This window comes from Triticum aestivum, chromosome 5D, assembly GCF_018294505.1.
Source record: "Triticum aestivum cultivar Chinese Spring chromosome 5D, IWGSC CS RefSeq v2.1, whole genome shotgun sequence".
Taxonomy (NCBI): Eukaryota; Viridiplantae; Streptophyta; class Magnoliopsida; order Poales; family Poaceae; genus Triticum; species Triticum aestivum.
Window position 1 is genome coordinate 396203383 of NC_057808.1, and position 72089 is coordinate 396275471.

The following is a 72089-nucleotide window of genomic DNA, read 5'->3' on the forward strand; positions in this document are numbered from 1 at the left end:
ACCATCAAGTGAGCAAAAAAAATTTCCAACCCAGACATGATGCTTGTTTCTTTGTTACAACAAAACTCTGCATCACCCCCTTTATAAGTAGATGGAAGCACATGATATTGTTGCGCCCACTCTCCCCTGGAACTGTTTATGCTTTTTGTTAATCTAATGCCGCTGGTAAAATTAAGCAATGCCACTCTCAGAATTAATTAACTACTGAATCTTAGTTCAAAACTGCAACCCTTGTTAGGGATTGGCGAGATTACCATTTTTGTGGCCGCATGTTTCATCCTCCTTTATTGGCCAGTAATTGATTCCTTTTTTGCCTCTGTTAAAACGACTCGGTCGCATTGTTTTAGGAATGGTACTATCCTTCTTTGTAGTTCTTTCTACATGTTTAACCAAGGTATTGTTAAGATAATGTCTCTGTTCAAAAGAATATGTCGCATTGTTTTAGGAATGGTACTTTTCTGCTTTGTCGTTCTTTATACATGTTGAAACAAGGCATTGTTAAGATAATGTCTCGGTCAATATGAATGAATCACACTCATGGAGAATTGCTACTCTCCTGCTTTGTTTCCCATTAAGATACGGTAGATCGGTAGATGTTTTTCTTCTGGGAGTACAAGTCATCAACCGTTATTTCTCAGTAATTGTTTCCCTTATACCTATTGTTGCTTACAGGGATATCAAAATTAAAGCTCGGTTTTACTCCGACTTTGATTTTAGTTGAACTGCACAAAAGGAGCCAATGTGTCCAAGGCAAACTGCTACATTACTGGGTCCAGTTGGTCGTACCACTTTGCAGAAAGAAGCAGTCATTGTTTGCGCTACATTACAGAAGGAATGATCGAGAAGCTTTACAGAGTATTAGTAGACGCTGGTGACATGACTAGTCTGCAGAGAGCATAGGCAACTCTACAACATGTGGAGCGCACTGGGAAAAAAGTGCCCAAACAAGTACAAGAAGCCAGGACAGGACTCCAAGTCTGTCAATGTCATTCTAAGAAACAATGATGGGGCATCTGGGTATGGTAATCTGTTTACCGTACTTTCAGTTTGTTAGTCCACCGATTGGTGGGTTGACACTGGGGCCAATATTCATGTGTGTGTGTTGATGTGTCTTTGTTTTTTGCAGCATATAAATACGAAATCCACATGGATGCTCAGCTTGATTTTAGTGGAACTACACAAAATGTTGAGATGGTTTGTGTCCTCCATAATACTCATGCACAATACATCGAATGGTTCTCTAATCATTCGACGTCACCTTGAGCCACCGGACTATCAACTGACAAACTGATGAAAAACCCTGCCCGTTCCATGATCATAGGCATTACATATTTTGAATGGGAAAAGCTTGTCAAAGTTAATCATTGATGTTAGCAAGAAGACATTAGTTTAATATATTGGAATTGGAAAACCTTGTCAAATTTTTCTCATTGATGTTAGCCAGAAGACATGCATTTGATATTTTTTTAGTGGGATGCCCTTTGATGTGAGCAGCGTCGTTCGTTTTTTCCTATTCCTGTGTTCAGTTTAGAAGTAAATAGTTACTCTGCTGAGATGCATAGTCACATGAATGTTGACTTATGTAAGGTATTTTAAGAGTGTGTTCTGAATATTATCTATGTAATGCCAGGCCTTGTGTTTGATTGCAAAGTTGAGCTTGGAATGTTGTGGCATGCGGCATCAAGAGCTGTTCATCGTGCCTCCTGAGAATAATGCTTCGTATTGTTTTGCATGTTGATCTAATGCCAGTGATTTTCTTGTTAAGATCATCCTCTTCTGTTGTTTTTGTGCTTAAGAAGTTCATCGTCTTATGTTTCATTTATAGCCTATACGACAAGTTGGGTAGGTTAGACGTGAAACCATATGATCTTCTGACCAACTCATCATCTTAGGCCGTGATTGGATCGTGGTTTTCCAACCAAAACCACTTGTAAAGCTAATGCTTGTAAATAAAAGCAGATGGTCTCGGGCGAAGCGCTTGGTTGCTCGATTTCGACTAGTAAAATATACACTGGTCTCTCAAAACAATACACGCGTAACCCGCCGGTTTTACTTATAGACCTCGGGCCCTCGGTTTCACTACGCATATATTTTACGCGTTGTTTCCGATGACGAGTAAATTACACTTGTATCTTAATAAACCAGAGCTCCCAAGCGCGGCCTTACCATTTCATGTCGTCTCAGTCTCTCGAAGGTGCTCATAGGTGTCTGATGATCCAGGCTTCCTGAATGAGCAGCGGGCACTGTATCAAACCATCCGTAGGGCCCACGAGGCCCTCTCCGTCGTCCTTCGAGTTGTTGCGCTCGCCGTGGCGCCGAGCATTGTCACCATGGTCAACGAACATGAGGATTCAGGAGATGACTTTATTTTGACTGGATGACAGTAGGGACCCACTAGGGCCATAGCCGTACGTACGCAAGTGCCTCCTTATTATGTACAACTATATTTTTTTTGCTTTCTCCTGGTTTCCTGACATCACGGTCCCACACCATTGTCAACCTATGTAGTCAATATAAACGAGACAATTGCACAAGGAGCGGCCGACAGCTGGGACCAAGCAGCTCGAGCAGTATTTGTGTTTTTGAGGCTTGAGCACTGCAGATTTTTCTTGAGCGATGTTTTCGTTGTTGTTTAGAGGAGAGCAGGGTATTAACTGGGCGGGTTGTGGCCCGTCTAGCCCAGGCCAGATATCCAGCCCAGATATTAATTTTTTTCAAGATGAAAATGGCTAGCCCAGCTATACTTTTTTTGAGGAATACTCAGGCAAGGTCAACTTGTTATTCTCCGCCCCGCTGGGCTGCAAATCTTTCCTAGGAGGGATGCATTAGGCTTAACAGGAAAATGGGCTTTAAGAAATAATAAATGGGATGTAATTATAAAAACTGGGCAGTAACTATAAAAAAATGCACCAAACATGTAATTAGTTTATAAAATATTATTTTTGGATTTTGAAAATTTTAATTTTTAATTGTTGCGCGCGCAATGTTTCGTTGGATTTTTACGTAATACAAATTTATATTTAATCTGGCTAGAAATTTCGGTATAAAAATATTTCGGATCCTATCAAAATGTGGGAAATTTTATTGAATTCAGTTTTGAATGGTTGGTTGAAATTATTAATCGTTGTCCTAGCTAGAAAATGGGCTGTACTTTTAACAAACTGTAAATGGGCTATAGTAAATTCTATTAGGATTCAGAAATGGGCATGTACATTCTTACAAATCGCAAATGGGCTATAAGTTCTCTACCACGCACTTGTGGGCCTACTAAGTTGACGCATCCCCTAAAAAAAGAAGTTGACGCGTATGCAAGGCTTTGTCAACTTATAGTCAACACACGGTTCTAGCAGCAGTGGCCGTTGGATGTCTATCCAACGGATGTCGTGCTTCTTCTTCAATCTCGGATATTCTAGCTTCAGCTGCCCAAGAAATGATTCCTCCCCCTGACATCTGGGGCGCACCATTTCGGAGGCTGTCCTATGGGCCTACTAAGTTGACGCGTACCAAGGGATTTGTCAACTTAGTCAATATAAACGATTCTAGCTGCAGTGACCGTACGATGTCCATCCAACGGCCGTCGTGCTTCTTCAACCTCTGGTCTTCTTGCTCCAGCCGCCCAAAGCAGCATCGGTCGTGCCGCCTGCTCCTGCCTCCCGTGCCGGCTGTGCTGCCGCGGAGGCCTCACCGCCCCCTACTACTCCCACCGCTGGCCAGGCCATCCCTCCACTCACCCACACCCACTGTTATTCTGCGGCGACGGTAGCCTCACACCAAAGCCGAACCAGTGAACCCTCGTACTCCTCTCCGCGTGGGCATACACTATTGCGTCTTCCCCGACTCCATGTCGTCCCCTTCCTAGGCCTCGCCGTCGTCCACCGCCCTGGTGCTCTCGGCGCGGTGTGGTTAACATGGTCATGGAACGATTTCCATCGGACGTGGACTGTACGTGGAGAAGCTGACAGCTGGGTCCACGGCCGCACACAAGGAAATGCCTCCTTATTACGCGCAAAATAATGATTCCTCCAGCTGACATCTGGGACCCACCAGAAGGGCCTCTGTATTTCGCGGAAAAATGTTCCCCCCGCTGACAGGTCGGACCCACCAGCTATATCTTCGCACACAAGTGCCTCCTTATTACGCACACAAAAATGAATACTCCCCCTGCTAGCTGGGACCCAGCATAGCGGGAGGCTGACTTGTGGGCCTACTAAGTTAACGGGGATGGAGGGCTTTGTCAACTTAGTCAATATGAACGATTCTAGCTCCAGTGACCGTATGATGTCCATCCAACGGCCGTCGTGCTTCTTCTACCTCTAGTCTTCTTGCTCCAGCCGCCCAAAGCAGCGCTGGTCGTGCCGCCTGCTCCTGCCTCCCGTGGCCGGCTGTGCTGCCGCGGAGGCCTCACCGCCCCCTACTACTCCCACCGCTGGCCAGGTCATCCCTCCACTCACCCACACCCCTGTTATTCTGATTATTTCTACGGTGACGGTAGCCTCACACCAAAGCCGAACCAGTGAACCCTCGTACTCCTCTCCGCGTGGGCATCCGCTACCACGTCTTCCCCAGCTCTGCGTCGTCCCCTTCCTAGGCCTCGCCGTCGTCCATCGCCCTGGTGCTCTCGGCGCGGCGTGGTCAACGTGGTCAAGGAACGACTTCCATCGGAGGAGCACTGTACGTGGAGAGGCTGACAGCTGGGTCCATGGCCGCAGCAAGGAAGTCTCTCCTTATTACGCGGAAAATAATGATTCCTCCACCTGACAGCAGGGACCCACCAGACGGGCCACCGTATTTCGCAAAAAAAGTTTCCCCCCTGACTGCTGGGACCTACCAGCTACATCTTCGCATGCAAGGAAGTGCGTCCATATTACGGGGAAAAATGATTCGCCCCCTGACTGTTGGGACCTACCAGCTACATCTTCGCACGCAAGGAAGTGCCTGACAGTCGGGACCCACCTGGTCGAAGCGTACGTAGCGTTGTCATTCTGGTCGCGAACGTGTATGTACATACTGGTCGATGTAGAGGCGCGCATGTGTCATAGTAGAGGCGCGCACGTGTCGTAGTAGAGGCACGCACGTAGCATGTACACGTACGTACAGCGACCAGGGTGCAAGAAAGAAAATACGGCCACATACGTTCATACGGGCGGGGTCTCGAACGCCTACTCACGCATACGTACGGCCAGGGCTCGTGTACATGGCTGGGTCGAAACGGAGGAACTTCGTGATCGTCGTGTTCATGGGGAGCCAACCGACTGGGTTGGAATGGAATGCATCGTCGTGTTCATCGGGAGGGCTCAGACGGAACAGCCGATGGAAACGAGGCCTGGCATACCGCAGAACGGAGGAAACGGCCTTGTGTTCGACCGGCTACGGTCGAAACGGGATCCTGTTCATCGGGAGGGGTCTGGCATGCTACAAAACAGAGGAAACGGACTTCTGTTGGACCTCCTACGGTCGAAATGAGGTCCTGTTGATTGGGAGGGGTATGGCGTACTGCAAAACGGAGGAAACGGACTTGTGTTGGAGCGCTATGGTCGAAATGGGGGTCCTGTTCATCGGGAGGGGTGTGGCGTACCGCAAAATGGGACTCCACAGGATACTGTTCATCTCCACCATCGACCTCCTCCAGCCTCCACGGGCTACTGTTCATCCACCGTCGACCTCCTCCAGCCTCCACCTGCGACTGTTCATCCACGGGCTCCTGTTCATCCAGCCTCCACCGCGCGCTACTCCACCGAATACTGTTCAACCAGCCCTCTCCATGGGGTCTTGTTCAACTACCCCTCCACGGGCTACTGTTCATCCAGCCCTCCATCGGCTACTGTTCAACCAGCCCTCCACGGGGTCGTCCTGTTCATCCAGCCCTCCACGGGGTCCTGTTCATCCAGCCCCAACTAGCTCGATCGATCGGGGTCCTGTTCATCCACCCCCACCAGGAACTGTTCATCCAAACCCCCCCCCCCAACAACACTCACTGTTCATCAAGGGAAGGAGGTAGCGGGGTTCGATCGGCTTCAGTTAGTAACAGTAGCGAAGGAATCACTTGGGTTCAGTAACGTAGCTAGTGCAATCGCTCGGGTTCAGTTAGAGCCCAACGCCTCGCTCGGGTTCAGTTAGAGCCCAACGCCTCGCACACATGCGCGTACGTGTACGAGAGAAACACGCATCGCTCGGCCCCCGACCACCCACCGTAACCGGGAACTCCCCAAAATTTTCCTCGCCCTCGCTTCTACCACGGTTTTTTTCGTCATGGACGGCCCAAAGAATGTCATGCAGCTGCGTCTCTGGCCCGCCCAGGACAAAAAGCCCATTTTCTGTCATGATTTTTTGTCATAGAAGTAGGAGCCCACCACATGTATGAGGATACCGGGTTTTGTCACAATTATCGTCATAGAAGTGTCATAAGTATGACAGAAAAAATCCGTTCAACCCAAAATGTCACGGATGTGTCTTTTTTTTGTAGTGCATGGAGAGGCAGCGACGGCGTCCTATTCATTGGTAGCCAACCGGCTGGGTCGGAATGGAGAAAATGCGTCGTCGTGTTCATCAGGAGGCAACGGAATGCGTCGTGTTTATCGGGAGCCAACCGGCTTCGATGGAACAGCCAAAATGAGGCCTGGCGTACCGCAGAATGGAGGAAATGGCCTTGTGTTCAACCGCCTACGGTCAAAACGGGATCCTGTTCAACGGGAGGGGTCTGGCATACCGCAAAACAGAGGAAACAGACTTGTGTTCCAGTGCCTACAGTCGAAACGGGGTCTTATTGATCGGGAGGGGTGTGGCGTACCGCGAAACGGAGGAAACAGACTTCTCTTCGACCTCCTACGGTCGAGATGGAGGTCATGTTCATTGGGAGGGGTGTGGTGTTCTGCAAAACAGGACTCCACGAGCTACTGTTCATCCACCGTCTAATGCCTTGCTCCAGCCTCCATGGGCTACTGTTCATCCACCGTCGACCTCCTCCAGCCTCCACCTGGGACTGTTCATCCATGGCGTCTCCCTCCTACCTCCACCAGCTACTGTTCATCCACGGGCTCCTGTTCATCCAGCCTCCACCAGCTACTGTTCAACCAGCCCTCTCCACGGGGTCCTGATCAACCACCCCTCCACGGTCTACTGTTCATCCAGCCCTCCATTGGCTACTGTTCAACCAGCCCTCCACGGGGGTCCTGTTCATCCACCCCCAACCGGATCGATCGGGGTCCTGTTCATCTAGTGGCAACGGCATCTACTACCACGGGGGGCTGTTCATCAAACCCCCACCAGGAACTATTCATCCAACCCCGCAACAACACTCACTGTTCATCAAGAGGCAGCAGGTTCGATCGGCTTCAATTAGCAGCAGTAGCGAAAGGAATCACTCGATCGGGTTCAGTTAACAGCCAGATCGGTCGATCGCTCAGGTTTAGTAACGCGTAGCCTGCAGTGCAATCGCTCGGGTTCAGTAGGCGAACGCCTCGCTCGGGTTCAGTTGGAGCCCAACGCCTCGCACCCACACCCGTACGTGTACGAGAGAAACGCGCATCACTCGGCCCCGACCACCCACCGTAACCGGGAACTCCCCGTTATTTTCCTCGCCCTCGCTTCTACCACGATTTTTCCGTCATGGACGGTTCAAAGAATGTCATGCAGCTGCGTCTCTGGCCCGCCCAGGACGAAAAGCCCATTTTCTGTCATGATTTTTTGTCACAGAAGTAGGAGCCCGCCACATCTATGATGATACCGGGTTTTGTCACAATTATCGTCATAGAAGTGTCATAAGCATGACACAAAAAAATTCATTCGGCCCAAAATGTCACGGATGTGTCTTTTTTTGTAGTGCATATGTTTGCTTGTTTAATGATTCTATTTGAGGAAGGGAGTATTAAATATGCAAAGGTATTTAGTATGCAATGTTAAATAATAATTTTAGTGATTTGATACAGTAGAGAATGATAAGGGTTTTGCATTGATTTATACTAACTTATCTCACGAGTTCTTGTTGAGTTTTGTGTGGATGAATTTTTTAAGATTTAGGGAAACCGTGATATAAAAGGAATTAAGGAGACACAAAAGATCAAGCTTGGGGATGCCCAAGGCATCCCAAGATAATATTCCAAGAAGTCTCAAACATCTAAGCTTGGGGATGCCCTGGTAGGCATCCCACCTTTCTTCATCAACAATTATCGGTTAGCCCCAGTTGAGCCTAAGTTTTTGCTTCTTCACATGATCTTTGCTATTCTTGAAATGTCATTTTATTTTGTTTTTCTTGCTATTTTAATAAAATACTTAGAAAAAATTAATAAGAGAGAGTCCTCAATTAGCTACCCCTTTACTTAACTACTTGCTTGATCTTCACTTATATCTTTTTGGAGTAGCTAGTCATTTACTATTGTGCTTCACTTATATCCTATGAGTAAATTGTTGAATTAATTGAATATCATGAAGTTGAAATTATATGTTCATATTATGCCTAGTAGTAGCTTCACATTGGGTTTAGAAAGTGAAATCTTTTGAAGCTTGACAATCACAATATTAGTCATACAAGCAATTCATGAATGATTAGTATATGGAAGAGAACTTTCACATACAAATATATTATGTTGGACATCTTCTATGATTGTGAATACCCATTAATTATTTTCAAACTTGAGCAAATTAGCTGAAGTTGGACAAGACAACGTAATGAGTTATGGTTGTGTATATTTGCATAGAAGTTATATTGTCATGTGTCGTGGTTTTGTCACGGCAGATGTCCTAGTGTGAGGACTTAGTCGTGAGGCCAACGCATCTATGTGGTAGCTTGAGAGGGGTTGAGCAGAATCGAGAGACGCAACACAAGGCAAGGATTTAGACAGCTTTGGGCCCCGGGAAACATCATCCGGTAATAGCCCTACATGTTGTTTGTGGCTAGGTCTCATTATCATCATGAGAGAGTCGCCGGCAATCCGGCTCTTTGTGTCTAGCCCTAGAGATTGTTTCTTCTTGCTTCCCCCTCTTTTTGGAGCCCTACCCCTCCTTATATAAGTTGAAGGGGTGGCTTACATGTGGAGTCCTATTAGGATTAGGACTAGTCTACCTTCTAATACAAACCGGATACAAGTCCGGGTCTTAACTCCTTGTAAGGTAAATATTCCTCACGCCTTCCCTCTTAAACCGGCCCACCATTAACATAAACCGGCCTTCTGGGCCTTGGGCCTTGTCATCCGTCTGTCCCGCCCGCCGGGTTACTAGTGAGTCATAGGCAGGTTGCTTGTAAACCGTCTGGTCAGGGCGGGTCGCCAGTGAATCGCCAAGTGTCAGCCGGGTCTCAAGTAAACCGCCAAGCCCGGTCGGGTCATATTTCCGGCTGGTTCATACCGCGGGGTATACCCCCGACATTAGCCCCCAGTTTAATTTGGATTTATCCATGTTAAACTGATCCTGTAAAACAAGCACAAGAACAACTTTGACAAGTTATACTCCGGGTTAAAAATTCTTGTAAACCGGCACCTGATCATCTTTAAGTCCTTGTCATTTCCTTCTTGATACATGCTTATGAACTTATAGCAAATCTCCTTTAGTAGATACATTCAAACTTTGTGAATGCAAAAAATCCAGATACTTCTTTTGAGAAATCCGGGTCAATAAGCCAGCTTCAGAGTCAATTTGCTGACATTGGTCTCTTGTAGAGAAATATTGTACAAAATAATCCACTTGAATCGGCTTCCAAAGCACCGGTTTATCATTACTAAAATTGTCGGGTTATAAAATAGACAATGCCGGGTCATAATTGTTGTTGACACCGGGTCATGTAATTGATCTTCCTGATTGATTTACTCAAAACTGATAATTTGAAGACGTTCCTCCTTTATATGCATAATACCTGTAGCCCCCAAGTCTTAACAGGAGAACATTGTGATAACTTAAGACTTGCTCCAATAAGTGCTGCAACCTTGAAAAAATCCGGTTTGTTCATCTCAATCATATAAACTGAATATTCCACACATGTAGCCCCCAAGTATCGGGTTGTCATGCTTGCAGCAACCTCGGACTTGTAATTTCCTGATGCTCAAAAAACTACAACCAGTGTAGCCCCCAAGGGCCGAGTCATTATGCAATAATGAGCAGGGACTTTATAAATATGATCATGTAAATTTGAACAGCAATGTGTAGCCCCCAAGGGCCGGCTCAGTAAAATAATATTGAGCTGGGACTTTATATATACTTCATTGAAAATAACATCATATGATGTAACCCCCATCATGGGGCTTGAACCCATGTCCACAAGGTTAAGAGCTTTGTGCTTTACCAACCGAACAATGGACCCTTCAAAATAATGGATTTAACTTGTGTACCTTGAATTTTTGACAGAATCAATTGGTAGCCCCCAAGGGCCGACTCATTATGATATGATGAGTCGGGTCTTCAATAAGGCTAAAAATGACTTTGCATTAGCCCCCAAGTGTCATGGTGCATGCTTGCAGCAACATGAGACTTGCATATTTGATGTAATCTCAACTTGAATAATGTAGCCCCCAAGTGCCGGGTCGTAAGCCTACAGCGACTCGGGACTATTCCTTCCATTTGTATAATAGATAATATCCATTGATAAAATAATAGCCATTGCACTGAATCGACTTTGAAAACCTCAATCATAATATTGGTTATTTATAACCATAATAAAAATCCAGCCATGTTGGCTATTAAAGATTTGAATAATATACTCAATGATTTATAAGCGCATGATTCCAATGGCGCAATCCAAATATATATTGGCGACTTATAGTCCAAAGCCAGGCCGGGTTAATAAACACTGAATAATTTATCATCATACTGGCGACTTATAGTCCAAAGCCAGGCCGGGTTAATAAACACCGAATGATTTATCATCATACTGGCGACTTATAGTCCAAAGCCAGGCCGGGTTAATAAACACCGAATAATTTATCATCATACTGGCGACTTATAGTCCAAAGCCAGGCCGGGTTAATAAACACCGGTGATTTATAATCATATTGGCGACTTATAATTGAAAGCCAAGCCAGGTCAATAGACACCAGCAATCTTGTCAGTTTGTATGGCCGACTTATAGTCAACAGCCAGACCGGGTCAATAAACACCGGATTAACATAAACCTCATCAAAAGAAACCTCAAAAAGAAAGATTCAAAAGAACATATGAAAAAAGGCGAGGCTTTTCATGGGATGCCAGGCCACTGAGTTAAACCATTTTACAAAGCCTTATAAGATGGACCTCACATTAAACAATCGTCATTTTAACTATGACAAGTTCAGGGTCTTTATAAGATTGACTTGTCAAACGTTCGACGGGTCTTACCAGGATTACCTGGGCGGAGTTACTTACTTAAAAAGGAAGGATAACCCGGGGTTTTAGGTGAATACACCTGGCTTCCAAGCCTGGCTTTTATAGCCTATTACAAGGTTATAGACTCTTTGTTCTTATAGAAGCAAAGAGCCCCCGAGCAATATTTTGAGCTGTGCTCAATGGGCGCCTATGTTTGAGTTGTGCTTTTGCAACAGACTCTCTTTGGTCCCTCTAACCTGGGTAGTAAGCCCCCAAGTGTTTTTGTAAACATGGTGTATAAGCCGGATCAAAAGGTAATCATAGCTTAGCTCAATAAGCCAGAAGCCCCCAAGTGATATATTTCTGAGTTGTGCTCGTCGGGTGCCTATGTTTGAGTTGTGTTGTGCAACAAACTCTCTTTGGTCCCTTTAATTTTTCCTGAGAACTCGAACTTGCGAGAGATTATTCTTTTGAACCGAAAATTCTTAAACCGGATATTGAGAGCTTCAAAGCTTTGTAGGAGACAACTTTCCCTTGAGCCGGATTTTTAAACCGGAATCCTTCTTTTTAAGCCAGAAATTTTTTGACGGCCTTTAAATTTGCACCAATATGGAGGTTTAGGGTCCTACATTAGATAACTTTGCAAGCCGGAGTAATTGCTCTTTTAAAGAAAAAAATATATAATAAAAATATACTGGACGAATTTCACCTGATATATCATGCCAGATTTATCCGCCACGGAGTTGATGTTCAGTTGACCACCATGGTGAGGCGGCGCGGTAAACCGTGCGAACGGGCAAGTGAGCCGCATTGTGTTGATGTACGTTGAACCACGGAGGCAGACGGAGAAAACAACCGCAACATTAGAGGCAGTATGGACACGGGCGAGTCGCTACCGCTCTTGCAATGACCAAATGTCCTGCATAAATAATATCATAAACCGGAGTAGTTGTTCTCAAAAGTAAAGTTGATACGTGCTATTTAAAATAGTCTGGACAGATATCACCTGATGTATTTGGACCTTATGATCCTCATCGGTGTCCGTTAGCCAACCCGGCACGTTGAATAGGCCGGACCGCAGGGCGGACAGTAAAACGACCGCAACATCAAAGTCAGCACAGACACATGAGTCGGACGCAGTGTTGTAAGCCGGCGCAGACGAGCAAGTTGTCCTCCGCGTTGTAAACCGGTGCGGACGCGTGAACCGCCACGAGGGCAGATGAGCGAGTCGTCCGTGGCGTTGTAAGGCGGCGTGGACGGCCGAGTCGGCCAAGGCATTGTAAGCCGGCGCGGGGGTCCGTTGAGTAAGGACGACCACCTATGCCGGATGATGTTGGCACACCTCCATCTCCGCGGTATAATGCCACTTTGTAATGAATAATTCTCCTGCATATAAAACACAGTAGGGGAAAGTAGTTTTGCTCGGACGAATTAATATGTGCTTCAAAAACAAGGTAAGTAGCACCTGGTATTTGTCGGAGGTCGATCCAGTTGTGATAACAAAGCGACCATAAAAATCAGCCGGTAGGTACAGTCAGCCACGGCATTGCAAACGGTGCAGACGGAAGATTCAATCACAAGCGCAGTAAGCCGTGCGGACGACGAGTCGATCCCGGGCACAGTCCCGGCTAATTGATGTAAACCGGACTGCGGGGGATGGCGGCCTGTGCGCGCTTATTGGGTAATTCGCGCGGTCCTGATGAATTGATGCAGACTGGACCACGGGAACGGCGGCTTGCACGCATGCCTGTCGAGCAGCGTGGCATGGACGAATCCTAGTGCATGCACTTCGTATCCGCGATATAATGGCATAAAAATTTATCCTGTGTAAAAATATTACAAGGCAAAGTAATTGTTCTTTGACAAAAAAAATAAGTGTTAATAAGATAAATTTAGATGGATATCACCTGATGTTTTGTGAACGACAGATGATCTGTACGTGGACACTGATTAGCCTCTATCTGATCTGATGTGGCTTTTGCCTCACGTAGCCTTCTCTTAACTTTCTTTTTCCTTTCTTTTGATTTCCATCTGGGACGGAGAGTAACAGTACTTGGTTTCAATGACAGCAACTCCGTGGTCACGTCTATCCGTTTCTGGGTCGCGGCCTTCTCTTAACTCTCTTTTTTCAAACTGTGCAAGTGGCAGCAGTAGTACTTTCAACTACTCCCTCTGTTCCAGCAATTACGCGGTAGCAGGCGACTTGGCAGTTCGAGGCACAGCAGCGGCTGAGGGAGGGTTGGAGTCGAGGGCGACTCGGAACAGGCCAGCTCGGGGCGAGTCGGCGAAGTGGGGACCGCGGCGGCGGCTTAAAGCAAAGCGGCCGTGACCGGCTCTCAGTGGAGACAAGCCGCGGCAGCACCCTACGGCGGCGAGGCCGTGCAACGAGGGCGGCTCAGGGCGGAGCCTGCAGAGATCGGCGAGGCAGAGACGAGACGGTGCGTTGGGCCGGCGAGGCGAAAACCGAGTCCATGTCCCACATCCTCCCCCGGTTGTGTCCGTACTAACACTAGTACCTTGGCACCATTAGCAGTTCCTCTTTTTTTTAACTTGAATCCTGGACCCCGTAGAAAGTTCTCTGAATCCAAATCAATGTTGGGGGTTGCCTTTTATACTTAATCCTTCCTTGGAGTCCGTGCATGTGTAGTGGTTGTACTAGTTGAGAGATCCTTCACGTGGAATAACTTGGAAATCCATCAGGCTTTGGGTTTCGGGTTGATTATCAGAAACTTTGATTCATGTAAATCGATCTAGCGATCTCACGCGGCCGCAAGAAGTTGTCCTAGTCACCATTTGTACTGGCAGATGACACATGACGCATGTCAGCTATCTCTGATAGCTTTGGATTTGGACGATAGTACGTGGAGCAGTGATGGTGACTCGCAGATTCCTCAAGTTTAGATTCACTGGGACAAAAATTGATTTGATGTACCTATTTCCGTCGATGGAACCTGCCAGTTTTAACAGTTCACACGAGGCGGCGGTTTAACTTTGGCGAGACCGATTTCCTGCCTATCTCGGCGGCTTGGGGCGCGGCGTGACGCAACCCTAAACTTCCATGCTCAATCTTCTATACGCTGTCGCTGAAAACTTCTTTAATCCTGACTGTTGAACTTCGTAGTTGACATGAATTCTTTCATGTCGGCTCTTGCTGATCCGGCGGGTCATAGCTTCTCGATCCCTGAGGGATCCCTTCAAGAACTCAACACCATCGTGCGCAAGCCCCACGGTGGGTGCCAACTGTCGTGGTTTTGTCACGGCAGATGTCCTAGTGTGAGGACTTAGTTGTGAGGCCAATGCATCTATGTGGTAGCTTGAGAGGGGTTGAGCGGAATCGAGAGATGCAACACAAGACAAGGATTTAGACAGCTTCGGGCCCCGGGAAACATCATCCGGTAATAGCCCTACATGCTGTTTGTGGCTAGGTCTCATTATCATCATGAGAGAGTCGCCGGTAAACCGGCTCTTTGTGTCTAGCCCTAGAGATTGTTTCTTCTTGCTTCCCCCTCTTTTTGGAGCCCTACCCCTCCTTGTATAAGTTGAAGGGGCGGGTTACATGTGGAGTCCTATTAGGATTAGGACTAGTCTACCTTCTAATACAAACCGGATACAAGTCCGGGTCTTAACTCCTTGTAAGTTAAATATTCCTCACGCCTTTCCTCTTAAATCGGCCCACCATTAACATAAATCGGCCTTCTGGGCCTTGGGCCTTGTCATCCGTCTGTCCCGCCCGCCGGGTTACTAGTGAGTCATAGGCAGGTTGCTTGTAAACCGTCTGGTCAGGGCGGGTCGCCAGTGAATCGCCAATTGTCAGCCGGGTCTCAAGTAAACCGCCAATCCCGGCCGGTTCATACCGCGGGGTATATCCCCGACATCATGGATCCTCCAACATGTGGTGTTTACCTAGGATCTTTTGCTAGCCAAAAATTCGTACTAAGTAGATATACTACTTGTGCATCCAAATACCCTTAAACCCAGTTTCTTTCCATGAGTGTCACCATACATACCATGGATTGAATAAGATCCTTCAAGTAAGTTGTCATTGGTGCATAAAGCAATAAAAATTGCTCCTAAATATGTTTGATCTTTTATTGTAAGGCAAAATTGAGCGTTGTACGAACTTGTGATGGCAAAGTAATAAAAGCGACAGACTGCATAATAAAGGTTGCTATCATAAGGGGCAATATAACATGACGTTCCTTTGCATTAAGAGCTTGGGCGTCCAAATAAAAAGCGCATAACAACCTCTGCTTCCCTCTGTGAAGGGACTATCTTTTAAGAAAGAGTCAATAGTATGAATTCTCATTTCAACCTCAACTATTCTTTAGTTGGCAAGCATCATGTGGTGGGGAATGATCTAGGCACATATGACCATTCAAATATATTTGATCATGAATTATTATTGTTGACAATTATCTCTATGAGATAAATGAGTTGGGAGGCGAAACATTAAGCCCCTATCTTTCTCTGTGTTTGATGGATGCCATTTTTTCTAGAATATGCTTTGAGTACTAGAAATCATATAAGACTATATGATGATTGAGTATGTGGAGCTCTTACTTAAGATATTGTTGAATAAGTTGAGTTGCAATTGTTTGGTGACTAAGAACATAGGTTGTTAAGTTTCTAGAGAATTCATTGTTTGAACCGTAATATGTGAATTGATTGCTACTTTGTCATGATGAGTTTTATGAGAAAGAGAGTTGTTGTTATGATGCTAGGAAAAGTGACTGAAATTATCTTTGATCAAATTTATGCACTTTGCTAGCATTCACACTTCATAAATTATTTCATTTATCATTTACCTACTTGAGGACAAGTAGGAATTAAGCTTGGGGATGCTAATACGTCTCCAACGTATCTATAATTTATGTATCTATAATTTATGAGGTATTCATGCCATGATTACAACAATTTTATATGGCTTAAGTATGATTTGAGAGGAACTAACCCGGACTGACGTTGTTTTCAGCAGAACTGCCGTGGTGTTGTTTTTTGTGCAGAAATAAAAGTTCTCCAAATGCAACGAAACTTTTTGATGGTTTTTTGGAATAAAATGGCACTAGAAGCTTCGTGGGAGGACCAGAAGGTGAAGGAGGTGAGCACAAAAAACCTGGGCGCGCCAGGAGGCCCAGGCGTGCTCAGGTGGGTTGTGCTCACCTAGAGGCCCATCTTCGCGTAAACCAATGCCAAAAAATCCTATAAATACAGAAACCCCCAAAAATAACCCTAGATCAGAAGTTCTGTCGCCGCAAGCCTCTGTAGCCATGAAAAACCAATCTAGACCCCCGTTCTGGCACCCTGTCGGAGGGGGAAATCATCACCGGTGGCCATCTTCATCATCACGGTGGCCACCATGATGAGGAGGGAGTAGTCCACCCTCGAGGCTGAGGGTTTGTACCAGTAGCTATGTGTTTAATCTCTCTCTCGTGTTCTTGAGATGTCACGATCTTGATGTATCGCGGGCTTTGTTAATATAGTTGGATCATATGGTGTTTTCCCCTCTCTATCTTGTTGTGAATTGAGTTTTCCCTTTGAGATTTCATTCTTATCGGATTGAATACTTTGATGGATTTGAGAACACTTGATGTATGTCTTGCTATGAATACCCGTGGTGACAAAGTATCATATTGATTCACTTGATATGTGTTTTGGCACTTAACTCGCAGATTCCCGAGGTGACATTGGGGTATTGATGACCCACAAGTATAGGGGGTCTATCGTAGTCCTTTCAGTAAGTAAGAGTGTCGAACCCAACAAGGAGAAAAAGGAAATGACTAGTGGTTTTCAGCAAGGTATTCTCTGCAAGCACTGAAATTATCGGCAATAGATAGTTTGGTGATAAGATAATTCGTAACGGATAACAAGTAATAAGGGTAACAAAAGTGAAGCAAAGTGGCACAATCCTTTTTGTAGCAAAGGACAAGCCTGGGCAAACTCTTATATAAAGCAAAGCGCTCCCGAGGACGCATGGGAATTATTGGCAAGTTAGTTTTCATCACGCTCATATGATTTGCGTTCGTTACTTTGATAATTTGATATGTGGGTGGACCGGCGCTTGGGTGCTGCCCTTACTTGGACAAGCCTCCCACTTATGATTAACCCCTCTCGCAAGCATCCGCAACTACGAAAGAGGAATTAAGATAAATCTAACCATAGCATGAAACATATGGATCCAAATCAGCCCCTTACGAAGCAACGCATAAACTAGGGTTTAAGCTTCTGTCACTCTAGCAACCCATCATCTACTTATTACTTCCCATTACCTTCCCCTAGGCCCAAATCATGGTGAAGTGTCATGTAGTCGACGTTCACATAACACCACTAGAGGAAATATACATCTCACCAAAATAGCGAACGAACACTACAAGAAATACGTCAACTTGCAACCATCACTATTGGTCACTGAATGGTCATTGTTTTCCATTTGCGACCTTTTTTGACCAAAAACAGATGGTCAAAAGCTGGCAGTCATAAACTGAAATTAACGACCTTCTTCGGGATAAGGTCGTAGATGTTTACGACCAAAACAAAAGGTCGTGGATCCTACGATGTTCTGTTTTGGTCACTGGTTGTCTGCCCGGCCACGTCGGATCCGACGTGGCAATCTAACGTGGCAAAATTGCGACCAATTGAAAAGGTCGTTGACAAGATTCAGCCCGGTCCGATTGAGTGTTTTACATGGGCCAAGCCCATTAATTCAGCCTTTTATGATTTTTTTGCTTGATGCTTTTGGGCCTTTTCTATAATGGGCCTTACCTTTCCACATAGTTCATTTCCTTTTTGTTTCTATTTTCTATTTGGGTCGAGGCCTGCTTGTTTCTATTTTCTATTTGAGTCGAGGTCTGCTTATAATACTTCTAAATTGCTTTTCAACCCAGGTTATTTTGGGCCATGGCATCTTAATAGTATAAGTATATTTGGGCCATTGCCACTATCAGGTCCAGTAAGAACATTTTTTTGGAGAACTAATGTTCAAGTAAAATGTACACAACACATTATAGGAAAATAGCACATACAACAGCAGATAAAATTTCATTTCACTCCTACTACAGCTCACTACAACATAGATAGTACATGACACTTCATCCTTCAATTTTTTTACCAGGCACTAGATGAGTACATCTCACTTAAAATAAACAGTATTGTTCTCGGAAGCAAAATATGCCACCACACGCCATGGTGCACCATCTTACTCGATCTGGCCTCAAGGAACTAGCAACGCTGCTTGCTCCTTTGGCCCAGAGCTCCTTGCTGCAGAGGATGGCTGAAACTCGGATGCAGAGGTCCCTGCTACTTGGCAACAGAAAGAACTCACATACCATAGAACTTGCACAGTAAGGTATCAACCACCAAACTGTATGAAGCAAAAACAAACAAAAGGGGAGGAGTTTATACCTAATCTTCTTGAGCCTCTCCTCAAGCAAAAGCATCATCCAAGGTAATCATCTAAACAAGTACACTCCTTAAGATTCTGTAAATGGACCAACACAGTAGTAGTGAAGCTATGCGGGGATCTTTGTGAAGCAGTTTATCGCTTCTTGGAGACACCAACAGTCTTCCCTCCCCTGCCGGTAGTCTTGGTGTGCTGACCACGGATACGCACGCCCCAGTAGTGACGCAGACCACGATGGTTCCTGGGAAAGAGAGCAAGGTTTCAAGCATAAGTGATCGCTCATACATCTATGCACTAAGGAAAAATGCTACTGTAACAGTGAAGTTTTAAGGAATCAGCCATCAGGCATCAGCATACATCTATTGGAAACAGAGCATTGATATACAGATCAGTTGGGTCACATACAAGGTACACTAGAAGGGTATACATGAATACATTGACAATCATCAATACCAGATTGCAAGACATAACAATTATGTACCTAAGCAAGTCGACAAGGGCATAGGGCAGGATATAAAATCTGGATACAAGTAATAGACAAACTAGTTCCAACAGATTGACTGAATTGAACTGCTATATAACCAAGTTAGAGCTGGCAGAAGTTACAGGTAAATAAACATCCATAGAGCTAACAGTAGCAAAAGATGACTTCTGTCTCTGCTTGACTAATGAATCAGTACATCTTCAAGCAAAAAATCATGAAGATCACACTACGATGCCCTAACAACAGTAGAAGCTCACAGGTGTGACAATATTTCGTAATATATAAGCCTTGGCTACAACTTTCCGCTTAACATGCAAATAAAAATCAGCCACTTATTGCTTATTTCATGCTTCAATTTTTATTTTTAGTTTTGTTAGGATAATCTGTATGCATAGGTACAGTCCTATACTTGTTTGGAAAGTCAAGATATTCATGTCAACAATTATATAGAGCCAAACAATCATTTAAGCATAGAAGGCACGTCATTCCTATATATAACTAAATCATATTTAGCAAGCTACCGAAGCCAACAACTATGATTAATTAAGAAGGAAAATAGCCATCATAAGCCTATATTTCTTCAGGTTGGGCTCATGCACCACGAAACAACTTTAAAAATATAGAACCAATCCAGTAGGGGAAATTGATATGTAGAAGAGTTGCCTTAACTAATATATTGTGCTAGCTAGTGTAATGAGATGGATGCAAACTCAGAATCTTTCTTAGCTTAAATAAGATAAGATGAAAAACAGAGCAGAGTCAAAGCAGGGGTGGATTGGAAGAAGTATCGCTTTGTTGAAACGATGCGAGGCTTGGCTTGGGTGATTAGCAGGTCCAATGCTGAAACGTTATTGAACATGAGGAGCGACAGCGACAACCCCACTGAAGAAACCACATATAGTCCTTTGTTGCGGCATCAGAAAACATGAGTAGCGAGCGCAACATCCTGTAAGTATGAGGAAAACGAAATTGTTACAAAATTCAGTACATACGAAAGAGATATGCATGCTTGAGAGGTCAGACAGACAGACAGACAGACACAGAAATAGCCTAGCGCATGTATGCATCTATGTAATGTATAACAAGAAAATAGCAGGGGCGAATGTATCTGTACTTGTGCAATGCAGATGTAGATGTGCAGATTGAATTTTGTTTTGAGTAAATACATAGACAGATAGACAGTAAATAATACTAGATGGGATGGGATAGACCATGAGAGTAGTTGATTCATTCCGTTGTAATATATTAGCTAGTGTAATGAGATGGATGCAAGGGATTTCAAGTACAGATGGCGAGGGACAGAACAATACCTGCTGAACTGCTGAAGTTGAGGACGCGGGCGTCAGGTGCTTGCATCGCCCCTGGCTGTACGGAGGAAGAACAGCAGCCTCTGCATCTTCGGTCCCGCGGACGAACGCCGGCGGCGGCACCTTCCCTGATGCGATGACGATGCAGTGATGGCGACGATGCTGTGGTGTAGATGAACGCCAGCTGCACGCCATAGTGTAGATGAACGTCACCAGCTGCTGAGCCGCACGCCGTGGAGCAAGTCCTGGCCGCTGCTGAGACGGACGCTATGTCGCACCAGCTGCAGCGTGGTGTAGATGAACGCCAGCAGCCCGACCGCGACACGCCCGCCCCAAACCCCTGACTCCTCCTTCGACTTCAAAAAAACATTGTGTAAATATTACAGTGGCATTACTACTAGGACTTCAAAAAAAATACTGTGTAAATATTACAGTGGCCAAACGGGCGGTGGGTTAACACCAACAATGTGCATCGCATAGAAGAATTAAGATAGCTAAAAATATGATGATTACTGCAGGTTCTTAAGAATTCAGCACCGTACCCATAAGTGATGTCACTATAATAATTAGAGGCAGATAGCGATTGAGTAGTGTAGAGGAATTATAAAAAGGGATACACATCCTTAAGTTACTTTCTCAAACTAAATTATATAGATATGGAAATATAATGTAGAACATACAGTGTACTATCAAAGCAACCAGAACCTTGTAAAAGTTTTTGTTCAAAAGCTAAATCACTTACACCACTCTGAATATGTTTCAAGGAAAGCCCTTGATTTGGAGGTTTCAAATCAAAGAAAGGTCCCATTCCATTTGGATACTATTGATTACAGCTTACAGAATGATATATTGGTGGCTAAGAGATCAATGCATTGTTTAAACTCAAGAAAATAAACAGGTAACAACAAAGTTCAGGACCATAAAATAGATATTATGGCCACTAACTACAATGATTCTTCCTACTGGTGGCATCCTTAAAAGGGAAAGCTTCTGCTAGCCACTCTATTGCATCATAGTGTCATGGCATGTCAATATATTCAGTACAAACATATGGTAGTAGGTATGTAGGAGAACCTCATGCTTGATAGGGATTTCTCTGAATTTAATGGCTGATAGCCCCTAGCTAACTGAACCTAAATGAATGAACGAAAAGGGTAGGGCATACACACATGAGGATGTTGAGCGGGAGGCCCCTGTCGGCGCAGCGAAGTTGCGGATGGAGGCCAGGGAGGTCCAGCTCCATCAGGTCGAGGTTGGCGGCGGGGGTCTCAGCAAGGACAGCATGGCGTGCCGCCTCTGCTGCGGCGAGGTTGCGGACGGCCATGATGACATGGGCCCCGCGTGCCTCCATCACGCGAGCCGTCTCGGAGGCGATGAAGACGGCCGGGTCAGGCCTGACGAAGAGAGGGAGGAAGGAGCGCATCCCGGATCACGGCTCCAGATCGAGGTCGCATCCCGGATCCAGATCCAGATTGGAAGGAGCTGCGGCCGTCGCGGGTATGGGAGCACCGCCTCGCACTGCCCGACCTGGGGCCAGGGTGAGGGGAGGGCGCGGTGGTGTGTGGAGGGTGACCGCTGTCATGGCCTTAGCCTCCGCGCCGTGATCCGGATGGGATCCCAATGGGATCTACATGAGGCCTATGCGCCCCTCCCCCGCCGCGGGGCCGGGTGCGGGTCACCTCCCATGAAAGGAGACGAAGCCGGCGTGGACACTGATGGGACTCGGAAGCGCGGCGGAGGTGGTTGCCGAGGCGGGCGCGGAGACGGGGTGGGTCGCTAGGATTCATGGCGTGGTGGAGACGCCCGTGAGGAGGGGAGGAGGAGAGGGCGAGGGAAGGAGGGCGCCGCCGCCGGCGACGGGAAGCTAGGGTTAGGGAGGGGTGGCGACGTCGATCGGGATCGAGGAGAGAGAGGGAGTCGGCGGGAGGAAGGAAGGGAGGAGAGGTGAGTGATTTGGGTAGGGTTTGGTGCGGTTGGATGGTTGGATTGCTAGCAATGGATGGATGTCTACCATGTCATCGATCCATGTGACAGATAGTTCCACCAATCAGAATCTAGCATATGTGATTGTGTTTTTTTTCTTTTGTTTCTTTTATATTTTTTACCCTCTTATTTCCGGTAAACACTCAACATATTAGCCTCATGTTGTATGTTTAAATGACCCAATATTGTGCACATATGTGTATCTTAGGATTTCAAACAATGATGATTTTGTGGTCTTCATTTGCAATGCACACAAAAATCATTTTCCATTTTTTGAGTGGTTAAAATGGTTTTTTTATGAAGGACCTACCATATATTTGTTGCAAAGTTATACCGTGCCATTTTTAGAAAATACTAGGACATATTTAATGCACAATTGACAAAATGGTTGTCCAAAGCTTTTATCCACCTCTCGTGAAAAAGACAAATTTCCGCCGATTCAGTTGGAAACGGGTCAAATTTGAACTGCAGCTGCCTCATAGTTTGCTCTTTATTTTTTGAAAGAAATCATTTTTAGGTACTTAAGTATCTATTTAATGAGAGAAACACCAAAAAATTCCAAGATCTAACCACTAGCTAGGAACGGTCATTCCCGCTGTTTTGACCGCATTTTGAAACGTGCATAAAAAATTCAAAAAATTGGAAAACCTTCGCATTGTGTCATTATATGTGACCAGGTTACGGGGAAAAATAATAAACTTGTAATACGGCAATTATTTTAGAAAAGTGTTCTTAGAAATGAGCTATCATGTGTGAAGATTTATGGCTTTCAACCCAAACGCTCAATCTTATGGCCACATTCATGACATAGTTTGTTTAAATAGTCTAATATTGTGCACAAGGGTGCGTATTGGAATGACAAACAATGTTGCCTAAGGAAGTTTTCATTTTCTTTGGACGGAAAAATCATTTTCCATTTTTCGAGTGCCCAAAATTAGTTTTTTTGTGAAGGACCTACCATATATTTGTTGCAAAATTGTAGCAAATCAATTTTCTAAAATACTAGGACATATTTAATGCACAATTAACCAAATGTTTGGGTGTCCAAAGTTTTGATCCACCTCTCATGAAAAAGACAAATTTCTGCCGATTCAGCTGGAGCCGGGTCAAATTTTGAACCGCAGCTGTCTCATAGTTTGCTCTTTATTTTTTGCAAAAATCATTTTTAGGTACTTAAGTATCTATTTAATCAGAGAAACACCCAAAAATTCCAAGATGTAAACACTAGCTAGGAACGGTCATTCCCGCTGTTTTGACCGCAGTTTGAAACGTGTATAAAAAATTCAAAAAAATCAAAAAATTGGAAAACCTTCACATTGTGTCATTATATGTGACCAAGTTACTGGGAAAAATAATAAACTTGTAATATGACAATTATTTTAGAAAAGTGTTCTCATAAATGAGCTATCATGTGTGAAGATTCATGGCTTTCAACCCAAATGGTCAATCTTATGGCCATATTCATGGCACAGTTTGTTTAAATGATATAATATTGTGCACAAGGGTGCATATTGGAATTACAAACAATGTTGCCTATGGAAGTTTCATTTTCTTTGGACAGAAAAATCATTTTCCATTTTACGAGTGCCCAAAATGAGTTTTTTGTGAAGGACCTACCAAATATTTGTTGCAAAATTGTACCAAATCAATTTTCTAAAATACTAGGACATATTTAATGCACAATTGACCAAATGGTCCGGTGTGAAAAGCTTTGATCCACCTCTCGTGAAAAAGACAAATTTCCATTGATTCAGTAGGAAGCGGGTCAAATTTGAACTGCAGCTGCCTCATAGTTTGCTCTTTATTTTTTACGAAAATAATTTCTAGGTACATAAGTATCTATTTAATTAGAAATACATGGTTTGGTGGTGATACATTGAGGTTTGGACAGTGGCCGAGGGCCCCAACTCCAGAGCGCGTAAACTCGCATGCTCGGCGCGTGGTCACCGCATGACCGTGGTGTTTCCATACGTTCTGGGCGGCCTAGGCATGTCTAGTGGGTTAGGCACTCCCCAGGTACGTGTTAGGAAGAAAATTACAACATAAGATTCTCACGAGGAGACCGAACTATGCTCAAACATGAATTAGCAGCCAAGTGTTTGATTAGCGGTACGGGAAATGCACATGGCTAATGGGCATGAGTTTTGGCTGAGGATGATCAACTACTAAGAAGACTGTCTTCACAAATTTTCAGCTCAAAAGGAGGAGCCTAGGTGGTACTTGCTTTGCAAAGTACCACACTGGACATGAATATGAATGTTGAAGCCGGGCTCAAAATAATGAATGGATTGAGCTGTAATTTGGTGGAGGATGGTTATTTGGGCATAGGAAAGCACTGTAGAAAATGGATACCATTTGGACATGCCAAAGGGGTACTTCCTTCACAATGCTCTTCTCTGGACAAAAACTTCAGAAAATTAGTGAGAGAAATTGGCTAAATGAAATGAGCTCACATTTGGTGTAGGTAAGTTACATAGGCATATAGAATATGTGGCAAAAATTCAACTCATTAGGATATGCATAGCTAGTACTTCTTTCACAAAGGTTCTAGGTGGACAAAAACTTTGGAAATTTGCCGAGGAAGATTTACTGGGAAAATGGAGCTGAATTTTGTCATGAGGCAATGATTTGGATAGGAAAGAGTGCCCAAAATTTTTGAGGGCAATCAAGAATATATAAATAGCACTTCCTTTACAATGCTCTTCTCTGGACAGAAACTTCGGAAAATTAGTGAGAGAAATTGGCTAAATGAACTGAGCTCAAATTTGGTGTAGGTAAGTTACATAGGCATATAGAATATGTGGCAAAAATTCAACTCATTAGGATATGCATAGCTAGTACTTCTTTTACAAAGGTTCTAGGTGGGCAAAAACTTTGGAAATTTGACAAGGATGATTTACTGGGCAAATAGAGCAAAATTTTGTCATGAGGCAATGATTTGGATAGGAAATAGTGCCCAAAAATTTTGAGGGCAATCAAGAATATATAAATAACACTTCCTTCACAAAGTTTTGTTCTGAACAGAATAGGAAAATGAATATTGTTGAACTAGTCAAGGAAGGTTTTTTACATATTTGACGAAGATATGACCCAAAGAATTTATGAGATTTTTTTGGGAATTTTGGGAATGACAGAAATATAGGTTGCTTCACAACCTAGGGTAAAAATTGACACATGGACATGACACATAGGCAAAAATGATGAGGTGGCGCCTAGTCATAGCAACCCACCACAATTTACAAGGTTATGACCATTTATATTGGTTGTGATCAGCTAGAAATAAGGCTACAGTCCAGTGCTATCTGCTTTATGACCATTTCGTGTAAGGAAATTACGACCTTTCTGACCAAAATGGTCGTTATAGTTCAGGGTTTGGAGCCCCCCGGACAGCTTTTGACCAATTGGTCTCAAATGGTCATAGATTTATGACCAATTCTTCCAGGGTCACTGACGGAAGGTCACAAGTTAACATATTTCTTGTAGTGGAATACCAAATTCACATGATTACTTATAACAAGACTTCTCCCATGTCCTCAGGAACAAACGTAACTACTCACAAAGCAAATTCATGTTCAAAATCAGAGGGCTATTGAATATTATTAAGGATCTGAACATATGATCTTCCATCGAATAAACCAACTAGCGTCAACTACAAGGAGTAATCAACAGTACTAGCAACGCACAGGTACCAATCTGAGGTTTTGAGACAAATATCAGATACAAGAGATGAACTAGGGTTTGAGAGGGGATGGTGCTGGTGAATATGTTGATGGTATTGACCCCCTCTCGATGAGAGGATCGTTGGTGATGACGATGGCTTCGATTTCCCCCTTCGGAAGGGGAGTTTCCTTGGCAGAACAGCTCCGCCGGAGCCCTAGATTGCTTCTTCCCAGGTTTCGCCTTGAGACAGCGGCGCTTTGTCTCGAAAGCTTTCTTATGATTTTTTCTAGGTCAAAAGCTCCATATAGCAGAAGATGGGCACCGGAGACCTGCCAGGGGGCCCACAAGCCCTAGGGCGTGCGCCTAGGGGGTAGGGCACGCCCCCAGGCTTGTGGCCACCTGGTGGGTCCCCCTCTAGTATTTATTCGCCCAATATTTTTTTATTCCAAAATAATGCTCCGTAACTTTTCAGGACTTCTGGAGTTGTGCAGAATAGGTCTCTCAGATTTGCTCCTTTCCGGTCCAGAATTCCAGCTGCCGGCATTCTCCATCTTCATGTAAATCTTGTAAATAAGAGAGAAAAGGCATAAGTATTGTACCATAATGTGTAATAACATCCCATAATGCAATAAATATCAATATAAAAGCATGATGCAATATGGATGTATCAACTCCCCCAAGCTTAGACCTCGCCTGTCCTCATGCGAAAGCTGAAATCAATAAATATGTCCACATGTTTAGAGATAGAGGTGTCGATAAAATAAAATACGAACATGAGGGCATCATGATCATCTTTAGAATAGCAACATATATTGTCATATAATTTCTTATGCTAAAGTAACAATTCGTTCACAAGGTAAAGTATGAATCAGAAACTTTATTGAAAACTAAATAACTATGATCTTAGTCATTGAAGCAATTGCAATTTTTCATGATGTCGGAAAGAGCCAATGTAAGAGCATCTCTAGCCGACCCCGTATAACGCACGAAACTGTAAAATAACCGTCGGTTTACAGTTTTCAGCGAAAAAAGCGATCCGAATAGAAACCATAAACGGCTTCGACCCCTAAAAAATTTTAAGGGCCGCGGGGAACATACCCGCCGAAACTGTGAATATAAGGATTTCGGAGCCAACCCGAAGGGGCCCTGTATACACGAACGACTGTTGCCGGGAGTTTAACTGCCATCGAAATCTTCAAGGTCGCTCCCGTCCGCTTGTCCCCGACGTCGGCTGCCCGCCCCGGCAGCCGCGCGCCCGCCGGCCGTCTGCCTGGCCCGCCGACCCTCCGCCCCGGCCGCCGCGCTCGCCCAGCTCTCGAACGAAGCTAGCTAGCTGCTAGCTCAATTGATTCGCATAGAGCTAGCTAGCTGCTAGCTCAATCGATTAGCATAGAGCTAGCTAGCTAGCTCAATCGATTCACATGGCCAGCTAGCTAGCTCGATGCGTGTTTCCCGACGGCGGACGAGCCTGCCAGCCGCCGGTCCCCGGAGTCCCGCCGCCGCCCTGGCCTCCGTCCGCGCGCCGCGGCTGCCCTGTGTCTTCCTCGTCCACTTGTCCGCCGGTGGCCGCGCTGGTCGATTTCAAGTTGGCTTAAAGAAGATGATGACAAAAAAAGCTAGTTGTGGGTATATTCAGAGAATATTCCTTTTTACGGGTTGATTATACGAGCTCTGTTCGGTGGCAGCTAAAATCGGCCTTTATAATGTGTTTTTCTCAGCTCGTAAAACACTTATACGGGTCGCAGTTTTAAGGGGTCTGCTAAAGATGCTCTAAGAGCTTTTGTATAGCAAGTCCACATACTCAACCATCTTTTAGTCTTTCACAATTGGTAACACTCACGCGATACTTAGAGTTCAAAGCCTCAATCGGACACAGAGAAAGATAGGGGCTTATAGTTTCGCCTCCCAACCTTTTACCTCAAGGGTAATGTCAACAATAATACTTTATGATAACCTACATTCGAGTGGATATATATATCTGGATCTTACTACGGGTCCTCGGGGTTATTAGTAATATTTTCTATATACTTACATATATTAGTTATATTATAAACTCATATTAAGGGGCCGCATGCTATAGTTTCGCCCCAGGCCCCCAAAATCTCATGACCGGCCCTAGCAAGGCCATAAGCTTGGGTATGCTATGTTTGATAAAGACGATATTTTTAGTCCCCTAAGTTTTGATGTGCAAATTTATTATGATGATTGCATGCCTCTTATTTATGATGATTATATTGATGAAAGTGGGCTTGGAAATGTGTCAACTTTATGTGATGATGATCCCACTATTTTGGAGGGTGTTGAATCTTATTTTAATAATTATAAAAATGGATTTGGAGATGTCATGACTTTATTTAATGACCAATCCGCTATTTTGGAAGAGGTTTCAATTGATTATGATAACAAAGTTGCTATGTATGATGATTATTGTGACGACATGTATACTATCTTCCTCCACAATATCCCAATGTTTCTGATAAACAATGATGGGAAACCATCTAGCCCTGCAGCCTTGGTTGGACCCATCTGGAATAAGGCAGTCTTGATTTCTTCATTGGTATAGTCGTTGCGCAACTACTCATTTATCTCTGTAGTTACTTTGCACGGAATATTATTCAAGATTGATTCCAGGGAGTCACATGGTTCATAGGTGAACAAGTTGGAGTAAAAATCATGTACCATACTTCTGATGCTGAGGATCTTCGCATAGTGATCCATCAGCTTTCCTCAAGAATTTAATTTTGTTGGCTCTTCTTCATGCTGAGGCACGAGCATGGAAGAACGAGGTATTTCGGTCACCTTCACATAGCCAAATTTTTTATCGTTGCGTAGGCATGATTTCTTCTCTTTCGAACATCTCATATAGTCTCTTTTCCACTTCCTTTTCCTCTTTGGATATCCAGTAGCCAAACTATTTTTTCGTAAAGCAGCTAATTTATTTTCTAGCTTCTTTATCTCCTTTTTAACCAAACAAAAAGATTCTCTACCCCATAGTTGAAGGGTTGTTGACAATCTGTTTAGAGTAGACCAAGTATTATTCAGGGAAGGTGGATCCTCCTTTAGTTTCCTCCAGTTCTCATAGACTATTTGCATATAATTAGGTGCTCTCATCTAGGAAGCTTTGAACTTGAAAGGTCGTAGTATAGGGTTGAAAGGTCCTTGGCATCATGTCTTTAACATTACCACCAAGATGGCGAAATGATCAGATGATGTCTCAGTAATGTTCTCAATAGTGCAATCATCGAAGAGATGTAGGAAATCGCAATTTGCCACTGCCCTATCTAGTCTCACCCTAACATTACCCCCATTCTCTTGTCTGTTGGACCATATTGGTCCAATGTACCCCAAATCCGTTAGCCCACAATCATCTAGGCAGTCTCAGAATAACATCATTTGCTTGTCATCCCTTTCCCTAACACCCATGTGCTCATCTCCATGCAACACTTCATTGAGGTCTCCTACACATATCCATGGACTCTTCCGCTAAGCTTTCAAGGACCTGATATATCCCAGAATTGGTGTCGTAATCGCCTTACTGGTTCACCAGAAATGAGAGTTGTACGCCATTTTGCACCATCTTCTGTTTTGACTAAAATATCTATAATCCTAGTGGAGAAGGCTTTTAGCGAGATTGAAATAGATGAAGACCAAAAAAGAACCAGGCCTCCACTCAAACCATCACTACTCACAGCAAAAGAATGGGTGAATCCCAATGACCACGTAAAGTTCCAAGCTCTTGAACCTCCCATCTTCGTCTCAGACAGGAAGATGAGGGAGGGACGGAATTTGCTCCTGAGCCATTTCAGTTCGCTAATTGTCACGTCCGTCCCTAAGTTGTGATAGTTCCAACATAGGAGACTCATTGCGTATGGCGGGGCTGCTCTGCTGCAGTCGCCGCCTGATCCGTCGATCCTGGTGTGAGAGTAAAGATTTCCTTCTTTTGCTTCTTGTAGCAGACATTCAGACTTTCATCCCCACTTGGAACTAAAGCCGAATTGGTGTCACCAGCAATAACATCATGTTTGTCTGTTGTTAAGGCCAGGTAAGAAATCTTAGTCATCGATTTCTCTTAAGGATTTTGAATCAGCCCTTTGGGTTTGTATACCTTAGTCTTCTTTCTTTTCTGGCCCACTACTCTAGCAGCAGAGCTCCTTGCTCACATTACCTTCTTCTTAAGACTTTGGTTCTGTAACTTGTCAAAGACATAACCTCGCCTTGTAGATCATGTCTCTTTACTCCTGAATTTCCTACTCAGGGTGGCTCTGACTCCCCTTGTTTGTCCTCATGAAAATATCTTCTACCACTTGACTGAGAGCTTTGCCGAGATTTTGAAATTGAGAAACTCTTTCTTCTATCATCCTTGTACTGCAACATAAGTCCCCCGAGTGTTGCATCTATGATTAGGTATAAACATGATCGCTTTTTAAAAAGTCCCCCATGTGTTGCAGCTCTTCTTTTTAGGAAAAAAACATGGCCGCATTTTTTAAGTCCCCGCGTGTTGCACTGGTTCGACGACTTGGGGAAGAAGGGCAAACCCTATTCGGCGCTGCAGACGCCGGTTAAGGGCAATTTTCCTAACCGGCGCGTGCAACCATGTTAGCTGGGCTGGCCCATTTATCTGTTTTAATTTGTAGTTTTTTCAGTTTCCAAAAACACAAAAGAAGTGTGTGCGGGGTGAGTAGAACAGGTGACCTCCTGTTTCGAGGCGCAATGCACTAACCACCCCGCCACACAACCTCGTATGATCCTGTTCAGCTTTCTCATTCTTTTATGACTTCTACTTTTTCTTTCCTTTTTTCCTTTTTTTCTTCTTCCTGGTTCAACGAACTTTTTTCTGAGAAACTGATGAACCTTTCTCTAAAAGTTGATGAATAGTTTTTCAAATTTTTATGATTTTTTTTTCAAATTTGATGAACCTTTTTCATATTTGATGAACTTTTTTCAAATCAATGAACTTTTTTCAAATTCGATTAACTTTTTCTCAAAATCATTGATTTTTGCTTCAAATTTAATGAACTTTTTCTCAAAATCTTTGATTTTTGTTTCAAATTTGATGAACTTTTTTTTAAAATTTATGAACATTTTTCAAATTTGATGAACTTTTTCTCAAATTGGTGAACTTTATTTCAATGTCAATGAACTTTTTTTTTCAAATTGGAACTTTATTTAAATTTGTGTACGTTTTTCCTAATTCAATGAACTTTCTTTGAAATCGATGAACTTTTTGTCAAAAAATCGATGATTTTTTTGAAGTTGATGATTTTTTTTCAAATTCCATGAACTTTTTCCAAATTCTAGTTTTTTTAGTTCGAGGAACTATTTTCAAATTCATAAACTTTTTCCATTTTTGTGAACTTTTTTCAATTGGCACAAACCTTTTTCAAAATTTTGATTTCTTTCAATTCATGGTTTTTGTGATGCTTTTTCAAATTTATGTTTTCTTTATTCAAATAATTAATAGCTGATATATAATACTACTATATGTTTAATGTTTGTACTAAAAGAAGGGTCGAATAGTGTTATTTCCTATAATCTAATAAACAACAAAGTGAGCTTGTCCAAATGGTTACCGTGCGTGGCATTCGAATTGTCGGCGAGAGTTCGTTTCCTAATCCAGCTAAATAAACCTGGAGTTTTGAGAGCAATTAATTAACGAGCGCTCCTTCGGAAGCCTCGAACGATCAGCGCCACTTGGCGTGCTCTCAGCGATTTGCCACGTATCGCGCTTTGGGCACTCCCTCCGGATTTCTTTTTTTAATTTTTTCGCACGCGTTTTCGGCTTTCTAAACGGTTTTTTCCTGGTTTTTTTCGATATTTTGGTCTTCCACCGGTCTTCCCTAGCTTTCCGACCAAAAAAAACTTTTTGGAATTTTTTTTGCGCAAAAAAAATCGTTTTTTTTTCCTTCCGCGAGAGTCACGGTTTTGTTTCCGCGAGAGGCACGGCCGTGCCTCTTGAAAACGGGAAAAACACGTTTTCTGTTTTTTTTCCTTTCGCGAGAGGCACGGTTTTGCTTACGCGAGAGGCACGGTTGTGTTTTCGCGAGAGTCACGGCCGTGCCTCTTGGAAAGGGAAAACAAAACGCGTTTTCTGTTTTTTCTCTTTCGCGAGAGGCACGGTTGTGCTTTCGCGAGAGTCACGGCCGTGCCTCCTCGAAAACGAAAAAAAACGCGTTTTCTGTTTTTTTCTTTCGCGACAGGCACGGTTTTGCTTCCGCGAGAGGCATGGTTGTGATTTCGTCAGAGGCAGGGGCGTGCCCTTTCGGAAAGGGAAAAACCCGTACTTCCGGTTCTGTTTTTTTGTCCGGTTTTTTTTCATCCGGTTTTTTTCATGAAAAAAAAGTTCATCAAAACTTATCAACATGGGATCTAGTTTTCAAGATCTCGACGCGAGGAATCCAGTGGCGAAAGCGGCTCGAGATTTGAACGCACGGTTTAAAAGATAAAACGTTTTGAATAAACGAATCTACGAAAAAAGGGAAAACTCTCAGGTTACGACAAGTGGCGCACATGCAGCGCACCACTTGTCGCAACCTAAAGAATTGAAATGATCTTCGCAACGAGTACTCCTTAACTAGTGATTTCGTCGAGTTTTTTCCTTCGCGCTTGCTGGGCCGGCCGGCTGCGCGTCGCGCGCGAGCCAGCGCCTACAGCGCTGAATAGGAGCTCCAGCGGGGGATTCTCAGAAAAAAAGAAGAGTTGCTCCGGCGGGGAGAAGCGCCTCTCCCAGGCTGGCTGGATGGGCCTGGCCCATTTGATGCAGGCTGGAACGGGCTTGCCTCTTCCCAGGTTCGAGTTCGACACGAAGGCCTCCGCGAAGACAACTACTCTAGCTTCGTGCCCGTCCGGTCCCTGCGCCTACCTCAAACCACACTCCCCACCTTCTTGCGCCACAAGCCGGAGCAGACGATCCGCCGTCGACGCGACCTCCTCCGCCCGCCAGGATCGGTAAGCACCCCCGTTCGCTCCCTTATCCATACCCCCGTCTTTTCGCGCTCCGGCCGGCCGGGCGCATCGCTGTCCCCGCCGCCGCCGTCGCGACCGTACTTGATTTAGGCGAGATCCAAAATCCGATCGAACCCTCCCCATCGTGACGGCATCGCCGGATCTCCGGAGTCGTCTCTGGCCTCCTTCCACGTAGCAGGTCTTCTTCGTCACCCTCCGCTCCGCTGGACTGGCGTGGAGTTGGAGATCCCTCCGGACCCTAGTCGATTTCTCTTGTTGGGGGCCAACTAACCTAAATATTGTTTTTACTGGGACGGATGCTACCACAGTTTGTCGCGAAATTGCTTGCTGTACGGTGGAAACTTTTGGCGTTCGACTGAATCCCTTGTCCCCTAGATGTTAGGTCTGCTCCTGGAGTTAGTGAAAACCTGCATCTCTAGTGTTGCGTGGAAATCACATCTTGGTGCCAAGTGTAATAAACCAAGCAAATTCCAGGTTTCCCCGTAGGCAGGTAGCTTCATTCGCAAATCTGTAACATGCACCTTCTGATACCATGTCCTAAGTACAAATTGTTTTACAATACGATGTTCACCAGGTGTCTTGCAACCTGTCAAAATGCCTTGCAGTCTGAATAATACCCGCAATCTTGTTACTCCCTCCTATCCATATTACTTGCCGCTGCTTTAGTACAAGTAATATGGATCGGAGGGAGTACATGATGCTAGCTTGTACTGCTTATTCTTAAATATCATTCTTGTTTATTTATTTTTCCAGGAGACGACTATATAGACGGTCTAGGGGTTGAAGCAACTTAACAATGAGTAGCATAGGAACTGGGTATGATCTGTCCGTCACCACTTTCTCCCCGGACGGACGTGTCTTCCAGGTCGAGTATGCTGGCAAGGCCGTCGACAACAGCGGGTTTGATATACTTCTCTCCACTATTTTCTTGGCCCTTTCTAGCTGCCCAACTTCATATTGAAATTTGGATATTTCCCTGTAGGACGATCGTTGGGATCAAATGCAAAGATGGAATTGTCCTTGTAAGTGATTATTGCTGGATATACTTTTGCCCAGATGTGGTGCTTTTTTGTGTGATAACCTTTTAAAATGGTGGTCTGTAGGGTGTGGAGAAGCTGATAACATCAAAGATGATACTTGCTGGGTCGAACCGGAGACTTCATTCCGTGCACCGGAACTCTGGCTTGGTAATTTGTCTTCCTTTTTATACATATAGGGTGGTCTGTCTCTGAAAGTCCTAAGGTTGATATGTGAGTGACATGTATCCTGCAGTGTTCTCTGTCATGTCATTTTTTATTACCATTCTTGTTCTTGTAACGACTTCCATTTGGTAAATATAAGTTAATCCGTGTTCTCATTTTCAGGCTGTGGCTGGGTTAGCAGCAGACGGTAGGCAGATAGTCTCAAGAGCAAAGTCAGAAGCAGCCAACTATGAAAAGTGAGAATTATTAGACTTTTGATTTCCATCCAAATTCTTTTTATAGAATTGTAACTTTAAGTTGTATCCACCAGGGTATACGGAGAACCCATGCCTGTAAAGGAATTAGCTGATCGTGTTGCTAGCTATGTTCATCTGTGTACACTCTACTGGTGGCTCAGGTAAGGCAGACAACATGTTCTTGTTCAAGAAGGTTGTTGCCCTAAACATTTTACATGATAGTTTGATACAATTTAAACTCCTGTCTCAGGCCTTTTGGCTGTGGAGTTATTCTTGGAGGCTATGATAGGGATGGGCCACAGCTCTACATGATCGAACCTTCAGGCCTCTCCTATGTGAGTTCTCAATCTAACACCTGGTAGTTCTTCCATTTTACAGTGACCAGACAACTTTGTTTACATGGAGTCATGGATTAAGATGTGCAGTGTTTCTTTTAACAGCATTAGATCCAGTTGGAATTTATGACTCACTGATTGAATTTTTACAGAAATATTTTGGTGCTGCTCTGGGTAAAGGAAGACAAGCTGCAAAAACGTAAGCCAATTAATTGTTCATTAGTTTCTCATTGAATGATTTATGCAGTGCCCAATTTCTGTTTTGTTGCGAACTGCTAGAACTCCTAAAGCGCGGCACATTCATCAAACATTAATTTAATATTCCTGTAAAAACCATTTTAATTGTTCAAAATAGACCCATTTAGAACATGCGGAGTAAGGATGCTATTTATGTTCCAAATTCTGAATGATCATCCGCATTTAGAGTTTGTGCTGGTAGTTGCTTAGCCATTTCATACTCAATGGGTGAAAAATGCTTATTTCATACTCCCTCCGTTCCTAAATATAAGTCTTTCTAGAGAATTCAAATGGACTACCACATACGGATGTGTATAGACATATTTTAGAGTGTAGATTCACTCATTTTGTTCCGTATGTAGTCACTTGTTGAAATATCTAGAACGACAAACATTTAGGAACGGAGGGAGTAAGTTAGATTTGCCACTACCAGAACACAGCTTAGGTGGTGTTTTGTTGTTCCTTGCCACAGTTTGCTACATATATGAGTTAGGCAACTTTGACTCTGATAAGCTTGTGTTTTTTCTTTTCCAAATTTTGGCACGCCACATTTTCTTAAAACTGCTCCCCACATGCCATGACGCCAGATACAATTTTTGAGAAAACTTGCCACACCTGTTATGCACAATTTGCTTACCAAAAAAGTGGTTGTGTCTTGCCACACACCTGGCGCAAAGTTTAGTAAAACAAATAAAATATGCATAAAACTAACCTAACAGGCCCCCAGTTTAGCATTTTGATAAATAACCGCTTCTTTACAGCTATAACAGTAATATTTTATGAGAACTGGTAAGTGTAATTCTTTGAATTGACTAGCTTCCGCAATGCAGAACCACAATGCCCAAAACTGGCCATTAATGCCAACGGACTAGATTATGGACGAGCATCATTTACGTAGTTTAAACACATTGACCATTATTTCTTTGTCCTTTTATCGGTCTTTTCTGAGGTTTGGTTTTCAGGGAAAGAGTTTTAAATTAGCAAAATTTGATCCGTATCTACTTCTCCCCTTGTAACTTTTGTAGTCAGTAATCCATGTAGTTTCCAATACATTATCACATTGAGAGCTTTATTTTATGAAGAACTTGTGCCATTCAAAATGTTGAAGAATGCTCCCTTTAATTATTAGCAGCTGCTGTCAAATGTATCTACCCAGAATACTTATGATGATGTCTACTATGTATTTCTATTGGTCATAAAAGATGGTTCTGCATTCTGATGCGTCTATCTTAATGTTGTTCTACAGGGAGATTGAGAAATTGAAGCTTTCTGAGCTAACCTGCAGGGAAGGCATCGTTGAGGTTGCCAAGATGTATGTCCTATATCTTTTGCCATATTTATCACCTGAAATATTCTGTACTTAATGTTTAGAAAGCTTGTTTAGCCATGTACTCATGTTTGCTGCCGCCTGAAGATGGCCACTTGGCCAGTAGTTGGGAGTACTATTTAACAGTTATGGATATTCTCTCAAAAGAAAAAACATGGTAGTTTAGTCATAAGGAGGCACTCTTGTTCATACCTGTTTTAATGTTGCTATCCTTGGTGTCATGATCTATTTTTACAAGCAGTAGTTGTGGTTGCAATGCTGTATGTTGGTTGGTGTACTCAAAATAGTAACCTTCCTCTACATGCAGAATTTATGGTGTACACGACGAAGCGAAAGACAAATCTTTTGAGCTGGAACTGAGCTGGGTATGTGAGGAATCTAACCGCCAGCACGAGAAGGTAATAAACGACCACTTATGGATGGATGGAATTTCACAGCCACCCGAGTCAGAGTCGGCTTTGCTGAATTCCTTACTAACTTGCCATGTACACACAGGTTCCGAGTGATCTTCTGGAGCAGGCCAAGGCAGCAGCGCAGGCGGCGTTGGAAGAGATGGATGCTGACTAAGAAGAGACCCTGGTCCTGTTTACTTTCACGTGTGGTGTAATAGAGATACAGGACCGGTCGATGAATTTCATTTCAGTTCCAAAAACTAGCTCAGGTTGTTGTTGCTTCCGATTCCATCCCGGTCGAGGTAGCAAGCAGTCTGTCGTGTTGTTTGGGTGGTGTTCTAGCGAATTGAATCGTATTAAGCTTGCTGTGTTGGTCGCACTTAATCTTCTATTTAATCCTGAATGACCTGAAAATCTGTCTTGATTTATCTGCCACTTCTTTGCCATTACTCCAACCTTGAGGCTTGTGGAATGCGAGAAAATGGACATAGAACATGTGTTTACCCGAAATTTTTGATTCAACCTGAGATTAATGATTAAATTATTCATGGCAGCTCATTTCCCGTATAAAAGCAAGATTTTGACACGTACTGTGTTGCATTGCATTAAGCAGTCTCTCTAGATCCCCTAAAACTTCAATTTGAAGAGCAAACGTGATATTTGAGCTAAAGAGCCAACTAGCACATCCCCTAAACCCAAAACTTGACCCCTTCGCTCTCTCCGGTCAAAAGAGCCAACTAGCACATCGTAAACCCAAAACTTGACCCCATTGCTCTCTCACAAATTTAAATTTAGTATGTGGCTGCTCGATTGACTAAGTGCCTGTTCGGCAATACACCACTCTGAGAAATACGAGAATGTTTCTCCGCTCCGTTGTTTTCAACTGAAGCTCCGCTCGCTCCAGGAGCGGAGTCGTGGAGTGGCGAGAATCCGAACAAGCCCTAAAATTCCCGTGCCCCCTCATGCCCACCCCTGCGCTGCTACCACATTAGTCGTGGTCGGCTGTCCCCTTTCACGATGATTGGCAAAACGGGTAGGTTGTCCCTTGTCGGACCCTTGGAAGCCTGCGCTAGCACCGAAGACCCATTGGTGGCCACGATTTGATGGTGCAACCACCAAAAGGGCGACACATGCAACCTCTGCACCGCCCGAGGCCGGGTATGGGATGGATTCAGACGCTTGAACTTGCGACGACAACATGCTCGAAAGGTGCCCCCTCTTTTCATTTTATTGGTTGCATTTGCTTAGTATTGTGATGCATCGTTCGATATTGATTGCTCGGACCTTCCTTTACTTTTGTAGTGAGCAAATGAACAATTATGCCCAATTGGATTCAAGCAACACACACTTGGGCTCCATGACATTGCGTTGACTTACAACCAAGTGAGAGAAGCCGAGATGATGGACGAGGAGGATGAGGTCGAGGAGATGGACGAGGAGGATGAGGTCGAGGAGATCGATGAGAGAAGGGAAGAGGAGGCCGAGCATGGGTAACTATGAGTGTGTAGGTCTCATCTGGCCTGCAACCACCATACAAATTCCTGGATGTTTGGTAGGTTGCACGTCTAAATGGGCTTGGCCCCAGCGATGCAAAACATGTCCATGGAATGGCCCAGATCCAATAGGAATGATTGAAAATTGGAAGCGAAGAGATGGCAGAAATAACCTCTAATGCAACGTACCAAAAAACATATGTTGTATACAGCATCTCTTGTAGACCCATATCATAGAGTTCACCAAACACTCATATTGATCGCAGTTAATCCTGGCATCATCTTAACCAGACCAACCTCACTCAGGATCCTCCACACGATGCAGGTTGGATGTAACGACCAAACCTCGAAGGATTTGAGTCTCTGTGCTTACCGTGCTAGTCCCTGGATCGAACTCTGTAAGTGCATCTAGTGCCACCCCTAGTTAGTTTTGGAGTATTGACGACAAACTTGGTTGAGGGACTAATGTGTTTGTGAGAATTGCAGGATAACACAGGTAGTAGTCCCTCATTGATTCGGTTTTCCTACCAGAGATGACCCCTAAAAATGTGTGAAGACATGGAAGACAATGGTGTTCTTTGAAGATATTCACAACGAAGATTATGACTTGAGAAGACATTCAAGTGAAGACTATGGAGTGCGAAGACTTAGTTGTTTCGTAGTTTCCTTTTCTTATTTATTGAGTCATAGGAACCACCGTACTGTTAAGTGGGGTCCAAGTGAACAAAGTCAGAGTGACTGAAGTGATGCTCAACCAAATCCTATGTCTTCGAGCGAAGACAATGAGAGCAAATCTTATCCAGAGCTGGATGAGTCATCTTTACTTGTAGCCCAAGTCAAGATGCCGCGTGTGTTTGAAATCTGATCGTTGGACACATGTCAGTTCCTTAGTGACCCAGGGTCATTTCGGACAAATCAGGTCGGGTTGCCTCCTGACTATAAATAGCCCACCCCCTACACCATAAATTGGTGGATGCTCAGAGTTAGTGCACGGCTTTTGTCGTTTGAGAGCAACCCACCTCCGAAGCATTTGAGAGAGAGATCCTTGCGAGGACAAAGCCCAAAACACCCAGAATCAAAGAGTGTTAGGCATCACTGAAGTCTTTCTGTCCGCGCGACCTGAAGACTTGTTACACTTGAGGACTGTGAATCCTCCAGCCGGTTAGGCGTCACGTTCTGAGCATCCAAGGGTCATTGTGGATTGCCGGTGAACGAAGTCTGTGAAGATTTGGAAGTCTACCTTGAAGACTTACCAGAGTGATTGAGCGAGGACTAAGTGTCCTTAGCTCAAGGGGAATAAGGTGAAGACGAGGTCTTCTGAGTTAAATCTTAGCCTCCCTAACCAGACGTACAGTTGTCACAGCAACTGGAACTGGTCCAACAAATCCCTGTCCTCACCAAGCTACTGGTTCTATCTCTTACCTTTCTTTACTTACAGTTTTTCTTTGATGACCCACAAGTATAGGGGATCTATCATAGTCCTTTTGATAAGTAAGAGTGTCGAACCCAACGAGGAGCAGAAGGAAATGATAAGCGGTTTTCAGCAAGGTATTCTCTGCAAGAACTGAAATAAGTGGTAACAGATAGTTTTGTGATAGGATAATTTGTAACGAGCAACAAGTAACAAAAGTAAATAAAGTGTAGCAAGGTGGCCCAATCCTTTTTGTAGCAAAGGACAAGCCTGGACAAACTCTTATAAAAGGAAAAGCGCCCCCGAGGACACATGGGAATATCATCAAGCTAGTTTTCATCACGTTCATATGATTCGCGTTCGGTACTTTGATAATTTGATATGTGGGTGGACCAGTGCTTGGGTGCTGTTCTTACTTGAACAAACACCCCACTTATGATTAACCTCTATTGCAAGCATCCGCAACTACAACAAAAGTATTAAGGTAAACCTAACCATAGCATGAAACATATGGATCCAAATCAGCCCCTTACGAAGCAACGCATAAACTAGGGTTTAAGCTTCTGTCACTCTAGCAACCCATCATCTACTTGTTACTTCCCAATACCTTCCTCTAGGCCCAAATAATGGTGAACTGTTATGTAGTCGACGTTCACATAACACCACTAGAGGCTAGACAACATACATCTCATCAAAATATCGAACGAATACCAAATTCACATGACTACTAATAGCAAGACTTCTCCCATGTCCTCAGGAACAAACGTAACTACTCACAAAGCATATTCATGTTCATAATCAAAGGGGTATTAATATGCATAAAGGATCTGAACATATGATCTTCCACCAAATAAACCAACTAGCATCAACTACAAGGAGTAATCAACACTACTAGCGACCTACTAGTACCAATCCCGGACTTGGAGACAAGAATTGGATACAAGAGATGAACTAGGGTTTTGAGAGGAGATGGTGCTGGTGAAGATGTTGATGGAGATTGCCCTCTCCCGATGAGAGGAGCGTTGGTGATGATGATGGCGATGATTTCCCCCTCCCGGAGGGAAGTGTCCCCGGCAGAACAGCTCTGCCGGAGCCCTAGATTGGTTCCGGCAAGGTTCCGCCTCGTGGCGGCGGAGTTTCATCCCGAAAGGTTGCTTCTTCTTTTTTTCTCGACGAAAGACCTCATATAGCAGAAGATGGGCAGCGGAGAGCCGCCAGGGGGCCCACGAAGTAGGGGGCGCGCCCTAGGAGGGGGGGGGGCGCCCCCACCCTCGTGGACAGGGTGTGGGCCCCCTGGTCTTCATCTTTGGCAAGGATTTTTCATTATTTTTATAAGATGTTCCGTGGAGTTTCAGAACTTTTGGAGTTGTGCAGAATAGGTCTCTAATATTTGCTCCTTTTCCAGCCCAGAATTCCAGCTGCCAGCATTCTCCCTCCTTATGTAAACCTTGTAAAATTAGAGAGAATAGGCATAAGTATTGTGACATAACGTGTAACAACAGCCCATAATGCAATAAATATAGATATAAAAGCATGATGCAAAATGGACGTATCAACTCCCCCAGGCTTAGACCTCGCTTGTCCTCAAGCGAAAGCCGATAACGATAAATATGTCCCCATGTTTAGAGGTAGAGGCGTCGATAAAAATAAAATACGGACATGAAGGCATCATGATTATTCTCATAACAACAACATATATAGACATTATCATACGATTACTTATGTTCAAGTAATAATCCATTCACAATGCAGAGTGCAAATCATAAACTTTATTGAGAACCAACAAACTATAATCTCAGTCATTGAAGCAATTGCAATTTATCATAACATCAGAAAGAGTCTATGTCAGAGCTTAATAGCAAGTCCACATACTGAACTATCATTTAGTCCTTCATAATTGCTAACACTCACGCGATACTTGTGTTTACGGAGTTTTAATCGGACACAGAGAAAGATAGGGGCTTATAGTTTCGCCTCCCAACCTTTTACCTCAAGGATAATGTCAACAATAATAACTCATGCCCCCTACATCTAATTAGATATATCAATCAGGATCTTTCCAACATACTGTGCTTGCCAAAGGATAAAATGAAAAAGGAAAGGTGAAGATCACCATGACTCTTGCATAAGGTAGCAGATAATAAATAAAAGATAGGCCCTTCGCAGAGGGAAGCAGAGGTTGCCATGCGCTTTTATGGTTGGATGCACAAAATCTTAATGCGAAAGAACGTCACTTTATACTGCCCCTTGTGATATGAACCTTTATTATGCAGTCCGTCACTTTTATTTCTTCCACATCACAAGATCGTATAAAGCTTATTTCTCCCACACCAATCAATCATACATATTTAGAGAGCAATTTTTATTGCTTTGCACCAATGACAACTTACTTGAAGAATCTTACTCAATCCATAGGTAGATATGGTGGACTCTCATGGCAAAACTGGTTTAAGGGTTTTTGGAAGCACAAGTAGTATCTCTACTTGGTGCTGAGAATTTGGTTAGCATGAGGGGGAAAGGCAAGCTCAACATGTTGGAAGATCCATGACAATATACTTTATCTTAGATATAAGAAAACATAACCCATTACGTTGTCTTCCTTGTCCAACATCAACTCTTTAGCATGTCATATTTTAATGAGTGCTCACAATTATAAAAGATGTCAATAATAGTATATCTATATGTGAAACCTCTCTTTCCTTATTACTTCCTATTAATTGCAACGATGACCAAAGATATGTTTGCCAACTCCCAACAACTTTTAATCATCATACTCTTTCTATGTGAAGTCATTACTCTCAATAAGATCAATATGGACTCTTTGTTTCTTTTTATTCCTTTTATCTTTCTTTTTTCACTCAAGATCATGGCAAAATAATCAAGCCCTTTACTCAACACTAATCTTTATTATATAGCTCACGGACTCGATTACATAGAGGGATCATAAAGCAAAACTCAAAACTAGATCATGCCATAAACTTTATTCTACTAGATCAAGATACTACTAATAGGATCGAACTACGAAAAACGGTAAAGATAGGAGATGTGGTTGTGATATGATACCGGGGCACCTCCCCAAGATTGGCAGTTGCCAAGGGGAGTGCCCATACCCATATGATTATGTCTCCTTTGTTGTTGGTGAAATATTCTTGGCGATGATGCCCTTCAGGATACGATTCTCCTCCTCGAGCTTATTGACTTGCTGCTTGAAGTCCATTATTTCCTTGCGAAGCTTTCCTGTAACGGCTAAGGCTCCTTGCACCCAAGGGTGTTGCATAGCTGCGGGAGAACAAGTGACACTCCTCTTCATATTTTCATAAGAAAGAAATCTAACATTGGAAGGGATAACCGAGTTTGGAATAGCTGAGCTCTGTAGTTCCCCCATCGCGAACCCAGCTCAGAAGCGAGAAGTGACTTCTTGATCCTCCATGGCATCTACGCTCATCAAGTCAGCCTCCATCTCCTCCTCCGTTGCTGGCCCAAAGGGGTCATCTTCGCTGTTCGCCCTTGGTTCCGGTGCCGGATTAGATACCCGGCTCTCCCCGACTGACTCTTGAGAAGACATCTTGCTCTAATCTGCAGCAGCAACAGCTCGAAACAAAAACAGAGGATAATTGCGTGATACGGGAGTCAAAACCTTCAGGAGAATATATAATGAATTTTTACTGACCAAAATACGTATCGTGCAAGAAAACGGAGTCCGGAAGGCATACGAGGTGCCCACGAGGTAGGGGGCGCGCCCAGGGGGGTAGGGCGCGCCCTCCACCCTCGTGGGGCCCTCGTGTCCTTCCCGGACTGCCACTTATTTTTCTATTTTTCTAAATATTCCAAAACGGAGAAATATTGCCTTAAAAATTGTTTTGGAATCGGTTTACTTACCGTACCACATACCTACTCCTTTTCGGAGTCTAAAACGTTCCGGAAAGTGTCCCTCATGTATTCCTCCGGGGTTACGGTTTCAATAACATTGGTTTCAACATTTATGGGATTACCTGAGATATAATGTTTGATCCTTTGACCGTTTACCACCTTCGGATTTGTTCCTTCGAAGTTGTTGATTTTTATGGCACCGGAACGATAGACCTCCTCGATAACGTAAGGGCCTTCCCATTTAGAGAGAAGTTTTCCTGCAAAAAATCTTAAACGAGAGTTGTATAGCAATACATAATCACCTACATTAAACTCACGCTTTTGTATCCTTTTGTCATTCCATCTTTTAACTTTTTCTTTGAACAACTTGGCATTTTCATAGGCTTGGGTTCTCCATTCATCAAGTGAGCTAATATCAAATAACCTCTTCTCACCGGCAAGTTTGAAATCATAGTTGAGCTCTTTAATAGCCCAGTAAGCCTTATGCTCTAGTTCGAGAGGTAAGTGACATGCTTTTTGTTGGAAATATGCCCTAGAGGCAATAATAAATGGTTATTATTATATTTCTGTGTTCATGATAATAGTATTTTATTCATGCTATAATTGTATTGTCCGGAAATCGTAATACATGTGTGAATACATAGACCACAACCTGTCCCTAGTAAGCCTCTAGTTGACTAGCTCGTTGATCAACAGATAGTCATGGTTTCCTGACTATGGACATAGGATGTCATTGATGACGGGATCACATCATTAGGAGAATGATGTGATGGACAAGACCCAACTTAAGCATAGCATAAAAGATCGTGTAGTTTCGTTTGCTAGAGCTTTTCCAATGTCAAGTATCTTTTCCTTAGACCATGAGATCGTGCAACTCCCGGATACCGTAGGAGTGCTTTGGGTGTGCCAAACGTCACAACGTAACTGGGTGACTATAAAGGTGCATTACGGGTATCTCCGAAAGTGTCTGTTGGGTTGGCACGGATCGAGACTGGGATTTGTCACTCCGTGTAAACGGAGAGGTATCTCTGGGCCCACTCGGTAATGCATCATCATAATGAGCTCAATGTGACTAAGGCGTAAGTCACGGGATCATGCATTGCGGTACGAGTAAAGAGACTTGCCGGTAACGAGATTGAACAAGGTATTGGGATACCGACGATCGAATCTCGGGCAAGTAACATACCGATTGACAAAGGGAATTGCATACGGATTGATTGAATCCTCGACACCGTGGTTCACCCGATGATATCATCGTGGAACATGTGGGAGCCAACATGGGTATCCAGATCCCGCTGTTGGTTATTGACCAGAGAGGCGTCTCGGTCATGTCCGCATGTCTCCCGAACCCGTAGGGTCTACACACTTAAGGTCCGGTGACGCTAGGGTTGTAGAGATATATGTATGCGGAAACCCGAAAGTTGTTCGGAGTCCCGGATGAGATCCCGGACGTCACGAGAGGTTCCGGAATGGTCCGGAGGTGAAGAATTATATATAGGAAGTCCAGTTTTGGCCACCGGGAAAGTTTCGGGGGTTATCGGTATTGTACCGGGACCACCGGAAGGGTCCCGGGGGTCCACCGGGTGGGGCCACCTGTCCCGGAGGGCCCCGTGGGCTGAAAGTGGAGGGGAACCAGCCCCTAGTGGGCTGGGGCGCCTCCTTGGGCCTCCCCCCCATGCGCCTAGGGTTGGGAACCCTAGGGGGGGGAGTTCCCCCTTGCCTTGGGGGGCAAGGCAACCCCTTCCCCCCTTGGCCGCCGCCCCCCCCCCTTGGAGATCCCATCTCCAAGGCTGCGCACCCCCCTTGGGGGCCTATATAAAGGGGGGGGAGGGAGGGCAGCACACTACAGCCTTTGGCGCCTCCCTCCTCCCCTGCAACACCTCTCTCTCTCGCGCAGAAGCTCGGCGAAGCCCTGCCGGAGAGCCGCTACATCCACCACCACGCCGTCGTGCTGTTGGATCTCCATCAACCTCTCCTCCCCCTTGCTGGATCAAGAAAGGAGGAGACGTCGCTGCACCGTACGTGTGTTGAACGCGGAGGTGCCGTCCGTTCGGCACTCGGTCATCGGTGATTTGGATCACGGCGAGTACGACTCCGTCATCCACGTTCATTGGAACGCTTCCGCTCGCGATCTACAACGGTATGTAGATGCACTCCCTTCCCTCGTTGCTAGTAGACTCCATAGATGCATCTTGGTGAGCGTAGGAAAATTTTAAAATTATGCTACGATTCCCAACAGTGGCATCATGAGCCAGGCCTATGCGTAGTTACTATGCACGAGTAGAACACAAAGAAGTTGTGGGCGTTGATGTTGCCAATTCTTCTTGCCGCTACTAGTCGTTTCTTGTTTCGGCGGCATTGTAGGATGAAGCGGCCCGGACCGACCTTACACGTACGCTTACGTGAGACAGGTTCCACCGACTGACATGCACTAGTTGCATAAGGTGGCTAGCGGGTGTCTGTCTCTCCTACTTTAGTCGGAACGGATTCGATGAAAAGGGTCCTTATGAAGGGTAAATAGAAATTGGCAAATCACGTTGTGGTCATACGTAGGTAAGAAATCGTTCTTGCTAGAAACCTACAAACCACGTAAAAACTTGCAACAACAATTAGAGGACGTCTAACTTGTTTTTGCAGCAAGTGATATATGTGATATGATATGGCCAGAAGATGTGATGAATGATATATGTGATGTATGAGATTGATCATATTCTTGTAATAGGAATCACGACTTGCATGTCGATGAGTATGACAACCGGCAGGAGCCATAGGAGTTGTCTTTATTATTTTGCATGACCTGCGTGTCATTGAATAACGCCATGTAATTTACTTTACTTTGTTGCTAAACGGTTAGCCATAGAAGTAGAAGTAATCGTTGGCGTGACAACTTCATGAAGACACAATGATGGAGATCATGATGATGGAGATCATGGTGTCATGCCGGTGACGAAGATGATCATGGTGCCCCGAAGATGGAGATCAAAGGAGCATGATGATATTGGCCATATCATGTCACTATTTGATTGCATGTGATGTTTATCATGTTTTTGCATCTTATTTGCTTAGAACGACGGTAGCAAGTAGGATGATCCCTTATAATAATTTCAAGAAAGTGTTCACCCTAACTGTGCACCGTTGCGAAGGTTCGTCGTTTCGAAGCACCACGTGATGATCGGGTGTGATAGATTCTTACGTTCGCATACAACGGGTGTTGACGAGCCTAGCATGTACAGACATGGCCTCGGAACACACGCAATACACTTAGGTTGACTTGACGAGCCTAGCATGTACAGACATGGCCTCGGAACACGGAGGACCGAAAGGTCGAGCATGAGTCGTATAGAAGATACGATCAACATGGAGATGTTCACCGATCTTGACTAGTCCGTCTCACGTGATGATCGGACACGGCCTAGTTGAGCTCGGATCATGTTTCACTTAGATGACTAGAGGGATGTCTATCTGAGTGGGAGTTCATTAAATAATTTGATTATATGAACTTAATTATCATGAACTTAGTCTAAAATCTTTACATTATGTATTGTAGATCAAATGGCCCACGTTGTCCTCAATTTCAACGCGTTCCTAGAGAAAACCAAGCTGAAAGATGATGGCAGCAACTATACGGACTGGGTCCGGAACCTGAGGCTCATCCTCATAGTTGCCAAGAAAGATTATGTCTTAGAAGCACCGCTAGGTGAAGCACCAATCCCTGAGAACCAAGACGTTATGAACGCTTGGCAGCAGCGTGCTGATGATTACTCCCTCGTTCAGTGCGGCATGCTTTACAGCTTAGAACCGGGTCTCCAAAAGCGTTTTGAGAAACATGGAGCATACGAGATGTTCGAGGAGCTGAAACTGGTTTTTCAAGCTCATGCCCGGGTCGAGAGATATGATGTCTCCGACAAGTTCTTCAGCTGTAAAATGGAGGAGAACAGTTCTGTTAGTGAGCACATACTCAGAATGTCTGGGTTGCACAACCGCTTGTCTCAGCTGGGAGTTAATCTCCCGGATGACGCGGTCATTGACAGAATCCTCCAGTCGCTTCCACCAAGCTACAAGAGCTTTGTGATGAACTACAATATGCAGGGGATGGAAAAGACCATTCCCGAGGTATATTCAATGCTAAAATCAGCGGAAGGGGAGATCAGAAAAGAACATCAAGTGTTGATGGTGAATAAAACCACTAAGTTCAAGAAGGGCAAGGGTAAGAAGAACTTCAAGAAGGACGGCAAGGGAGTTGCCGCGCCCGGTAAGCCAGTTACCGGGAAGAAGTCAAAGAATGGACCCAAGCCCGAGACTGAGTGCTTTTATTGCAAGGGAAGTGGTCACTGGAAGCGGAACTGCCCCAAATATTTAGCGGACAAGAAGAAGGCCGGCAACACCCAAGGTATATGTGATATACAAGTAATTGATGTGTACCTTACCAGTACTCGTAGTAGCTCCTGGGTATTTGATACCGGTGCGGTTGCTCATATTTGTAACTCAAATCAGGAACTACGGAATAAACGGAGACTGGCAAAAGACGAGGTGACGATGCGCGTCGGGAATGGTTCCAAGGTCGATGTGATCGCCGTCGGCACGCTACCTCTGCATCTACCCACGGGATTAGTTATAAACCTCAATAATTGTTATTTAGTGCCAGCTTTGAGCATGAACATTGTATCTGGATCTCGTTTAATTCGAGATGGCTACTCATTTAAATCTGAGAATAATGGTTGTTCTATTTATTTGAGAGATATGTTTTATGGTCATGCCCCGCTGGTCAATGGTTTATTTTTGATGAATCTCGAACGTGATGCTACACATGTTCATAGTGTGAATACCAAAAGATGTAAAGTTGATAACGATAGTCCCACATACTTGTGGCACTGCCGCCTTGGTCACATTGGTGTCAAGCGCATGAAGAAGCTCCATGCAGATGGACTTTTGGAGTCTCTTGATTACGAATCATTTGACACGTGCGAACCATGCCTCATGGGTAAGATGACCAAGACTCCGTTCTCCGGAACAATGGAGCGAGCAACCAACTTATTGGAAATCATACATACCGATGTGTGCGGTCCAATGAGTGTTGAGGCTCGCGGAGGATATCGTTATGTTCTCACTCTCACTGATGATTTAAGTAGATATGGGTATGTCTACCTAATGAAACACAAGTCTGAAACCTTTGAAAAGTTCAAGGAATTTCAGAGTGAAGTCGAGAATCAACGTGACAGGAAAATAAAATTCTTACGATCAGATCGTGGTGGAGAATATTTAAGTCACGAATTTGGTACACACTTAAGGAAATGTGGAATAGTTTCACAACTCACGCCGCCTGGAACACCTCAGAGAAATGGTGTGTCCGAACGTCGTAATCGCACTCTATTGGATATGGTGCGATCTATGATGTCTCTTACCGATTTACCGCTCTCATTTTGGGGTTATGCTTTAGAGACTGCCGCATTCACTTTAAATAGGGCACCGTCTAAATCCGTTGAGACGACACCGTATGAATTATGGTTTGGGAAGAAACCTAAGCTGTCGTTTCTAAAAGTTTGGGGATGCGATGCTTATGTCAAGAAACTTCAACCTGAAAAGCTCGAACCCAAATCGGAAAAATGCGTCTTCATAGGATACCCTAAGGAAACTATTGGGTATACCTTCTACCTCAGATCCGAAGGCAAGATCTTCGTTGCCAAGAACGGGTCCTTTCTAGAGAAGGAGTTTCTCTCGAAAGAATTGAGTGGGAGGAAAGTGGAACTTGATGAGGTGATAGTCACCCCTTCCGAACCGGAAAGTAGCGCAGCGCGGGAAAATGTTCCTGTGGTGCCTACACCGACTGGGGAGGAAGTTAATGATGATGATCATGAAGCTTCAGATCAAGTTACTGAACTTCGTAGGTCCACAAGGACACGTTCCGCACCAGAGTGGTACGGCAACCCTGTCCTGGAAATCATGTTGTTAGACAACGGTGAACCTTCGAACTATGAAGAAGCGATGGCGGGCCCGGATTCCGACAAATGGCTAGAAGCCATGAAATCCGAGATAGAATCCATGTATGAAAACAAAGTATGGACTTTGACTGACTTGCCCGATGAGCGGCGAGCCATAGAAAACAAATGGATCTTTAAGAAGAAGACGGACGCAGATGGTAATGTGACCATCTACAAAGCTCGACTTGTCGCTAAGGGTTATCGACAAGTTCAAGGGGTTGACTACGATGAGACTTTCTCACCCGTAGCGAAGCTGAAGTCCGTCCGAATCATGTTAGCAATTGCCGCATACTATGATTATGAGATATGGCAGATGGACGTCAAAACGGCATTCCTTAACGGCTTCCTTAAGGAAGAGTTGTATATGATGCAGCCGGAAGGTTTTGTCGATCCTAAGAATGCTAACAAAGTATGCAAGCTCCAGCGCTCAATCTATGGGCTGGTGCAAGCATCTCGGAGTTGGAACATTCGCTTTGATGAGATGATCAAAGCGTTTGGGTTTACACAGACTTATGGAGAAGCCTGTGTTTACAAGAAAGTGAGTGGGAGCTCTGTAGCATTTCTCATATTATATGTGGATGACATATTATTGATGGGAAATGATATAGAATTCTTGGAAAGTATAAAGGCCTATTTGAATAAGTGTTTTTCAATGAAGGACCTTGGAGAAGCTGCTTACATATTAGGCATCAAGATCTATAGAGATAGATCAAGACGCCTCATTGGTCTTTCACAGAGTACATACCTTGACAAGATATTGAAGAAGTTCAGTATGGATCAGTCCAAGAAGGGGTTCTTGCCTGTATTGCAAGGTGTGCAATTGAGCACGGCTCAATGCCCGACCACGGCAGAAGATATAGAAGAGATGAGTGTCATCCCCTATGCCTCGGCCATAGGGTCTATTATGTATGCCATGCTGTGTACCAGACCTGATGTAAACCTTGCCGTAAGTTTGGTAGGAAGGTACCAAAGTAATCCCGGCAAGGAACACTGGACAGCGGTCAAGAATATCCTGAAGTACCTGAAGAGGACTAAGGATATGTTTCTCGTTTATGGAGGTGACGAAGAGCTCGTCGTAAAGGGTTACGTCGACGCTAGCTTCGACACAGATCCGGATGACTCGAAGTCACAGACCGGATACGTGTATATTTTGAATAGAGGAGCAGTAAGCTGGTGCAGTTGCAAGCAAAGCGTCGTGGCGGGATCTACATGTGAAGCGGAATACATGGCAGCCTCGGAGGCAGCACAGGAAGCAGTCTGGATGAAGGAGTTCATTACCGACCTAGGGGTGATTCCCAATGCGTCGGGCCCAATGACTCTCTTCTGTGACAACACTGGAGCTATTGCCCTTGCGAAGGAGCCCAGGTTTCACAGGAAGACCAGGCATATCAAGCGTCGCTTCAACTCCATTCGTGAAAGTGTTCAAAATGGAGACATAGATATTTGTAAAGTACACACGGACCTGAATGTAGCAGATCCGTTGACTAAACCTCTCCCTAGGGCAAAACATGATCAACACCAGGACGCAATGGGTGTTCGATTCATCACAATGTAACTAGATTATTGACTCTAGTGCAAGTGGGAGACTGTTGGAAATATGCCCTAGAGGCAATAATAAATGGTTATTATTATATTTCTGTGTTCATGATAATAGTCTTTTATTCATGCTATAATTGTATTGTCCGGAAATCGTAATACATGTGTGAATACATAGACCACAACCTGTCCCTAGTAAGCCTCTAGTTGACTAGCTCGTTGATCAACAGATAGTCATGGTTTCCTGACTATGGACATAGGATGTCATTGATAACGGGATCACATCATTAGGAGAATGATGTGATGGACAAGACCCAACTTAAGCATAGCATAAAAGATCGTGTAGTTTCGTTTGCTAGAGCTTTTCCAATGTCAAGTATCTTTTCCTTAGACCATGAGATCGTGCAACTCCCGGATACCGTAGGAGTGCTTTGGGTGTGCCAAACGTCACAACGTAACTGGGTGACTATAAAGGTGCATTACGGGTATCTCCGAAAGTGTCTGTTGGGTTGGCACGGATCGAGACTGGGATTTGTCACTCCGTGTAAACGGAGAGGTATCTCTGGGCCCACTCGGTAATGCATCATCATAATGAGCTCAATGTGACTAAGGCGTTAGTCACGGGATCATGCATTGCGGTACGAGTAAAGAGACTTGCCGGTAACGAGATTGAACAAGGTATTGGGATACCGACGATCGAATCTCGGGCAAGTAACATACCGATTGACAAAGGGAATTGCATACGGATTGATTGAATCCTCGACACCGTGGTTCACCCGATGATATCATCGTGGAACATGTGGGAGCCAACATGGGTATCCAGATCCCGCTGTTGGTTATTGACCGGAGAGGCGTCTCGGTCATGTCCGCATGTCTCCCGAACCCGTAGGGTCTACACACTTAAGGTCCGGTGACGCTAGGGTTGTAGAGATATATGTATGCGGAAACCCGAAAGTTGTTCGGAGTCCCGGATGAGATCCCGGACGTCATGAGAGGTTCCGGAATGGTCCGGAGGTGAAGAATTATATATAGGAAGTCCAGTTTTGGCCACCGGGAAAGTTTCGGGGGTTATCGGTATTGTACCGGGACCACCGGAAGGGTCCCGGGGGTCCACCGGGTGGGGCCACCTGTCCCGGAGGGCCACGTGGGCTGAAAGTGGAGGGGAACCAGCCCCTAGTGGGCTGGGGTGCGTCCTTGGGCCTCCCCCCCATGCGCCTAGGGTTGGGAACCCTAGGGGGGGAGTTCCCCCTTGCCTTGCGGGGCAAGGCAACCCCTTCCCCCCTTGGCCGCCGCCCCCCCTTGGAGATCCCATCTCCAAGGGCTGCGCACCCCCTTGGGGGCCTATATAAAGGGGGGGGGGGAGGGAGGGCAGCACACTACAGCCTTTGGCGCCTCCCTCCTCCCCTGCAACACTTCTCTCTCTTGCGCAGAAGCTCGGCGAAGCCCTGCCGGAGAGCCGCTACATCCACCACCACGCCGTCGTGCTGTTGGATCTCCATCAACCTCTCCTCCCCCCTTGCTGGATCAAGAAAGGAGGAGACGTCACTGCACCGTACGTGTGTTGAACGCGGAGGTGCCGTCCGTTCGGCACTCGGTCATCGGTGATTTGGATCACGGCGAGTACGACTCCGTCATCCACGTTCATTGGACCGCTTCCGCTCGCGATCTACAACGGTATGTAGATGCACTCCCTTCCCTCGTTGCTAGTAGACTCCATAGATGCATCTTGGTGAGCGTAGGAAAATTTTAAAATTATGCTACGATTCCCAACACTTTTCCATAAACCATTTTATAAGGAGACATACCCATAGGATTTTTATATGCAGTTCTATAGGCCCATAATGCATCATCAAGTTTTTTGGACCAATTCTTTCTAGACCTATTGACAGTCTTTTGCAAAATTAATTTGAGCTCTCTATCACTCAATTCTACTTGACCACTAGACTGTGGGTGATAAGGGGATGCAGTTCTATGATTAACATCATACTTAGCAAGCATTTTATGGAAAGCACCATGTATAAAATGTGAACCACTATCAGTCATTAAATATCTAGGGACTCCAAACCTAGGAAAAATAACTTCTTTAAGCATTTTAATAGAGGTGTTATGATCAGCACTACTAGTTGGCATAGCTTCTACCCACTTAGTAACGTAATCAACAGCAACTAAAATATGTGTATAACCATTAGAGGCAGGAAAAGGTCCCATATAATCAAAGCCCCAAACATCAAATGGTTCAATAACAAGTGAATAATTCATAGGCATTTCTTGACGTCTACTAATATTACCAATTCTTCGACATTCATCACAAGACAAGACAAACTTACGGGCATCCTTGAAGAGAGTAGGCCAATAAAATCCAGATTGCAATACCTTATGTGCAGTTCTATCTCCAGCGTGGTGTCCTCCATAAGCTTCGGAGTGACACTTGCGTAAGATCTGTTCCTGTTCATGCTCAGGTACACAACGTCTAATAACACCATCTACTCCTGTTGGGGAACGTAGTAATTTCAAAAAATTTCCTACGCACACACAAGATCATGGTGATGCATAGCAACGAGAGGGGAGAGTGTTGTCCACGTACCCTCATAGACCGACAGCGGAAGCGTTATCACAACGCGGTTGATGTAGTCGTACGTCTTCACGATCCGACCGATCAAGTACCGAACGTACGGCACCTCCGAGTTCTACACACGTTCAGCTCGATGACGTCCCTCGAACTCCGATCCAGCCGAGTGTTGAGGGAGAGTTTCGTCAGCACGACGGCGTGGTGACGATGATGATGTTCCACCGACGCAGGGCTTCGCCTAAGCTCCGCAACGGTATTATCGAGGTGTAATTTGGTGGAGGGGGGGCACCGCACACGGCTAAGAGATCTCAAGGATCAATTGTTGTTTCTCTGGGGTGCCCCCCTGCCCCCGTATATAAAGGAGCAAGGGAGGAGGAGGCCGGCCCTAGGAGGGGGCGCACCAAGTGTGGAGTCCCTAGTCCTAGTAGGATTCCACCTCCCATATGGAATAGGAAAAGAGGAAGGGAAAAAGAGAAGGAAGGAAGGGGGCGCCCCCCTTCCCTAGTCCAATTCGGACCAGACCAAGGGGAGGGGTGCGGCCACCCTTGAGGCCCTTTTTCTTCTTTCCCGTATGGCCCAATAAGGCCCAATACGTATTCCCGTAACTCTCCGGTACTCCGAAAAATACCCGAATCACTCGGAACCTTTCCGAAGTCTGAATATAGCCGTCCAATATATCGATCTTTACGTCTCGACCATTTCGAGACTCCTCGTCATGTCCCCGATCTCATCCGGGACTCCGAACTCCTTCGGTACGTCAACATACATAAACTCATAATAAAACTGTCATCATAACTTTAAGCGTGCGGACCCTACGGGTTCGAGAACTATGTAGACATGACCGAGACACGTCTCCGGTCAATAACCAAAGCGGGACCTGGATGCCCATATTGGCTCCCACATATTCTACGAAGATCTTTATCGGTCAGACCGCATAACAACATACGTTGTTCCCTTTGTCATTGGTATGTTACTTGCCCGAGATTCGATCGTCGGTATCTCGATACCTAGTTCAATCTCGTTACCGGCAAGTCTCTTTACTCGTTCCGTAATACATCATCCCGCAACTAACTCATTAGTCACAATGCTTGCAAGGCTTATAGTGATGTGCATTACCGAGTGGGCCCAGAGATACCTCTCCGACAATCGGAGTGACAAATCCTAATCTCGAAATACGCCAACCCAACAAGTACCTTTGGAGACACCTGTAGAGCACCTTTATAATCACCCAGTTACGTTGTGACGTTTGGTAGCACACAAAGTGTTCCTCCGGTAAACGGGAGTTGCATAATCTCATAGTCATAGGAACATGTATAAGTCATGAAGAAAGCAATAGCAACATACTAAACGATCGGGTGCTAAGCTAACGGAATGGGTCAAGTCAATCACGTCATTCTCCTAATGAGGTGATCTCGTTAATCAAATGACAACTCATGTCTATGGCTAGGAAACATAACCATCTTTGATTAACAAGCTAGTCAAGTAGAGGCATACTAGTGACACTGTTTGTCTATGTATTCACACATGTATTTTGTTTCCGGTTAATACAATTCTAGCATGAATAATAAACATTTATCATGATATAAGGAAATAAATAATAATAACTTTAGTATTGCCTCTAGGGCATATTTCCTTCAGTCTCCCACTTGCACTAGAGTCAATAATCTAGTTCACATCGCCATGTGATTTAACATGAATAGTTCACATCACCATGTGATTAACACCCATGGTTCACATCGTCATGTGACCATCACCCAAAGGGTTTACTAGAGTCAGTAATCTAGTTCACATCGCTATGTGATTAACACCCAAAGAGTACTAAGGTGTGATCATGTTTTGCTTGTGAGATAATTTTAGTCAACTGGTCTGTCACATTCAGATCCGTAAGTATTTTGCAAATATCTATGTCTACAATGCTCTTCACGGAGCTACTCTAGCTAATTGCTCCCACTTTCAATATGTATCTAGACCGAGACTTAGAGTCATCTAGATTTAGTGTCAAAACTTGCATCGACGTAACCCTTTACGACGAACCTTTTGTCACTTCCATAATCGAGAAACATTTCCTTATTCCACTAAGGATAATTTTGACCGCTGTCCAATGATCTACTCCTAGATCACTATTGTACTCCCTTGCCAAAATCAGTGTAGGGTATACAATAGATCTGGTACACAGCATGGCATACTTTATAGAACCTATGGCCGAGGCATAGGGAATGACTTTCATTCTTTTTCTATCTTCTGCCGTGGTCGGGTTTTGAGTCTTACTCAATTTCACACCTTGTAACACAGGCAAGAAACTCTTTCTTTGACTGTTCCATTTTGAACCACTTCAAAATCTTGTTAATGTATGTACTCATTGAAATAACTTATCAAGCGTCTTGATCTATCTCTATAGATCTTGATGCTCAATATGTAAGCAGCTTCACCGAGGTCTTTCTTTGAAAAACTCCTTTATGCTTTGCAGAATAATTCTACATTATTTCCGATCAACAATATGTCACTTACATATACTTATCAGAAATGTTGTAGTGCTCCCACTCACTTTCTTGTAAATACAGGCTTCACCGCAAGTCTGTATAAAACTATATCCTTTGATCAACTTATCAAAGCGTATATTCCTACTCCGAGATGCTTGCACCAGTCCATAGATGGATCGCTGGAGCTTCCATATTTTGTTAGCACCTTTAGGATTGACAAAACCTTCTGGTTGCATCATATACAACTCTTCTTTAATAAATCCATTAAGGAATGCAGTTTTGTTTATCCATTTGCCATACTTCATAAAATGCGGCAATTGCTAACATGATTCGGACAGACTTAAGCATAGATACGAGTGAGAAACTCTCATCGTAGTCAACACTTTGAACTTGTCGAAAACCTTTTTGCGACAATTCTAGCTTTGTAGATAGTAACACTACTATCAGCGTCCGTCTTCCTCTTGAAGATCCATTTATTTTCTATGGCTTGCCGATCATTGGGCAAGTCAATCAAAGTCCATACTTTGTTCTCATACATGGATCTCATCTCAGATTTCATGGCCTCAAGCCATTTTGCGGAATCTGGGCTCACCATCGCTTCTTCATAGTTCGTAGGTTCGTCATGGTCTAGTAACATAACCTCCAGAACAGGATTACCGTACCACTCTGGTGCGGATCTTACTCTGGTTTACCTACGAGGTTTGGTAGTAACTTGATCTGAAGTTACATGATCATCATCATTAACTTCCTCACTAATTGGTGTAGGAGTCACAGGAACAGATTTCTGTGATGAACTACTTTCCAATAAGGGAGCAGGTACAGTTACCTCATCAAGTTCTACTTTCCTCCCACTCACATCTTTCGAGAGAAACTCCTTCTCTAGAACGGATCCATACTAAGCAACGAATGTCTTGCCTTCGGATCTGTGATAGAAGGTGTACCCAACTGTCTCCTTTGGGTATCCTATGAAGACACATTTCTCCGATTTGGGTTTGAGCTTATCAGGATAAAACTTTTTCACATAAGCATCGCAACCCCAAAATTTTAAGAAACGGCAACTTTGGTTTCTTGCCAAACCACAGTTCATAAGGCGTCGTCTCATCGGATTTTGATGGTTCCCTATTTAACGTGAATGTAGCTGTCTCTAATGCATAACCCCAAAACGATAGTGGTAAATTGGTAAGAGACATCATAGATTGCACTATATCCAATAAAGTATGGTTATGACGTTCGGACACACCATTATGCTGTGGTGTTCCAGGTGGCGTGAGTAGTGAAACTATTTCACATTGTTTTAACTGAAGGCCAAACTCGTAACTCAAATATTCTTCTCTACGATCAGATCATAGTAACTTTATTTTCTTGTCACGATGATTTTCCACTTCACTCTGAAATTCTTTGAACTTTTCAAATGTTTCAGACTTATGTTTCATCAAGTAGATATACCCATATATGCTCAAATCATCTGTGAAGCTCAGAAAATAATGATACCTGCTACGAGCCTCAATATTCATCGGACCACATACATCTGTATGTATGATTTCCAACAAATCTGTTGCTCTCTCCATAGTTCCGGAGAACGGCGTTTCAGTCATCTTGCCCATGAGGCACGGTTCGCAAGCATCAAGTGATTCATAATCAGGTGATTCCAAAATCCCATCAGTATGGAGTTTCTTCATGCGCTTTACACCAATATGACCTAAACGGCAGTGCCACAAATAAGTTGCACTATCATTATTAACTTTGCATCTTTTGGCTTCAATATTATGAATATGTGTATCACTACGATCGAGATCCAACAAACCATTTTCGTTGGTGTGTGTGACCATAAAAGGTTTTATTCATGTAAACAGAACAACAATTGTTCTCTAACTTAAATGAATAACCGTATTGCAATAAACATGATCAAATCATACTCATGCTCAACGCAAACACCAAATAACACTTATTTAGTTTCAACACTAATCCCGAAAGTATAGGGAGTGTGCGATGATGATCATATCAATCTTGGAACTACTTCCAACACACATCGTCACCTCGCCTTTTACTAGTCTCTGTTTATTCTGCTACTCCCGTTTTCGAGTTACTACTCTTTAGCAACTGAACCAATATCAAATACTGAGGGGTTGCTATAAACACTAGTAAGTACACATCAATAACATGTATATCCAATATACCTTTGTTCACTTTGCCATCTTTCTTATCCACCAAATACTTGGGGTAGTTCCGCTTCCAGTGACTAGTCCCTTTGCAGTAGAAGCACTTAGTCTCAGGCTTAGGACCAGACTTAGGCTTCTTCACTTGAGCATCAACTTGCTTGTCGTTCTTTTTGAAGTTCCCTTTCTTCCCTTTGCCCTTTTCTTGAAATAAGTGGTCTCGTCAACCATCAACACTTGAAGTGGTCTCGTCAACCATCAACACTTGATGTTGTCTCGTCAACCATCAACACTTGATGTTTTTCTTGATTTCTACCTTCGTCGATTTCAGCATCACGAAGAGCTCGGGAATTACTTTCGTCATCCCTTGCATACTATAGTTCATCACGAAGTTCTACTAACTTGGTGATGGTGACTAGAGAATTCTGTCAATCACTATTTTATCTGGAAGATTAACTCCCACTTGATTCAAGCGATTGTAGTACCCAGACAATCTGAGCACATGCTCACTAGTTGAGCGATTCTCCTCCATCTTTTAGCTATAGAATTTGTTGGAGACTTCATATCTCTCAACTCGGGTATTTGCTTGAAATATTAACTTCAACTCCTGGAACATCTTATATGGTCCATGACGTTCAAAACGTCTTTGAAGTCCCGATTCTAAGCCGTTAAGCATGGTGCACTAAACTATCAAGTAGTCATCATATTGAGCTAGCCAAACGTTCATAACGTCTGCATCTGCTCCTGCAATAGGTCTGTCACCTAGCGGTGCATCAAGGACATAATTTTTTTCTGTGCAGTAATGAGTATAATCCTCAGATCACGGATCCAATCCGCATCTTTGCTACTAACATCTTTCAACATAATTTTTCTCTAGGAACATATCAAAAATAAACACAGGGAAGCAACAACGTGAGCTATTGATCTACAACATAATTTGCAAAATACTATCAGGACTAAGTTCATGATAAATTTAAGTTCAATTAATCATATTACTTAAGAACTCCCACTTAGATAGACATCCCTCTAATCATCTAAGTGATTACGTGATCCAAAGCAACTAAACCATGTCCGATTAACACGTGAGATGGAGTAGTTTCAATGGTGAACATCACTATGTTGATCATATCTACTATATGATTCACGCTCGACCTTTCGGTCTCTGTGTTTCGAGGCCATATCTGTACATATGCTAGGCTCGTCAAGTTTAACCTGAGTATTCCGCATGTGCAACTGTTTTGCACCCGTTGTATTTGAACGTAGAGCCTATCACACCCGATTAACACGTAGTGTCTCAGCACGAAGAACTTTTGCAACGGTGCATACTCAGGGAGAACACTTTTTGTCTTGAAATTTTAGTGAGAGATCATCTTATAATGCTACCGTCAATCAAAGCAAGATAAGATGCATAAAGGACTAACATCACATGCAATCAATATAAGTGATATGATATGGCCATCATCATCTTGTGCTTGTGATCTCCATCTTCGAAGCACCGTGCTCGTGATCTCCATCTCCGAAGCACCGTCATGATCACCATCGTCACCGGCTCGACACCTTGATCTCCATCGTAGTATCGTTGTCGTCTCGCCAACTTATTGCTTTTACGACTATCGCTACCGCTTAGTGATAAAGTAAAACTATTACATGACGATTGCATCTCATACAATAAAGCGACAACCATATGGCTCCTGCCAGTTGCCGATAACTTGGTTACAAAACATGATCATCTCATACAACACATTATATCACATCATGTCTTGACCATATCACATCACAACATGCCCTGCAAAAACAAGTTAGACGTCCTCTACTTTGTTGTTGCATGTTTTACGTGGCTGCTACGGGCTTAGCAAGAACCGTTCTTACCTACGCATCAAAACCACAACGATAGTTTGTCAAGTTGGTGCTGTTTTAACCTTCGCAAGGACCGGGCGTAGCCACACTCGGTTCAACTAAAGTGAGAGAGACAGACACCCGCCAGTCACCTTTAAGCAACGAGTGCTCCAAACGGTGAAACCAGTCTCGCATAAGCGTACGCGTAATGTCGGTCCGGGCCGCTTTATCTCACAATACCGCTGAACCAAAGTATGACATGCTGGTAAGCAGTATGACTTATATCGCCCACAACTCACTTATGTTCTACTCGTGCATAGCATCAATGCATAAAACCAGGCTCGGATGCCACTGTTGGGGAACGTAGTAATTTCAAAAAATTTCCTACGCACACGCAAGATCATGGTGATGCATAGCAACGAGAGGGGAGAGTGTTGTCCACGTACCCTCATAGACCGACAGCGGAAGCGTTATCACAACGCGGTTGATGTAGTCGTACGTCTTCACGATCCGACCGATCAAGTATCGAACGTACGGCACCTCCGAGTTCTACACACGTTCAGCTCGATGACGTCCCTCGAACTCCGATCCAGCCGAGTGTTGAGGGAGAGTTTCGTCAGCACGACGGCGTGGTGACGATGATGATGTTCCACCGACGCAGGGCTTCGCCTAAGCTCCGCAACGGTATTATCGAGGTGTAATTTGGTGGAGGGGGGCACCGCACACGGCTAAGAGATCTCAAGGATCAATTGTTGTTTCTCTGGGGTGCCCCCTGCCCCCGTATATAAAGGAGCAAGGGAGGAGGAGGCCGGCCCTAGGAGGGGGCGCACCAAGTGTGGAGTCCCTAGTCCTAGTAGGATTCCACCTCCCATATGGAATAGGAAAAGAGGAAGGGAAAAAGAGAAGGAAGGAAGGGGGCGCCCCCCTTCCCTAGTCCAATTCGGACCAGACCAAGGGGAGGGGTGCGGCCACCCTTGAGGCCCTTTTTCTTCTTTCCTGTATGGCCCAATAAGGCCCAATACGTATTCCCGTAACTCTCCGGTACTCCGAAAAATACCCGAATCACTCGGAACCTTTCCGAAGTCCGAATATAGCCGTCCAATATATCGATCTTTACGTCTCGACCATTTCGAGACTCCTCGTCATGTCCCCGATCTCATCCGGGACTCCGAACTCCTTCGGTACGTCAACATACATAAACTCATAATAAAACTGTCATCGTAACTTTAAGCGTGCGGACCCTACGGGTTCGAGAACTATGTAGACATGACCGAGACACGTCTCCGGTCAATAACCAATAGCAGGACCTGGATGCCCATATTGGCTCCCACATATTCTACGAAGATCTTTATCGGTCAGACCGCATAACAACATACGTTGTTCCCTTTGTTATTGGTATGTTACTTGCCCGAGATTCGATCGTCGGTATCTCGATACCTAGTTCAATCTCGTTACCGGCAAGTCTCTTTACTCGTTCCGTAATACATCATCCCGCAACTAACTCATTAGTCACAATGCTTGCAAGGCTTATAGTGATGTGCATTACCGAGTGGGCCCAGAGATACCTCTCCGACAATCGGAGTGACAAATCCTAATCTCGAAATACGCCAACCCAATAAGTACCTTTGGAGACACCTGTAGAGCACCTTTATAATCACCCAGTTACGTTGTGACGTTTGGTAGCACACAAAGTGTTCCTCCGGTAAACGGGAGTTGCATAATCTCATAGTCATAGGAACATGTATAAGTCATGAAGAAAGCAATAGCAACATACTAAACGATCGGGTGCTAAGCTAACGGAATGGGTCAAGTCAATCACGTCATTCTCCTAATGAGGTGATCTCGTTAATCAAATGACAACTCATGTCTATGGCTAGGAAACATAACCATCTTTGATTAACAAGCTAGTCAAGTAGAGGCATACTACTGACACTCTGTTTGTCTATGTATTCACACATGTATTATGTTTCCGGTTAATACAATTCTAGCATGAATAATAAACATTTATCATGATATAAGGAAATAAATATTAATAACTTTATTATTGCCTCTAGGGCATATTTCCTTCAACTCCTTCTTTATAAAGATGTGGGTCATCCCAAAAGTAATGTCTCAAATCATAGAAAAACTTTTTCTTTTGCTGGTATGTGAAACTAGGGTGTATAAATTTAGCAACAATGTAATTAGCATAATCAGCATACCATGGAGTACTACGAGAAGTATTTATGACATTTAGTTGTTCATCAGGAAAGCTATCATCAATAGGTAGTGGGTCATCAAGGACATTTTCTAACCTAGACAAGTTGTCTGCAACGGGGTTCTCAGCTCCCTTTCTATCAACAATATGCAAATCAAATTCTTGTAGCAAGAGAACCCATCTAATAAGTCTAGGTTTAGCATCTTTCTTTTCCATAAGATATTTAATAGCAGCATGATCAGTGTGAATAGTTACTTTAGAATCAACAATATAAGGTCTGAACTTATCACATGCAAATACAACTGCTAAAAATTCCTTTTCAGTAGTAGCATAGTTTCTTTGAGCATTGTCTAGAGTCTTACTAGCATAATGGATAACATTTAATTTCTTATCAACTCTTTGCCCTAGAACAGCACCTACAGCATAATCACTAGCATCACACATAATTTCAAAGGGTAAATTCCAATCCGGTGGCTGAACAATAGGTGCAGAGATCAATGCTTTCTTAAGTATTTCAAATGCTTCTACACAATCATCATCAAAGAGAAATGGTATATCTTTTTGTAATAAATTAGTCAGAGGCCGAGAAATTTTTGAGAAGTCCTTAATGAACCTCCTATAAAATCCGGCGTGACCAAGGAAACTTCTTATACATTTGATGTCCTTGGGACATGGCATCTTTTCAATAGCATCAACCTTGGCTTTATCAACTTCAATACCTATTTCAGAAACTTTATGCCCCAAGACAATACCTTTATTAACCATAAAGTGACACTTTTCCCAATTCAAGACAAGATTAGTTTCTTCACATCTCTGCAAAACTCGATCAAGATTGCTCAAGCAATCATTAAAAGAGGATCCATAGACGGAAAAGTCGTCCATGAAAACCTCACAAACCTTTTCACAAAAGTTAGAGAATATAGTCATCATGCATCTTTGAAAGGTAGCAGGTGCATTACATAAACCAAAGGGCATACGTCTGTAAGCAAAAGTACCAAAAGGGCAAGTAAAAGTAGTCTTTGATTGATCCTTAGCCGACACAGGTATTTGAGAGAAAACAGAATAACCATCTAGAAAGCAATAATGTGTATGTTTGCATAATCTTTCTAGCATTTGATCAATAAAAGGTAAGGGGTAATGATCTTTCTTAGTAGCTTTATTTAATTTGTGGAAATCAATTACCATCCTATAACCCGTAATAATTCTTTGCGGGATCAATTCATCTTTATCATTTGGAACAACAGTAACACCTCCCTTCTTAGGGACACAATGAACAGGGCTTACCCACTGACTGTCAGCAACGGGACAAATTATACCTGCCTCCAGAAGCTTTAGTATTTCTTTTCTTACCACTTCTTTCATCTTAGGATTAAGCCTTCGTTGATGATCGCGAACCGGTTTGGCATCTTCTTCCAAATTTATTTTATGTTGACATAGAGTGGGACTAATGCCCTTAAGATCATCAAGAGTATATCCAATAGCAGCACAATGCTTCTTCAGAGTTTTCAATAATCTTTCTTCTTCATGCTCTGAAAGGTTAGCACTAATAATAATAGGATATATCTTCTTTTCATCAAGATAAGCATATTTAAGATTATCCGGCAACGGTTTAAGCTCAAACACGGGATCACCCTTGGGTGGAGGAGGATCCCCTAGGATTTCAACAGGCAGATTATGTTTCAGAATAGGTTCCTGTTTAAAGAATACTTCATCTATTTCCCTTCTTTCATTCATAAACATATCATTTTCATGGTCTAGCAAATAATGTTCTAGAGGATCACTAGGAGGTACGGCAATAGAAGCAAGACCAATGATTTCATCCTTACTAGGTAATTCTTCTTCACGGTGTTGTTTACTAAATTTAGAGAAATTAAACTCATGAATCATATCATCCAAGCCAATAGTAACAACATTCTTTTTGCAGTCTATCTGAGCATTAACAGTGTTCAAGAAGGGTCTACCAAATATAATTGGGCAGAGGCTATCTTGTGGGGAACCAAGAACAAGAAAATCAGCAGGATATTTAGTTTTCCCACACAAGACTTCAACATCTCTAACAACCCCCACTGACGATATGGTATCTCTATTGGCAAGTTTAATTGTAACATCAATATCTTCTATCTCAGCGGGTGCAATTTCATGCTTAATTTCTTCATACAAGGTAATAGGTATAACACTAGCACTAGCACCCATATCACATAAGCCATGATAACAATGATCTCCTATTTTAACAGAAATAACAGGCACGCCTACCACAGGTCTATGTTTATCTTTAGCGCCAGGTTTAGCAATTCTAGCAGATTCACCACAGAATTGAATAACATGCCCATCAATATTATCAGACAAGATATCTTTAACAATAGCAATATTAGGTTCCACTTTGACTTGCTCAGGAGGTGTATAAGTTCTAATATTGCTTTTACGAACCACCGTTGAAGCTTTAGCATGATCCTTTATTCTAACAGGAAATGGTGGTTTCTCAACATAAGAAGTAGGAACAACAGGATCATTATAAGTGACAATCTTTTCTTCAACTTTAGAAGGTGCAACTACTTTTACTTCTATGGGAGGATGGTACTTAAACCACTTCTCCTTGGGGAGATCAACATAAGTAGCAAAAGATTCACAGAAAGAAGCTACTATCTCAGAGTCAAGTCCATATTTAGTGCTAAACTTACGGAAAATATCGGTATCCATAAAAGATTTAACACAATCAAACTTAGGCGTCATACCTGACTCCTTACCTTCGTCGAGGTCCCAATCTTCAGAGTTGCGTTTAATTCAATCCAATATATTCCATCTGAATTCAATAGTCTTCATCATAAAAGAGCCAGCACAAGAAGTGTCGAGCATGGTGCGATTGTTTTCAGAAAGCCGAGCATAAATATTTTGCATAATTGTTTCCCTTGGGAGCTCATGATTGGGGCATGAATACAACATTGATTTAAGCCTCCCCCAAGCTTGAGAGATGCTTTCTCCTTTGCGAGGCCAAAAATTATATATATAATTGCGATCACGATGAACAAGATGCATAGGATAATACTTTCGATAGAATTCCAATTTCAGTCTTTTATAGTTCCATGATCTCGTATCATCACATAGCCTATACCATGTCAATGCATCTCCCTTCAAAGATAAAGGGAAGACCTTCTTCTTAACAATATCATCGGGTATACCTGCAAGCTTAAATAGTCCACAAACTTCATCCACATATATTAGGTGCTCATTAGGATGCTTTGTTCCATCTCCTACAAAAGGATTAGCTAGCAGTTTTTCCATCATACCCGGAGGAAATTCAAAGGGAATATTTTCATATTCATTTTCAGTAGGTTCAGTAGGTTGAGGAGCAACTCTTTGCTCTACTGGCCGGGGTGAAGATACCCCGAACAAGCCCCTCAGAGGATTACTTTCCATAGTAACAAGTGACACTACATTTCAGCACACAATATAAATCTTTCCTTACCAAATTCCACCTACCAAAGGCGCTTCACTCCCCGGCAACGGCGCCAGAAAAGAGTCTTGATGACCCACAAGTATAGGGGATCTATCATAGTCCTTTCGATAAGTAAGAGTGTCGAACCCAACGAGGAGCAGAAGGAAATGATAAGCGGTTTTCAGCAAGGTATTCTCTGCAAGTATTGAAATAAGTGGTAACAGATAGTTTTGTGATAGGATAATTTGTAACGAGCAACAAGTAACAAAAGTAAATAAAGTGCAGCAAGGTGGCCCAATCCTTTTTGTAGCAAAGGACAAGCCTGGACAAACTCTTATAATAGGAAAAGCGCTCCCGAGGACACATGGGAATATCATCAAGCTAGTTTTCATCACGTTCATATGATTCGCGTTCGGTACTTTGATAATTTGATATGTGGGTGGACCACTGCTTGGGTGCTGTTCTTACTTGAACAAACATCCCACTTATGATTAACCTCTATTGCAAGCATCCGCAACTACAACAAAAGTATTAAGGTAAACCTAACCATAGCATGAAACATATGGATCCAAATCAGCCCCTTACAAAGCAACGCATAAACTAGGGGTTAAACTTCTGTCACTCTAGCAACCCATCATCTACTTGTTACTTCCCAATACCTTCCTCTAGGCCCAAATAATGGTGAAGTGTTATGTAGTCGACGTTCACATAACACCACTAGAGGCTAGACAACATACATCTCATCAAAATATCGAACGAATACCAAATTCACATGACTACTAATAGCAAGACTTCTCCCATGTCCTCAGGAACAAACGTAACTACTCACAAAGCATATTCATGTTCATAATCAGAGGGGTATTAATATGCATAAATGATCTGAACATATGATCTTCCACCAAATAAACCAACTAGCATCAACTACAAGGAGTAATCAACACTACTAGCGACCTACTAGTACCAATCCCGGACTTGGAGACAAGAATTGGATACAAGAGATGAACTAGGGTTTTGAGAGGAGATGGTGCTGGTGAAGATGTTGATGGAGATTTCCCTCTCCCGATGAGAGGAGCGTTGGTGATGATGATGGCGATGATTTCCCCCTCCCGGAGGGAAGTGTCCCCGGCAGAACAGCTCTGCCGGAGCCCTAGATTGGTTCCGCCTCGTGGCGGCGGAGTTTCGTCCCGAAAGGTTGCTTCTTCTTTTTTTCTCGACGAAAGACCTCATATAGCAGAAGATGGGCATCGGAGAGCCACCAGGGGGCCCACGAGGTAGGGGGGCGCGCCCTAGGAGGGGGGGGGGGCGCCCCCACCCTCTTGGACAGGGTGTGGGCCCCCTGGTCTTCATCTTTGGCAAGGATTTTTCATTATTTTTTATAAGATGTTCCGTGGAGTTTCAGGACTTTTGGAGTTGTGCAGAATAGGTCTCTAATATTTGCTCCTTTTCCAGCCCAGAATTCCAGCTGCCAGCATTCTCCCTCCTAATGTAAACCTTGTAAAATTAGAGAGAATAGGCATAAGTATTGTGACATAACGTGTAACAACAACCCATAATGCAATAAATATAGATATAAAAGCATGATGCAAAATGGACGTATCAGTCTTCGTGAAGTCATTGCCTACTTGCTTAATCTGATTGACTTCATTGTGTGACGACTATTGTTGCTTGGCTTCATACTATCTTCCATCCTGGTCCATACTACCTAGCTGCTAATAATCTTCGTGCTTTTACTTCATTGCTTACTTGACTATGGCTTGCCTAGTGTAGTCTACCTTCCGCTGCATATCAATAGGTTCATTTCTATTGTTTGTCTTCAAAGCCCCCGTGTTTTGAAGACTTTCATAAAAATCACCTATTCACCCCCTCTAGTCGATAACTAGCACTTTCAATTGGTATCAGAGCAAGGTGCTTCCTTGTTCTGTGTGATTCGGTTTAACCACCTGGTGTTTTAGCTATGTCGACTGCAGGCATAATCAAAGTCTCCGCTGCGTGCCCTGTCTTCGATGGCATTGATTACCCCTACTGGAAGAATAAGATGCTCATGCATCTTGAAGCCATTGATGTCGACCTCTGGTATATCGTCAAGAATGGCGTTCCCAAGGCCGGTGAAGGTGTCACCCCTGCTGATGTCAAGAGGTTCATTCAACTGGATTCTACAGCCAAGAACATCATCTGTGGTCATCTGACCAAAGGACAGTATGGTCGTGTGAGTGCTCTGGAAACTGCGAAGCTAGTCTGGGATTGGCTCTCCAAGGTCAACGAAGGCGTCTCAACCCAGAGAGACTCAAGGAACAGTGTTCTTCGCAACCTCTTCAACCGCTTCAAGAGAAATGACAATGAGAATGTCCAGCTCACATTTGATCGCCTCACTGATATCACAAATGAGCTTCATGCTCTCGGCGCCAGTGAGATCACCAAGCATGCACTACAAAAAATACACTTCCGTGATGATACGTGTTTGTCATAGTAGGTCGCGTTTTTTGTCATGCATGTACATCCATGAAAAATTTATGACAGAATCAAGATAGTCATACCTGTGCTGTCGTAGAAGTGTTCCATGACATTATGCAAATTATCATCACGGAAGTGTCCACTTCCATGATGATAAATCGCGCGTCACAGAAGTGCTTTCGTCAAGGGTGACCGACACGTGGCATCCACCGTAACGGAACGCCGTTAAGCTATCGGGCCGGGTTTTGGATCCGATAACCCGTTAACAGCCCCGACCAATGGGGATTTTCCACGTGTAAAATCATCATTGGCTGGAGGAAACACGTGTCGGCTCATCGTTGGGACATATGTCATCCACTCATTGGACAGAAGGCGCCTATGATACGTCGACACGTGGCACGGCCCATCAAGTTTAAATGGGCCGGCCCAACTAAAGGCCCACAAGATTTTGTGTACCATAATGGGCCGGCCCAGCTAAAGGCCCACGAGATTTTGCGGACCATAATGGGCTGGCCCAGCTAAAGGCCCACAAGATTTCGTGGGCCATAATAGGCCGGCCCAGGTAAAGGCCCACAAGATTTTTGTGTGCCATAATGGGCCGGCCCAGGTAAAGGCCCACAAAATTCTTGCGGATCATAATGGGCCGGCCCAGCTAAAGGCCCACGAGATTTCGCCGACATTAATGGGCCGGCCCAGCTGTAGGCCCACAAGATTTTGAGGACCCTAGTAGGCCGGCCCATTAACTGGCTGCCATGTTTTGGGCCAAATGCCGGCCCATATTTGATCCGGTCCATTACTGGTCTGCCACGTTCCGGGCCTAATAATGGCCCATATAAGATCCGGCCCGTTAAAAGCCTCCCACTTTCTGGGCCAAATCACGGCCCAGATCAGGTCCGGCCCTTTAAGAGGCTTTGGGCTCAATTATGGCCCATATCAGATTCGGCCCGTTAACTGGAAGCTATGCTTTCGGGCCCACTTGCTAAAGGCCCATTTAGTAATTCGGCCTGATATTAGTTTCGGCCTGTTAAGGGCCCGTTTAACATTTCGGCCCTATATTAATTTCGGCATGTTAAAAGCCCGTCATATAGTTGGGCCTAACTACGGCCCGGTTTGCATCCGGCCTGCTCGCAGCGGATATCTGATTGGGCCAAACAAGGACCGAGACAACTTTGGCCTGTTAAAAGCCCGTGAATTGATTCGCACAATCATGGGCCAGGTCCATTTTGGGCTGCTGCCGGCCCGTGAGCTATTCGGCACGTTTCAGGCCCAACCTACTTCTCAGCCTCCTAAAAGCCCATTGAGTTTTCTTGCGAAAAGAGGGCCGGGGGTTACTCGGCCTATTAAAGGCCCGAATCTACTAGCGGGCCAGTTTGACGGGGCCCATGATGCGGATCATACATCGTGATTGCATGACGGCCCGATTATGTACCGTAATTTTACGCTTTGGCCGGTTTACTGCGAAGACAGGATATATATACAGTAAAATAACTGCAGCATCGTGAATAAGAAAAAACCTAGACTATACAATAAAGAAATTACGGCATATTACATCCACTGGGCATCAAAGTTCGCCACTATGATAATAAAGCACAAGCAGACAGCAGATTACATACACTGGGTATCAAAGTTCGCCACCAGTGCAAATAAACACGCCGACAAAATAATATACAAAACCGACAACACTTCAATAGAGTTCAAGAAAGGTTAGCCCTGCTGGGGAGCTGTAGTGCAAGCAGCTGAGCAAGATGATGAGACTGCGCTTGTTCAACACTTATATCTTCCTCACTCTGAAAGATAAACAAGCAGACAGATGACAGGTTTTGCACATAAAAGTATCAGTGCTGACAATTCATCACATTTCTTACTGACGAATAAAGTGACACAGTTTAAAATTGCATTAACACAATATGGTATTGTTCAGGTCAAGACATGGTAGGAAATGACATTGTGAAGGAGTTGGCAGCTTCACGACACCACTGGATTACAGATCAAGAACTCATAAGTATCAATGGTTAGTGTGATGTCAATTTATACCATTTCAGATTGGCAAATAAAGAGACGGTTTAAATAATAGTAGAATGATATGGCATTGTTCATATTTAAGACATTGCAGAATATGACATTGTGCTGTAGTGGGTAGGTTCACCACACCACTGGATTACGGATGAAGAACAGAAGCATACATGCAGTGCAAAAGAAGATCACTTGCTCTGTATAGTTTAATTTACATGGTATGAAGAAGGAACTTGGTTATACAACTGAAAACTTAAATTGAGAAGGACACACTTTTGTTTATGTACATAATAAACTTTAAACATGCAATTTGATGCAAACTTTAAACATGCAATTTGATGCAAACACCAAAAATATACACAACAAAGTTTGAAGGCTTGAGAAGGACAAACTTACATTACTGGTGAAGACAGGCTCTATAAAGCCCTTGTCCATGCTGATGGGGGGGAATTCAAGAAGTTTAGCACAGAATCTTCTTCATAAGCATTGCCTTTATTCTACATTTTGTTAAGAGTAAATATAGATGTGATAATATACGAAAAAATGGAGAATATTTAAGATAAGATGAAGAGTGATGTATGTGCAGCGATACAGGCAAAAGGCACAACCAAGAGCAATGCACAGCTAAACTTCTTCAGTACCAACCTTATGGTAAGAGTAAATATAGATCTGATGTGTAGAAAATGGAGGGCAAAGGAAAATAAGCTGTAGAGTGATGGTACATGAACAACTACCTGTCAATATAAGTACATTGATAAAGGACAGCATGTACTTACAAGAACATTGCAGAGCTAAAAAATTCATTGGCATTGGATATATTCTACACTAATGTAACCATTCATACAGATCAGATAATTTGGAGCGAACAATTGATAAGCAAGCTATCATGCATACTGCTGTCACATAATGAACCAGGTATGTATGCAAGTACAGTGATACAGGACAACAGGTACTAACAAGAGCAAAGCAGCGGGCAGCATATTTGCGATATCCTGTCGTTCTTTTCAAACCGGAATTCTTCTTCGAGCAGATTTCCTGCAAAAAAGATCCGTAAGGCACATGCGGAAAAGTAGAAGTTCAAATTGTCATGTGATTTCATAGACAGTACCTCATCCTGGGAACGAGACCAGTGCATAACAAGGTTTTTCCATTCAATGTCTTCTAAATTTAGCACAGGAGACTTCACCGGAAATTCGTTTATAGACTTGCCATCAAAGTGTGATTTCCTCAGGTAACACCGATACTGCTGCAATGCTTCCTTGAAAAGCACAAGCAAGCTTTGCTCTTCATGACTATCCAGATTGACCCTCGCCTAGTTACAACAATGTAATGTAAAACATTGATGTGTTCGATCACCAGAAAACAGGAAAATAATAACCATGAATAATAGCACTTACACGTAAGTTGGACAGGAAGATGTGAAAATGGTGTTTGTCTTCACTATAATCTTCCCATAATGGGAATATATGCACGTAGTCCCTAACAACATTGAAAGCATTGTCTTTTAAACTGGGAATAAATGGAATGGGGTTCCAATCTGCAGGAATTGGCCGTCTCTACAGTTGGGATAGGTCTTTAGCTGGTGGACTTGCTGTACTTTTTGCTGGAGTGGGATTTTTCTGTGGTACGGCTGGTGCTATGGCAAATGAAATCGGTATACCTTTTGTTGGAGTGCAGGTCCTGTGTGGTGGGGCTAGTGGTGTGGCCAGTGAAGTATGGGTACAGTCTGCTGGAGTCGTTCCTATGTTTTGTGTCACTGGTTGTACAACCAATATAAGTGGGGCGCTGTCTGATTTCTCCGGCACCACCACGTTTTTCAAGGACTTTGCTGGTGCTCCTTTAGGTTCGGCAATCACCCTCTTCCCTTTTGATGTCTGAT

The 72089-nt window shown here is 43.9% G+C and overlaps 1 protein-coding gene across 1 annotated transcript; it reads left to right on the forward strand.

The window, feature by feature from the left end:
* The first annotated feature begins 32887 nt into the window (after window positions 1–32887).
* Window positions 32888–37215, forward strand: LOC123122076 (proteasome subunit alpha type-3). Its single transcript, XM_044542214.1, has 11 exons — window positions 32888–33040; window positions 33812–33958; window positions 34041–34080; window positions 34162–34245; window positions 34423–34496; window positions 34571–34657; window positions 34747–34831; window positions 34984–35030; window positions 36315–36380; window positions 36703–36793; window positions 36891–37215. The coding sequence occupies exons 2-11, from the start codon at window positions 33855–33857 to the stop codon at window positions 36960–36962; spliced, it is 750 nt and encodes a 249-aa protein (XP_044398149.1). The 5' UTR covers window positions 32888–33040; window positions 33812–33854; the 3' UTR covers window positions 36963–37215.
* The last annotated feature ends 34874 nt before the right edge of the window (window positions 37216–72089 follow it).

What these genes read in the sequence shown, in the direction of transcription:
- LOC123122076 (XM_044542214.1), top strand. Translation starts at nt 33,855, where the DNA reads ATGAGTAGCATAGGAACTGGGTATGATCTGTCCGTCACCACTTTCTCC. An exon ending in GCAAAGATGGAATTGTCCTT is followed by an intron (nt 34,081 to 34,161) that starts GTAAGTGATTAT and finishes GGTGGTCTGTAG; the next exon opens with GGTGTGGAGAAGCTGATAAC. An exon ending in GAAGCAGCCAACTATGAAAA is followed by an intron (nt 34,497 to 34,570) that starts GTGAGAATTATT and finishes TGTATCCACCAG; the next exon opens with GGTATACGGAGAACCCATGC.